Source organism: Hypomesus nipponensis, chromosome 8, assembly GCF_054491055.1.
Source record: "Hypomesus nipponensis isolate SF chromosome 8, ASM5449105v1, whole genome shotgun sequence".
Taxonomy (NCBI): domain Eukaryota; kingdom Metazoa; phylum Chordata; class Actinopteri; order Osmeriformes; family Osmeridae; genus Hypomesus; species Hypomesus nipponensis.
The window spans coordinates 10,629,917-10,700,144 of record NC_140368.1 but is presented as its reverse complement, the minus strand read 5'-3'; the positions used below and the strand labels follow the sequence as shown (position 1 = coordinate 10,700,144).

The 70,228-nt window shown below is 46.3% G+C and overlaps 5 protein-coding genes across 10 annotated transcripts; 3 read left to right on the top strand and 2 right to left on the bottom strand.

Moving 5' to 3' along the window:
• Positions 1-1,719: 1,719 nt before the first annotated feature.
• On the bottom strand, positions 1,720-9,819 carry prtfdc1a (phosphoribosyl transferase domain containing 1a). The gene is made up of 9 exons (XM_084702773.1): positions 9,532-9,819; positions 9,284-9,390; positions 8,439-8,622; positions 6,991-7,056; positions 4,694-4,711; positions 4,011-4,093; positions 3,567-3,613; positions 3,120-3,196; positions 1,720-1,995 (listed from the first exon to the last, which is right to left on the bottom strand). Exons 1-9 carry the CDS (start codon positions 9,595-9,597, stop codon positions 1,948-1,950), a joined length of 696 nt encoding a protein of 231 aa, XP_084558899.1. The 5' UTR covers positions 9,598-9,819; the 3' UTR covers positions 1,720-1,947.
• A 282-nt stretch (positions 9,820-10,101) lies between these two features.
• Positions 10,102-11,955, bottom strand: enkur (enkurin, TRPC channel interacting protein). The gene is made up of 5 exons (XM_084702772.1): positions 11,739-11,955; positions 11,331-11,476; positions 11,010-11,242; positions 10,734-10,880; positions 10,102-10,446 (listed from the first exon to the last, which is right to left on the bottom strand). Exons 1-5 carry the CDS (start codon positions 11,816-11,818, stop codon positions 10,273-10,275), a joined length of 780 nt encoding a protein of 259 aa, XP_084558898.1. The 5' UTR covers positions 11,819-11,955; the 3' UTR covers positions 10,102-10,272.
• Positions 11,956-11,972: 17 nt separating this feature from the next.
• Positions 11,973-15,683, top strand: thnsl1 (threonine synthase like 1). 5 transcript variants are annotated; one of them, XM_084702767.1, is made up of 4 exons: positions 11,973-12,053; positions 12,165-12,261; positions 12,514-13,957; positions 14,081-15,683. In XM_084702767.1, the coding sequence occupies exons 2-4, from the start codon at positions 12,224-12,226 to the stop codon at positions 14,882-14,884; spliced, it is 2,286 nt and encodes a 761-aa protein (XP_084558893.1). In that variant the 5' UTR covers positions 11,973-12,053; positions 12,165-12,223; the 3' UTR covers positions 14,885-15,683. The 5 variants fall into 5 exon arrangements, with proteins under 5 accessions (XP_084558893.1, XP_084558895.1, XP_084558897.1 ...); XM_084702769.1 differs by having other exon boundaries at positions 12,165-12,314; XM_084702771.1 differs by having other exon boundaries at positions 11,979-12,261; positions 12,514-12,562; positions 12,661-13,957.
• A 3,569-nt stretch (positions 15,684-19,252) lies between these two features.
• On the top strand, positions 19,253-23,315 carry LOC146275118 (patched domain-containing protein 3-like). Its single transcript, XM_084703692.1, has 5 exons — positions 19,253-19,972; positions 20,225-20,346; positions 20,760-20,905; positions 21,081-22,663; positions 23,310-23,315. Exons 1-5 carry the CDS (start codon positions 19,253-19,255, stop codon positions 23,313-23,315), a joined length of 2,577 nt encoding a protein of 858 aa, XP_084559818.1.
• Positions 23,316-26,901: 3,586 nt separating this feature from the next.
• gpr158a (G protein-coupled receptor 158a) lies at positions 26,902-68,224 on the top strand. Of its 2 annotated transcripts, XM_084703110.1 has the most exons (12): positions 26,902-27,782; positions 34,618-34,723; positions 44,768-44,870; positions 46,374-46,600; positions 48,062-48,130; positions 59,070-59,179; positions 60,723-60,961; positions 62,399-62,537; positions 65,111-65,216; positions 65,493-65,639; positions 65,785-65,868; positions 66,353-68,224. In XM_084703110.1, the coding sequence occupies exons 1-12, from the start codon at positions 26,902-26,904 to the stop codon at positions 68,222-68,224; spliced, it is 4,083 nt and encodes a 1,360-aa protein (XP_084559236.1). The 2 variants fall into 2 exon arrangements, with proteins under 2 accessions (XP_084559236.1, XP_084559237.1); XM_084703111.1 differs by lacking the exon at positions 65,785-65,868.
• Positions 68,225-70,228: the final 2,004 nt, after the last annotated feature.

The following is a 70,228-nucleotide window of genomic DNA, read 5'->3' as shown; positions in this document are numbered from 1 at the left end:
TTCTTTCTTATTAAGGTCACTCCTCCGTCTCTCCTGCCAATCCGTGCCTATAGGTGAGGCTGTTCTTAAAAGACGGTGTGTCGTCGGGGGTGAAGTTAGGATTATGTGCATGTCTCTGCTCCTCCGCAGCTTGATTTTCCTGATCCCCCCCATCTCAACCTAAACAGTGGCTGGTTTGCCCGGCCAGATGAGAGGGCCGTAAACTGCAGGTAATCCATTGCGTTCCCTCTGGGATCTACTGGGTTCCTATATCCTTCCAGCACTATTCGTCTGAAGTCATGGAGCTTTTACAACAACATAACTGCTTTCCGGGTGGGGCTTTTGTTTTCAGGCTCGGTTGTGTCAACAGTCACCCCACAGGCAGAGGAGACCTGGTAATGGAGCGTTACCTTGGTCCCGGAGGTGAAGAGGTCAAAGGGTAAGGAGAGGAACACTTCAGACACCTAAGTACTGTTAGAAAAGTAAACACGATTGTCCGCATTGTCTCTTCATCTCTGTCCGGGAGTGTGTGGACCCAGAGACGTACTCTACAACAGGTCACCAGGGAATTCAACCTATTTTAGAACCCTGTTTATGTTCAACCCCAGACCTCTCCTGAGAGACATTTCGTACTCAACAAAAGCATATGTGTGTGTGTGCGGTTGTGTAGTAGTTGTTTAGATTGTTATGTAATTAAGAGGAAAGTGTGCATGACCGCATGGCAACTCTCTCCAAGTGGGTACTGAGTGAAGTGAAGCATGTCAGAGAAACATAGTCTAGTGTCATGCACAATTGATGTTTAGTCACCCAGAGACAACACAGCCCTTGAGAATGAGTATATGTGTGTACGTGTGTAGGTATAAAAGTATTATATATGATTGTACAAAGATGTGTTTGTAAAAAACGTTTTTCCTCAGCTTACAATAACAACCAAACAACACATGGAGAGTCTGTGTTTATTACAAAGTATGAAAGACAATATGAACTAATCCTCAACGGGTAAAACCAGAGAACGGCAGCAGACAGAAGGGGCCGTGACGGGTGACAGATGGACGTAGCCATGGCAACCCAGTGCCAGGCTGGCGCCCACTCCTGTTTCCGTGACAACAGGGGGCGCTGTTGAAACGCCTGTCTCTCCACTCCACCCCGTTCGTCTCCCCCGCTGTGTTTGTCATGAGAGTGCTGACGGACGCACGGAGCACAACCCTGCTCGCATCAGAGACGCCCAAAGTTGAGGGCGTGAAGACTTCACTATCTGCAGGGAGGGGTCTGACACAAGATTAGAAGGCTCTTTTTGTGTTTGTGCTCTTGTAGTCTAGCCCTCAGGTCTGGAATTGTTTAGCACGAGTTGGTGAACAAATGATCTATTGCAGAATGACCAACAGTAACTTTGCCAAGCAAAACAAATCATTGATAAAACGGGGGCACTCCATTTCTCTCGCTGTTTACAGAGCTCAAGGTAGATGGGGAGTCCTGTGTCTGAAAATACAGCTCTTTTGTGGTGTTCCTTTCTGTCTCTCTCGCTGGGCAGGAACACTCTGTTCTATGGTCAAACTCCTCAGATACATCCCTCCCCCTTCCTGTGTATTTCATCACACACACACACACACACACACACACACACCCCAGGAGATCAAGGTCCCAGCAGTATTTAAAGTTAAGTTGACATAGGATTGAAACAATTCGAATCAACCATGTTCCATTTCCCTTTGAATTAAAAGCACATTAGGATTTCACGGATAATGTTAAAATGTATTTAATAAGCCATAAAAGTCCATATCACAATGCCAAAAACATGAAAAACTGTAGTGAACCGGTAACAGGGCATGATTTGTCGCACGGACATCTAATATACATTTATACTTATAAACATACAATCAACTAACAACTCAGGACACTTGTATGACTTGGAAGACTCAGGTGTTATGTCACGTTGGTTGAGTACAGGATGTCTGTGTTGTGTTCTTCTCAGACCTTGTACTTCACCTTTCCCTTCTCACTGATGACACAGAGGTGCTGGAAGGAGCACAGAGAAAGGATGGAAATAGAGAAGGAAAGAGTCTCAATCAGATGTTCAATGACTTAAGCAACACATTGTTCTAGTTTATGGAACATCATAGAAATATGTTTTAATCCTCCTTGTCAACAGGGTGTACATTTGTTCACCCGAGCTTCCTTATCTGATGTGGTGTTGAAATACTGTGGTGAGGAACCCCCCCCCCCCCCCCCCAACCCCTGATTGCAGATCTATGAAGGAGGGGGGAATGTTGGTATGTAAGGTCAGATGTTTCCCAGTCAAAAGTCACCTTGTGTTTCGCCGTTTCCTCGAAAGGAACCTGTTCTCCCTGGCAGCATGCCCTCACAACTACAAATCTTAAAAATGATTTTTCTGTCCTTATCTTTACACATTATAAATGAATAATGTAGGAGCAAATGTGTTATGGTTTGGCATGTGTGTATTTGGGAGGTAGATGGACTGGAAACAATGTTGTAAAGCAGCATGCTAGTGAGGACATTTCAGATGTAACATTGATATCTTTGAACTGTTGAAACAGATGTTTGTCATCTATATTTGAAATATACAATATTTGATAGATCGGAAAGGGGGGGGGGTTAATCCACAAAACATGCTGATTCTAACCCAAACATACCAAAAAAAGGTTTTATGGAAGTCAACATCCAAAAGCAAAAACAAACATATACATGCATACATCTGGTTTGGAGCACATTGGATCCCATAAATTGGATGCTGACTCGTAGAAAGTTCCACACAGAGATAAGAACAGTAAATTTCACATAAGAATGCACTAACTCAATTTAACATGCTAGGAGTGCTGGCATGAGGCACAGTGCTAGTCTGTAAAAATATACAGGTATTTCAAAACGTACACACACAATTACACGCTCACACACTTTTTTGAGTGGTACTTTACTGTCCATCAAAGGTTGCAATGTTGATTTGCCCCTGCACACCAAACTCCCTTTACAAGAGTGGGCGAGTTGCTTTTCCAGGGGGAGAGGTGTGGTTTTAATCTACTGATGCTTACTTTGAGTTCTTTCTCCAATCTCTTTCATCTCTTTCAGACTGCCCTGTAAAGGTCATTGCATAGGTCAGGGGAGAAATTGAGCTCTGGCCTTACGTTCAGGTCACGGAAATATTCGTTATAGTCCAAGGCGTAGCCCACAACAAAACGGTTGGGGATTTCGAATCCCACATCTGTTGAGGAAAATAACGAATAATAAGAATGTGCATTTGTCAACAATGTACTTTAGTCTGAATGCTTTAAAAAACACCCGTAAATTCTCAAGAGGTTAAATCGGGTCTTATACACACACACACACACACACACACACGTGTTTTAGGGTAAAAGAATACCTCACATACAATTTTTATCCAAGCTGGTCAAATACAACATTTGCAGCACCATCTGATTCAATGTTACAGTATGGAGCACTCGGACAATGAAAGTAGGTAACATGACACTGACTTAACAATCGTTGGATGAGTGGCAGACATTGATAATGGCTGCGTGACAAATATGGCTGAACGGGGGGGAAGAGAGGACAAGTCAGAGAGAGGTACGTACAGTCAGGGAGGCCTCCAACTCCATTCGATACCCTCTTCACCAGCAAACTGAAACACACCATTCAGTATCACAGTACAAACAACATGTACAGTGCAAATTTCATATCAGACAGATCATGGACAATCAGATTAGATTTGCATCAGCGTCAAACAATCATAACCATGCAGTGATCGTGACAACAAGAAAGCTCCTGCAAGATATTTGAAAAAGAATTCCACTGCACTTAGTGGAAGTAATGAATCGAAATGCACTGGAAGGAGGAAATAGCACATCCAGCCCACCAGCCCTAGCTCATAGCCTCCATATACTCGGCACGCACAGACACAAGACGTCTACAGTCTGACTAACAGAACGGACGCCTGTTCGGACAGGAAGAGGGACGTCGTTTTCAAGCGTCTGTCACAGCTTTGGCATTTCCCCCCGCACAGAGTCTGTGCCACTCACCCCGCAACCTTGACCATCTTGGGTTCAAAAGTGTCGACATGCTTCAGAAGAGCCTTCATGGTCTTCCCAGTGTCGACTATAGCCTGAGGGAAGAATGAGATGGATGTGGATGTTTAGCGTTTCATCAGGCGGGAGGAATATGCAAACTGTGGTATTACAAAGCATATCAAGAGCCATGGTTTACCATTCACATATTATGTTGCGTAGCTTAACAGAATGGTGTGTGTGTGGGTGTGTGTGTCGGGATCAGTAGGAATGCATGTGTGTGAGTGCATGTTACATGAAGCCATCTCTCTACTGTTGATGTGATCTGCAATGTTGTTTTCCACTGAGAGTCACAGTACGGCTGACAGCTCTCATGTGATATGGTGTTTACACACGGATGACTTCAGTCTGGAAACGTTCACATCTGAAACATGATCCCGCAGAGGAAATACCTCTTCTGCTCCCTTTTGTTTTCGAGACATAAAAACTGCTGAAGAGCTGTGGTCAGTATTGGGAGATTTTGTTCTTAGTTTGACCATAAACAAAAACAATGTGGGTGACAATTCAATATCAAACTTAGGAAACCACTTGCGGTTCCTTTTTCCATTAATGAGATCAATTGTTTTGCTTCCTCAATGTTACGGTCTCCAACATGATGCCAACTCATGTGGTAAACACGACTGGATATTGACACTTACCTCCACAATCAGCACATTCTTCAGGGACATGGAGGAGAAAAGAGAAACCATTTTAGTTCAACTGTCAACAACACAAGAAGAGGGCCTGGATGACTTTCTTGCTAGAATTGACACTTATTGGACTGTAACCATGGTTACACTTCTGCTTCAAACTTCAGCGTTAAGAGATGCAGTACACAAACCCATCATTGTGCAGCCTCATAATGTACGATTGTCTGTAGTGTACAGTGAGTCCAAAGTCGCTGCTAAGGGTCTTGGTGTTGCACACTTTCTTTGGTGAACTGATTCAAACGGCAGGCTGACACTGAAGCTGGCTGTATGGATGTCTTTGTGAGACTGCTTCAGAGTAGCTATGGTTCGAGGCTGGGGCTCAAAGAGAATGCGGGCAGGCGGCCAAATGTCCTGGACCTTGCGGGGCTACCACCTGATCTGTGTTACGTAACACAGTGGAGCAGTCCTGACGACAAGGAGCCACCGTGGGCACAACCAAGCAGCTCTGCTGCATACCTCCGCTGCACTTCTCACAGCCAGACACAAGCACAACATTAGCTCTTCATGGTCATCACCGCATGGACTACAAATACAATGAACCATGGACTCCAAATCCACAGATCTATGGACTACAAATACAATGAACTATTTCAGACACTGACACAAGATTTTACGTTATTCCTCTAGCCCCCCAACCCACACACACGCGAACCCCCCATATCAGTCATTGTATTGTTCCACCCTTGTCCTACATCTGACGAATCCTTACCTGGAAGGGCCTCCCTTCTGCTGGGAGGGGAGAGACGACTGGAATGTACCAACATGCCCACATGCAGAGAATTCCACCCAATCAAATCATCTGAACGGTCCCTCTGCACAGTGCTCCAAACTCCCCCACATCGCACACTCACTAAATTCCGACCTAACACTCCACAACTTTCCGCTATGACGTTTTGGAGTTGGAAAGCTGCTCTCTGAATTTTTTGGTTCAAGTCAAGGGCTTTAGGACTGCAACACTGCTGGTGAATGGTGATAAGACTGCTGTCAGTTGGCCCAGAGGAATGACACCATACAGCAGGGCTTTACACTAAGGGTAGGACACACCACCATTGCACTATCAATACTACCCTGTGGTGACAGTTGGACAAACCCTCTTGACCTAATGACCCCTCTGCGATGACCTTGGGTAATGTTTGTGACTGCGAGATTGTATTTGCCAGGAAAGTGGAGAGTGAGAAAGCGGGAGGGGTAAGAAAGGGTCAATAAGAGACTGGGAGAGAGACATTCTGAAGTATTTTGCTGTCTGAAAGAATAATTATGTCAGGAGACATGATTCCTCGTGACACTGGCAGTGTCCTCTATTGACTCCAGATTGTAGAAACACATACTATCCAGAAGGGGGCCACACTTCCAAAACTAGTCACAAGTTTAGGTGCGTGCACCCCATAAAACAGTGACCACTGTGTTTGTGCCAAATGACCCATCGAGACTCCAAAATGCATGTCCCTACAACCTCTTCAAAGTTCCTCAAAATGCCTGCGAATCTGCCTCGCAGGTCCTCATCCCTCCTCAGCGATGGTGAAGTACAGTGTTAAGTGTTATGCACTTTCACCATGAAGAAAAACAAACTGGTGCGTTCAAAGCTGTCCACACTCAAACGACAGCCGGGACAATGACACCGAAAATGTGAAAACAGAAAGGAATCATGATGAAGTTGCGTCACTTAATGATCTCGTTTTGCTCAGTGCAATTTCTCACAGTCGGACACTGTAGCACATTCAACTACCTGTCATTATTACTCCGGTCTACACTACTGATTTCAGTTAAAGTGCAGGACATATGTGTCTTCCTTCCCAACATCCACTTAGCGTTCAGAAAAGAAATTAAAGAACTGACAGAGCCATCTGGTGGCCAGGAGGTTTTTCCACCATCAAATCAAAACAAGTCCTTTTTACAAGCAATGTCACAAAATACTTCACAGAAGCCCACCTGTCCAGCACCAAAGACTCACCCAAACCCTCAGAGGAAGTTTGGTATGTTATGGTTGATCATGGTTTCCATGACACCAGATCTTGAAACGTCCGCTTCCGTCACATGGACACTCACCAATGACCAGCAAGAATGAATGCACACTGGAAATTATGTGATCATAATGAATGAAGAGAGTTACACAATCAATATCACTTACCGTGCTTGTACATTCTGTGACATTTCAAAGCTTTAGCCTGCAGCTAATGAGCTCATTAAACCTGGAGAACGGAGAGTCAATATACAAAGTGATGGACATGATTAGACTTGGTGCTTACCTTCCCTCGAAGCACAGACAGATCTTGACTTCCTATAATGTGCAGGTCCTCTGTCGATTGGTCATTCTGATAACGTAAACACAACAGATTGACATGTGCACGTGGTCTGACAAGGTCAAAGTTCAGGGTCTCCGACCGAGGACCCTGACAGAAAGGCTCTCCAGGATGACAGTTATCAAGATTCTGTTGGTCACAAATCCTCTGAGATAAAGAAGCCTGGGGTGACGTCACTTGATCCCAACAAGACCAATCAGACTGGCCCGCCACGAGCACAGAGTCCTGAGGTTGTGGTGGTCTGAGTTCAGCCTGGGACACAGAGGGCTTGAGATCACCCTATCCTTACATTTGGCCACTTGCAGACAAGCTACCCAGACAGAGAGATTGGCTATGCTGCAGAAAGCTGCATGAGGATCAGAACCACTGTCACTCTAAATAATGAGGCTCCAAGAGAGATTTTCCAGCCAAGCACTTTCCACACAAGACAAAAAGAAGCAAAATACAGTCTGATATCTAGGTTATCTTGAATCGACCTTCAGAAGAAAAAAAAGTGTTTTGTAGACTTGTCTAACGAGGTACATTTATATGAATATGTTGCTGTGTTGGTAGTCTTACAACCATACTGCCTGTATCACACTGCACTGCCTTGCTAATAACAACTGTAACAGAGTAAGGGCACCAGGACCAACTGCCCTTGAGATGCCCCTGTATGCGGCTCTGCAACATCATCTGTGCAAGAGTGACACTCAGAGGAAAGAGCGTTGCACTGCGCATAATATCAGCGCTGAGAACCGTCCAGTGTTGTTACTGGCGATGAGATGATGTAACACAGCTCTGGGAAAATGTCATGAATCCAAATCATTTGATCCAAGAGTGTCACATCTAAATCAAGCCCAGCTTCCAGCTCCATGCAGTGCTGGTCAATACTTTCACCTTGATGAAAATTGAAATAAATGCATTATTTCTGTGAAGAAAAAAACTATATTTGGGATTGTCAATAAAGATAATCATAATAATCATAATGCTTTTGTAATGAGTAACAAAACAGATACAAAAAAAAAAACAAGATGAATTAGTGGTCAGCAGAGATTTGATCCCAGACATCCGCTAGTGAGAGCTGGTCTCTTATCTCTCTGAGCCACTGTTGTTCTGAAGAAGGGTGGACTCACACACAGTAATAAACACTAAACCGGATGATGTCATCCACTTTTGCAAGAGCGTTGAATGTTTCATGACACCAAATCTTCTAATTGTGCTGTGAAATCCAACTTGGGTAGAAACTACATCCATGCAATGAAGACAATGAATCCAACATGGGGTTCACAACAAACACCAGTTCTAACCTACCAGAAGAGTAACACATTTTTTTATATTACAATGTGTGCTTCTACATTAGTGTATTTTAATAGCTTTTTTACTAGTTCTAGAACTGATGGTATTAGTTAACTTACCAGGTAGCTCTTCAGCCTGATAAACTCCACCCTGGTCTCCAGGTGCTTGTTGGAGTTGCGGCTGAGCACCTTGATGAACTCCACCAGATCTGAGCAGAACTTGTATCCTCCCTTCAGAACACATAGCACCACAATGTCGTGGTCCCCAATGTCATCCATGATGTGGCGGGCTAAGCGTTCGATCCTATGGGATGAAATTACAATTAACATTCCCAGGAAATTGTATATGCACGTGTGCGCGTGCACAGTATGTGGACTGTAATCTAATCTAGGTCACATGAAACAGAGCTTCCGTTGACTATAGAAAGGAATATAACATACACCTTCAAATGTGATTAAAACCTGAGTAGATTTAGATATGATATAATGATATGATGAGAGATGCTAACTCTGCTGTTACAATGGAGATACAACTGAACTGTGCAGTATATTTATGGCCTATACATAGCCTTTATACTCAATGACAAGTCCTCCAAGTCCTGTTCTTAAATAGTGGTCTGATGGAGAGTGGAAATGGGCTTAATTGACCATGATTTATTAGGCACTGTCATTCCTTCCCAAATGGGGTGAAAAAGTAATCTGTGATTAGTCGGTGACCACAGCGGGAGAAAACACAGCAGTCTCAAAAAAGGAGAGCCTACATCTAGCCTTCGTTACGTCTTCATCATCAAGCATGATTCTGAAGATTAAAACGTTCAGAAAACATGTTGGGACGTGTGATTTACAAAATTAGAGTGTTAACCATATTAGTGGGCAAAGGTTGTTAGGTCTTGCTTCAAAAAAACACAATTCAAATGGTTTTCCAATTAAATGATGCATTCCCTGATCCCTTAAGAGCAGGCTACCTGTCCATGATAACCCCGTGTGGAATGTAGACGCTCTCGATGTCCTCATGGTAATGCTCTGGATATGTGAAAAGGTCGAGGCTGTATCCAGGCCAGTCATCCTTTATCTTAGACATAAGTAATAGGCTGACATACAATAGGCTGCATGACGGTCAAGCGATCCATCATCAAACAGAATAGATCCATAGCAAAAACAGTCGTCCGTTACAGTGATGTTTTAACAAACAGGAAACTTTAGAACCGTTTACCACAATTCCTGCTTCCATGCGTCGAGGGTCGCTCTCTGTGGTGGCTGGTTGAATGCATTGTGCCATTTTTTCCTGCGTTTACAAGCTGTCGAAGTTTACGAGCTGGTCGGCTTACCACTGTAGAACAGTTAGACTTAATTTTGGACTGCCTTAGTGAAGATTGTCAATGTCTTGAATCAGTAGTCAAACCCCGTGTCATGAAAAGACGTATACAGCACACAGACCCACACACCAAAAGGGAGACTTGCACGCCTTGGTCATGCTTAAGTTATTTGCCTGGCCACAGAGACTGTTGTGTTTCACTGGCATTCCTTGTGACCGGACAACGAATTGCACAATTGGAAATTCAACGGGGGACATCTAATTAACAGCATGTGATTTTTTGTTGTTATAAGTATTAATTTACCGTGATGTCCATGTTTAACATTAAATATAGGCTAGCTTCAAGCTAATCATTGTGTTTTGAAATAAACCGTCAAATGATGTAAACATATCCACAGCTAGTAAGGTCACGATATAATTTGTATAAATTTGTATCTAAACGAAGACAACTATAAACAACACTTGCAATGGATAATTTCAAGTTTATTTTTCTGCTACTGTACCACAAACAAAGATGGGTTTGGAAAGAGATAAAATTACATTTTCACATCCAGGCCTCGCTGAGGATTTATTCTTCTATTTAAAGTCCACTGACACAGGTCGAGCTCGTCTAATAAGAGTGGCAGGAAAAGAAAGTTCTTAATTGTTGGCGATGTAGATAGTCTTGTATCTCTCAATCATGTCTATGTCTCTCTCCAGCTGTTTCATCTCCAGCTCGAGGCGCTCCTTGCGGTACTTCTTGGGGGTGGTGTCTGTGACAACCGAGAGTCCCTGGTACTGATGGTGCAGCTCCTCCCAGTTCTTCTTCAGACCCTGAGTCAACAGAGTCATCAAGGAAGATCTGTTAATTATCTACTGTAGTCATAAGTCACAAGAACAGCTCACCAGTCAAGCAAAGAAACTAGCTTATGTCAAGTCCACAAGTCAAAGTTTGCATATTACCCTCAATACTTATTAACACAAAAACATGCACAGTTAACTGTCTGGATGCTGATGCTGTATTTCAGTCTATTCTATTTTTTTCTTCATGACAATAGGTTACCCATGTATACTGTATGTATCGTCATGGTAGGATGTAAATGGGGGCCTATGGGATTTACCCGAAGGATAGTCTGCCTCTCATCATCAGAGAGCTGCTTCATAGCTCCCTGCTTCATTCGCTCCTTCACATAGTTGTCATACTCCTCCTGAGCCCTCTTCACCTCCTCCCTGCGCTGCAGAAGGTACTCAGGGGTCTCTCCATAGTCCTAGAAACAGGAGAGTTCATTTAGCTCCACTCCAAGATAGAGGCTCTTCAGAAAAAAAGGATCCCTAACAGCTCCAGGCTAATATTACTACCTACTGGACAGACAATGCAACAACAGTTCAAGATGTACCTTCTTCTTGATGTACTTTGGAACAAGGCCCGAATTCTCCAGAAGCTGCTTGTCTCCGCTTTTGGTGTCAGCGTAAATGGGCTGGGGTTTCCTAGGCACTGACATGATGGTCTCATTGGCATTTGTTTTTATAAAGTCCTTTTTGGTGTGAATGCCCATAAGTGGTTGCTCAGACTTAGTAGGTACCCGTGGTTTCCTTACAGTCGTGGTACCCTTATTGGTCAAACGTTGTGCTGAGGGGGGGAAAAAAAGGATTAAAAAAAGAAATAGTTCAAACTGAGAAGGTAGAAGAAGAGCTAGAAGAGCTAAGCTGTTGCCTACTCTCAGGGAGTTTGGGTTCCTTTGAGTGCTTAAGCAAGTATTTCTCTGGAGATGGCACGTCTACTTTAGCTGGTCCCATGGTCTTATTGGTAGTCTTATTCTGCATCCTCTCCTGCTTAACTTGTGACCTAAACATTGACATATATCTAGAAGAAATGGATGACAAAAATACAATGTGTTAAAGAAATATAGCAACTCAAATTCAAGACAACCATTCAATTATCTATGTAACAAGTGTCAAACTGAATCAACAGTCAGGCATAGCTTACACACATTGACTAACCGTGCAAACTATTTGAAACCATTTAAGTGGAGGAAAACTTGTGTTAGCTAGCCAAATGCATTGCTACAGTACAGTAGACGTTTCAATGGTACAGTACAATAGGCTACTACAGTAGGCTACAATACCTTGGTTGCTTTTCTATTTTCACCTCCTCCCTTGGGATGAGGTTGTATATGCTCTCTGGTGGATACATTGTGGTTGACATTTTGATTACAAAGAAAAAACACACAAAATTAGCTCGCTGGTTAGCTAGCTAACTATGTAGCTACAGCTAGCTAGGTCTACTTTCGAATGACAAAAAACGGGATGGCTGCTGGAATGTTTTGTTTGACAACACAGCCCAGGATACAGTTGCTTAGCAACTGATGGGATGGGAAATACTTTTGAAGTCGAATGTGTTCGATGTCATGGCATGCATATTGCTCAGTACTTTCTATTGGGTCTCACATTTATTGTATTAACTATGTTGCATGAAGCTATTTAAGATTATTTTATTTCACGACATAACGTTAAACATAAGTACTTTTTTTCTCCCCTTTGCGTTCTCCCAGGTTACGGTGTCAACTAAGTTTGTCCTATCAACGGAGCCGTAGCTAGTCTGTGTTCTTCCATGTTTACACACATGGTAGCCTACAATCTCCTTGAGTCGTAAGCAGCTCCCTTTGGTGTGATATTAGCACATAAATATTTTCAGGACCAAGGTAAACTATGTATTATTTTGTTTGTAAAAATGGGTTTACCTCACACGTTAGGAACATGTAGATGAATATGTTAACTACGTAATTTTATCTTAACAGAACCAGACTGCACAATGTGCACATGCTCAATGAGTAAATTACAACAAATATAATTTCGATATCCACAGATTAAAGTAACATGACTTCCCAACCTTCCTAACAGATCGGATGTAGAAAACGACATCAACATGATCCCAACATCACATTGCCAAGTAATAAAAATGTTTATGAAGGCTTGTATGTGGAGAGGCACAAGGCATACACCCCAGGCAGCTCTTCAGTTACATTGGGGCTGTCTCTTTACATCCAGATTATGGCAGTCTACCAAAGCGTCAGTGGTTGGAGATCTGAACATTATTCTCATGGGCCCACCTGGAGCAGGGAAGACATCTGTGGGCAGGGTATTGGCTAACAAATTAAGGAGACCTGTCATTGACGTGGATGACAATGTCCTAGAGGTCACATGGAAGATGCCAGTGGCTGACAAGCTGGCACAAGTAGGAGGCAAACGGTTCCTAGAGGAGGAAGGGGAGGCTTTGTGCAACTTTTCCACCACTGGAAGTGTCATCTCCCTGACTGGATCCAACCCTCTCCACCCTCGCTCCATGCAGCACCTCAAACCGACAGGGCTGGTGGTGTATCTGGACGTGGATGCTCAGGACATCCTACAGAGGCTCTCCAGGATGAAGGTGAAGAGGATCGTGGGCCAGGAGGCAGGCGTGTCCATGAGGCATATTCTGCAGTACAGGAAACAGTTTTACGAGAAATGGCTGGATATCAGAGTTTTATGTGGGACTGGAGACACCGTGGAGGACGTAGCAGAGAAGGTGCTCCAAGCTGTGGAGCGATACCACAACTCAGAGTCGGAGACTTACATTTCAACCAGGAGTCAGGATGGATCCACTGGTAACCTGAAGTACTTCAGTGATGTTGTTGTGGAGGGACTAGCCCCCGATGGAGGTCTCTACATCCCCCAGAAAGGGTTCCCAAAACTGGAGGTCAGAGAATGGCTGAGACTAGCTGATATGTCCTATCCTGAGCGAGCGTTAGCCATACTTGAGAGATGCATACACCCTCTAGATATCCCGGCTACTGAGCTCAGGAGAATGGTATTCAAGGCGTACGGAGCAAACTTCAGCAGCGAAGAAGTCGCGCCCGTAAAGCATCTCGTCCGTAACCAGTTTGTCCAGGAGCTTTTCCACGGACCCACAGCTTCTTTCAAAGACCTAGCCTTGCAGCTGATGCCCCGACTGTTTGCCTACTGCCTCCCTCAGATGTGCAACTACCTCATCCTCGTGGCTACGTCCGGGGACACCGGCAGCGCTGTGCTCAGTGGTTTCGGCGGCCTCAGCGACGGCGACAGGCAGAGGACCGGCGTCCTGGTGTTCTTCCCTGAGGGAGGGGTGAGTGAGATCCAGAAGCTGCAGATGACTGGCTACAGGGAAGGCAACGCTAGGGCGGTCAGCGTGCTGGCGGACTTTGACTTCTGCCAGAGGAGCATCAAGAAGATGTTCGGAGACGCCAACCTCACGGGACACTTGGCTGTGGAGTCCGGCACGATGCTCACCACGGCCAATTCAATCAACTGGGCACGCCTACTGCCACAGGTGAGCTGATGATGTTGTTTTAGAATTGAGCGTTCGAAGGAGTTTATGATGCGTTTGATACAACATAACTTGATAGCTGATCTTGTGAGCACGCCAAGTCACCTGACTCTTTGGTATCTGCAGGTGGTGTATCACTCCTCGGCCTACCTGGACCTCTACAGGGACGGAGCCATCAAGTTTGGAGAGCCCATAGATGTGTGCATCCCGACCGGCAACTTTGGCAACGCAATGTCTGCCCTGTACGCCAAGCAAATGGGGATCCCCATCAGGAAAATCATCTGTGCTTCCAACCACAACCGTATCGTGTCCGACTTCATCAACACGGGGGAATACGATCTCCGAGACAGGCCTCTTATCGTCTCCAGCTCCCCGGCCATAGACATCCTGAAGTCCTCCAACCTGGAGAGGTTTCTCTACCACGTCTCAGACGGAGACGGCCATCTTGTTCGAGAGCTGTTCACACGCCTGGAGAGGGACGGGCGTTTCAAGGTCCCTGAGGGTTTACTCAGGGGGATACAGGAGGACGTGCTGGCAGGCTGGTGCTCCGAGGACGACTGTCTGGGAGCCATCAGGGACGTCCACAGGGAAACGGGCTACGTCATGGACACACACACAGCCGTGGCCAAGGTGGTGGCGGACCGGCTGCAGGACCGCCTTTGTCCGGTCGTGATCTGTTCCACAGCCCACTATGGGAAGTTTGCACCCGCCGTTCTGGAAGCGTTGCAGTTCCGGAACATTCCCAAAGCTCCTTTGGAACAGCTGGAGGAGCTTGGCTCGGTGGCGTCAAGACCTCAGATGCACACGGACCTGCTCAGGAGCCTGAGAGAGAGCAGGAGTCAGACACACACTGTCTGTCAAGCGGATTTCACAGTGTTAGTAGATGAAGTGGAAACCATGATACAGGACTCTTTCTTGAAGGTTCTTTAAACTTCTCACCATAACCTATATTCATGATATACAGAAAACGCAAATATCACGCATGGGTTCGTTCACATTTTATTGCGGTATATACTGAAGCCAGGCATAATTCTCAAGTGAATTATAAACCTGCCTCAGCACTTAATCAACATAATTCAAGGTTGGAAGTTGTCTCAACCGGCCTAGTGCTCAGGAGAGCAAGAACAGTAGCCATTTATATCCACTAGATGGGAATGTTTACCTCCAGGCCCGTCTGCATGAGCAGCTTCTCCGGGGTGTTTCCTGAGGACTATGGGTGACTGTTCACAAGCAGCGTGAGGAAGTAACCCCACTGTGAGGAGCTATATTCAGACAGGCAGTGGATTCCTAACTAGTCCCAGAGGGGAGATCAAATTATGGTGTAATTACAATAGAAGAAGCAGTAAACCATAGAGGAAGAAAACCAGTAAATAAGCTTGATCTTGTTTGTCAGTGTTTTGACCTGAATATGTATTTTTACATCTAAAAGATTTCCTCTTTGATTATTTATTTAGTGAATAATATTCCTCACTGGGGATATTTTCAGTCTTTTGTCTGCAATCAATGGGGATTACTCCTTAAGAATATTTGCATCTTTATATCATTTATATTGAGCTTTTTCATGTTATTGTGCAAAACTAACAAATATAGTTTGTGAAGAAAATATGCTACAGTGGTCAATATTATGAACATTAACATTATCAACGAAAGTTTATAAATGGCTTACCATGAATGAACATTGCATACTAATGTATGTGTTTTGTTGAATAAATCTCTAGTGTTTTCAAAATGTAAGTGGGTGACTCCTTAACCCCCGAAGCTGTCTCTCAACTAGGAGGAAAGACGAGCTGAGAAGTTGATAAAGGGACCTGGCATTAAAACAGCTAATTAGTCTATCTCGGTGAGGTTTTACGGTCCAGTAATTGCCAGTCAAAGTCGGAAAGGCGCCGAGGCAGGCGCAGTGTGAACCGACCTATCAGAATGTCCACACTGTCTCATTAGCTAGGCTTCACAGGCCTGGCCACAGACCCTCGTCACTGCACTCTCCTTGGACTTCAGGGTATGCTACCTGTCAAGACGCCAGCTATTATGTCTTAACGAGAGAAGTACCTTGGAGACAAGTGACAATGTCTGGGCACTGGCTGCTGTCTCAACCCCCGTTATTTAGGGATCTTGGTGGTGAGGCTTGATCACTGGGTTCAGCTGATGGGGCCTGACGCCTGGTACTTCAGGGAACTTCAGTGAGGGTGCTTCAGGTGAGGGCAAATGCTTCGAGTGTTCAGTCATGTGTTCTCCGTCCTTCTCCAGCAGTTCCATCGACAGTAGCATCGGCTGGTGTTCTCTTGGTAGCAGAGGATGTTGCGTCATAACGGCTGCTACCGAGGATGAGAAGCGGGGGCTTGATGAAACGGTCAGCAACAAGATCAATCCATGTCTCTACGAGACACGGCTCGACTTTGACTTTCAGCTCACGTTTCCCACCGACACTGAGCATGATGGACAAATTCTTTCCCCTCCCCTAATCACACACCTGGAAGGGTTCAAGATAAGCACAGATATTTTCTGTGTGTTGCCAAACCTTATTATGTACTGAATGACAAGGAAATGAACTTGAGTTTGGAGCACTTACGTTAACTTGTTTGTAGCAGCCGGCAGTAAAATATATGACTATACACACTTAAAGAGGGGGAGATACACATGGCATTTATTAGGTTATCACAATAAAACCAATGATTATATGTGTTGTTTGACCCCCTTGAAGGCATCAATATTCGTGTGAGCAGATAGGGCCTGTGATGAGAGAGAGTCACTGTTGCAGGTTCAGTCCGCTTGTGTGAGCACACATCCTATAGGAAACCAGTCAATACCCTCCTCAACAAAAAGCAATAGTCTCCACGCTCTGGTGAATTTTTCCTCACAGTAACGAAACCCTCTTTTGCGGATATCAACTGTGTCATTTAAATCCAGGTGCTGCCTCAGCAGCTGGAGAGGAAGAAAGGGATGAGATACCTTTCACAGATCTCCCAAGATTGCTTATGACAGCAGTTGTTAGAATAGATGGAGGTTTGGGCTACTTGAGAGACAACACGAGTGCCTAGCGTTCTCTTGCTGTCTCCCTCAGCACTGGGAAGGTTGGTTGTTTGCCTTGTTAGCTCAGCACTAACACGCAGTGTGTCTTCCTTGCTCACTTTATCATTGCACAGATGGATGATGGGCCAAAAAGTTGTTTCGATTTTGGGTGATCCCTGTATATTCTGAGAAACTAAAATACCACCATAACGCCTTCGATACCAGTGTTTTGGAACATCTGGTGAATTTTTACTGTAGAGTTCGAGCGTTTATTGTTGGAACGACAGGTGGCAATGTTTGGGTGAGTGTGTGTGTGTTTGATAGAGAAAGAAAGAGGGGAGAGAGAGAGAGAGAGAGAGAGAGAGAGAGAGAGAGAGAGAGAGAGAGAGAGAGAGAGAGAGAGAGAGAGAGAGAAGGAGGGTGAATGGAGGTTCCTGGTCTAGGGTGATCTATTCTTCTTGACAGAATAAAAGGCTTCTATGCCCATGTTATTGGGCCTGGGGCAGACAGATATAGAGAAAAGAACTCTAGAGACATGAAGATAAATTATGAGATGTGTGTGTGTGTGTCTCTGTGTGTGTGTGTGCAAGCACCTCTAATTTGTTCACATGCATGGGTTTAATTTTAGCTCTCTATGTGCCCATTCATTTCTGCATATACGTGAGTTGTGTGTGTGTGCTTTGTTTGTGTGTGTCTGTGTTTGTCTGCGTGTGTGCACGTGTCTCAGTGTGGGCACAGTGCTGCGGTCTTATTAATCAGGGCCCTTGGCAGGTAAACGTGAGGAGTCTGAGAGTGATTGTGTGGAGGGAGGGCCTGTGTGGAGATTTATGTGTGTGTGAGAGAGACAGAGAGAGAGAGAAAGAGACAGCTGTTCCTTAGCACCCAGCTGCCTATGGCTGGGTGAACAGGGATAATTGCAGGTGCCAGCCTGTTTCCATCTTCTTAATGTGGACCTGTGGCATCAATGGAAACTGAGTATTCGCCATGAAGGAAGTGGTGAGACAATAAAAGATAGGAGAGGTTAAGACGGGGAGAGGTTGGGTCATGCTGGCTTATAAGGGTTAGCTCATGTCGTCCCCTCTTGAAACGTTGAGAGAATGAAAGTCGTCTTTCTTTTCTTTACTGCTCATTAACCTCTGTAATCACCGCAGACGTCTCCTGGTGGAGGATAGTCAAGTCTTAATTTGGCTTCTCATTCGATTTTCTTTGTTCTTTGTGTGCCATTCTAAAACACAGGGGTCTCTTCAGGTGAGAATTGCTGTTCCGAGTTCATTATCAGAGGAGACGTGGGTGAACGTGGGTTTGTCATTGTTCTCCTTTCGCTCGCAGACTTACACGTGGATAGTTCAGGGAGACGGCCTTGCCTGCCAACTCTGACCTTGTATACTGTACATTGTACTCACATAATCAACTGGAAAGGCAGAAGGAAGCAGTGAGAGACAATCCCAGGCAGAGAGAAAGAGAGAAGGAGAGAGACAAAGAATTCAAACACTCCCTTTCAGTCTAATGTAAAAAAGATTTGAGGTACCACTGATGCCTCTGGCTGTGGATGTCTAACTGTAACTCTCCCTTGGCTGACCGACGGCTGTCTGCACAGCGCTAAGCAGGAGAGTTCGACCCTCTCCTCCTACTACATGATGAGGGGAGGGGAAAAAAAAGAATCCATTTCTCACTCGGACTCTGGGAAATCAATGACCCTGAGATGGATTTGTGTGAAATGTGATATGAGCAGTGTCCCAGAGGACCCGGTGGCACTGTGACAGACAGCTGACTGACAGGGGTAACTGGCACCGCGAGGCTAGCTCATCCTGAGGTGTGAAGCAGAGCTTCTCAGACTTGCACTGGACCATGTAGAGGAACTGGAGATTGAAATGGCAGAGTGTGTTCATAGTGCAGGCCATGCACAGGGACCAGGACTGAAAGAATCACGTCATGAAAACAAGTTGATGATCCATCACAGCACTGACAACTGATGTACTTCAGATTCGCGTAAAGAGTGATTGGGTAATGAATGCTGTCTTTCTTGGAGAAAACTTGGAGCAAAGAAATGTTTGCATTCTGTCAATATTTGGATAATTGTACGGGGCGTGTCTATTTTCTCTGTGGTGGGATTGATAAGTAACTCTGCTTTTGTGTACCCCATACCAGTCACCTGTAGTAACCTATATAACCAAACAGCCTCCACCCACGGTGTTACCAACGGTCAAGTGAACCGTTACTATATAAAGAAGTGGATGGCTTTGTCCTTCTCTGAGATTTCACATGGTAGGAACAACAGCTCGTGGTGCAATGGCCTGCGGACACACAGACTGCATTGAGAAGCCTCTGTCTCGCGTCTTTCAGAAGCTGGGCCGGCTGGTCGGCTGCCATCCCGTCTGCTTTGTTGTCGTCCCTCTGATCGTGTCGGCGTCGCTGGGAGGTGGATTTTACCTTCTGAAAGACAGAGAGGACAACGACGTGGAACGACAGTTCACACCCAAGAATGGACCCTCCAAGATATCTAGAGGCTTTGTTAAAGACAACTTTCCCCACGATGATTGTTCCTTCTCGGGGCAGAGACTGCACAGTGAAGGGCTCTATTCGTCAGTCATCGTCGTGTCTAACAGCGGGTCGAGTATACTGACCAAAGAGGCCTTTGATGACATCATCAACCTGAACAACCGAGTAAATGACATCTCTGTACAAGTCAACCAAAAAGAGTTGAAATACGGCAATTTATGTTCAAAATCAGACAGAAATTGCGTGCCAAATGACATTCTAGAAATAATCAACTATAATGCTAGCAGAATTGAGCAGATTAACATTTCTTACCCGTTGCATGTTCTAAACTCCAAACCAATATTCCTGGGCTCTACACTCGGTGGGGTTGAAGACACAGTGAATGGTGTCGTGAAAAGTGCCAAGGCTGTAAAACTCATGTACTTCTTAGAAAATCAAGAAACAGCAGGTGTATGGTTAAAGGAATTCCAGAGGCTACTGTCGGGTGAACGTGGAACCAATAATATCAAGGTAGGTGAAGGATTGTTGAAGGTACTGACCTCACTCAGCAAATAAATCTGTTCTACATTTGTACTAAACAACAAAAACATTTTGTATGACAGACAGTATACTCATACATATACTGTATCTGGCATTTATTATGCTAGAACTACGATTATTTAGATATTGTATGTACTTTTGATATGACATGTTCAATCTATCTCTGTCGGTGTCATAATAATGAATGGACTTTTACATGCTATGTTCTATCTATCTCTCTAGGTGTCATACTTCACATCACAATCAAGGCAGGAAGAGATTGAGAAACACACCACAGATGGAATTCCATTGTTCTCCATCACATATGGCCTTGCTATTGGCTTCTCTGTGCTATCAAACCTAAGGTGAGGAGTGACCCCATTCTGAGGGTCAAAGATTGCGCTTATGGATGCGTCATTGTTTCACTGACAGATTATATACGCAGCAGGGCCCTACCTATCACACACATTCTTATCACACACACACACCTTTACACAGAAGCTTGCTAGATTTTTGACTCCTGTCTCTCAAATGTTAAAAATAACCAGTAACCTTCACAGACAATCCTATACACATTATAATGGAATCATTTAGTATATCCTTTCATCTGAAGCAGAGGGTGTACGGGGGGGGGGGGGGGTATTTGAACCTGCGACCTCCATAATTGTCAGTCAAACACTCTACCACTGAGCTGGGTCTGTCCCCAGCTGTAATAAAGCTGACAAACTATTCTATTTGGCTTCTGATGTATTTAATGTCTGAAGGGTTATTGTGTTAGGCTGGATAATGTGAGGAACAAGCTGTGGGTGGCAGCTGTTGGAGTCCTGTCTGCTGGCTTGGCAGTCCTGTCCTCGTTTGGATTGATGCTCTACATCGGGATGCCCTTTGTAATCACGGTGGCTAACTCCCCTTTCTTGATACTTGGTGAGAAGATTTACACATTTACACACACAAACAAACACACACACACACACACACACATTATATACTGTATATAAACACACACAAACACACACATATACTGTTTGCAAATCTATTACCGGTATTTACATACTGTAGGTTGTCTCTCGGTTTGACAGCTATTGTTCATATTTCTCAGGAATTGGCGTTGATGATATGTTCATCATGGTGTCTCACTGGCAGCAGACTCAGGTCCAGGACCCCGTGGCGACCAGAATGGCCCGCACATACAAAGAGGCAGCCATGTCCATCACCATCACCACTCTGACAGACGTCCTGGGATTCTGCGTTGGCCTCGTGTCCGACTTTCCGTCCGTGCAAATGTTCTGCCTGTACACCAGCACGGCGGTTTTATTTTGCTATGTCTACAACATCACATTCTTCGGAGCTTTTCTGGCGCTGAATGGACGGAGAGAGGCCAGCAACAGACACTGGCTGACTTGCATGGAGGTTCCTGCGAGGGAGGATAAAGAATCCTGTAGTGGGTACAGTATGTTCTGTGTGGGAGGTGATTATGATAAAGACACTGGGGCTGAGAAAGAACAACCAATGAATCACTTCTTTAAGAAGTACTATGGTCCGTTGATGACAAAGCCCTGGACCAAAGCAGTTGTGGTATTGATTTATATGGGGTATGTGGCAGTTAGTGTTTACGGCTGCTTCAACATACAGCAGGGCATTGATCTTCGTGACTTGGCAGCTGACGATTCCTATGTCATTACATATTATGATAACGATAGGGAATATTTCTCTAATTATGGCCCTAATGTCATGGTCATAGTCACTGAACAGTTCAATTACTGGGATAAAAGCAAGAGGTCTGACCTTTCCTCCTGCATGGATGAGTTCAGAAGTCTACGCTTCATTGAAAGGGATCTGTACACATCCTGGCTTGACTCTTATGAGGCCTACGGACGAGAAACCAAACTGAACCTTGATGATGAACATGTCTTTCTTGCAAATCTGTCTTCGTTTCTCAACGCGTTCCCCGACTTTAAGCAGGATGTCAACGTCACGGACGGTTTTGTCCGAGCGTCACGCTTCTTCGTCCAGACGCGTGACATAGCCAACGCCAGCATGGAAATGGAAATGTTCTACGGTCTAAAAGACGCGGTGAAGAGATGCACCCTGGTTCCTTTAATGGCCTATCATCTTGCTTTCATCTATTATGACCAGTATGAGGTCATAGTGAGCGGCACTCTGCAGAACATTGGGGTCACCACGGCGATTATGATGGTCGTCTCTCTCCTACTCATTCCGAACCCTCTGTGTTCTCTCTGGGTGACGTTCTCCATTGCCTCGGTCATAGTGGGAGTTGCCGGTTTCATGGCTCTCTGGGATGTGAAGCTTGACTCAGTATCCATGATCATCCTGGTGGTCTGCATAGGGTTCACTGTGGACTTCTCTGCTCACATCTGCTACAGCTTCGTCTCCAGCACAAAACAGAGTGTGGATGAGAGAGTTGTTGACGCCCTCTTCACCCTAGGATATGCCATAATACAAGGAGCCGTGTCCACCATTTTGGGAGTGGTGGTCTTGGCGGGGTCTAAGAATCATATTTTCCGAACGTTTTTTAAGATTATGTTTTTGGTCATGGTGTTTGGGGTGGTTCATGGTTTGACTTTTATCCCAGTGTTTCTGGGATTGGTCTCCTGCTCACATGACAACAAGAGTGCTGAGACACAGAAAGGCAATGGCTGGATATTGCAATATGGCAATAAGGTAAGTGAAATCAAACCGCATAGCAAGAATGTAAGCTATGACAACAAAGCCTTTGCAACAAATCAAGGGACAAGACAAACAAGGGAGGCAGATGGCTGAGCGGTGAGGGAGTCAGGCTAGTATTCAGAAAGTTGCCGGATCGATTCCCCGCAGTGCCAAATGACGTTGTGTCCTTGGGCAAGGCACTTCACCCTACTTGCCTCGGGGTAATGTCCCTGTACTTACTGTAAGTCACTCTGGATAAGAGCGTCTGCTAAATGTAAATCATCTTTGCTACCAGCAAAGCATTATTAGTACGCAGCACACACGTGTGTGTGTAACATAAAACAAACAAAGTAAAACATTTTCAAACAGCAACAGATCTGGATTGCCTATAACAGCAGCAAATAATTGTAATATATTTCTGTGGCGAGCAGTAGATTTTCAAAACCATTTGCTGTTTGTATTGTGTCTATGACAACTGTTCTCATGACAAGCTGCCATCATTCTGTGAAGGTGATTGATGATACGCAAATAACATCAGTACTGTATAATCTGATTTGCCACATACTATATATGTGATGTGCACAATATCTCTGTTACTAGTTTTCATTAAAGAAAGTTTTTGATTATGAAATCAGTGTCACCTGTTTGTTGCTTATAACAGTTGTGACGATGGGATCTGTTCTCAACAAGTACAATGTTGTTTCAGGTTGGTTTGGGGGAACAACTACCTACAGAACTTGTTTATTATTGCATGTTGGGACCAATATAAAATAGTCATGTAAAAGTCATGACATTCTCCACATTACCATGATCAAGTATAGTTTTATAATCATTGATCTTTGGATCAATAATACCATAAAAAAAACAGTTCACACCAAATAATGGATCCTCCAAGAAAGCAAAAGACTGTCAAAGACATCTCACCTGGTGATGACTTGTTCACAAACAACAGGCTCCACACCAGGGGAAACTTTGCATCAATCATTGCCTTATCCAAGAGGCTAATGTATTGGCCAAAGAAGGCTTTGAAGACATCCTGTAACTGAAAACTAAAACAAACACCACAGCTATTACCCAGAAAGAAAGACAACGTGGACATTCTGCAATCTACGTGTGAAAGGCCTATGATCGTGCTAAATTACATACTGGAAATGATTGACTACAATGCAAGCAGACCTGAGCAGACAAAGGTCACTTTGGTTGTTCATGCTTATGTCTGTATGGAGCTTTCTGGGTTCAGCAGTAGGTGAGGTCAGAGCAAACATTCAAGGCTTTGTCCAGAGAGCTGGAACCTAGCGAGCATGACTTAGACAGTCCTGAGACCATCAATAACACAGCAGAAGCTTACGAAAATGGAAAGCAAGAGGACCTTATTAGTTGAGAGAATCGACAAAAACATCACAAAACTAAATGGAAGTGATGCGGAACTCAGATCATAGCAGAAATCTTGAAAAAACTGAAATCCTAAAATCATAACACCCCCAATACCTAATCTACCACAAGAAAGATTTGGGTGAGGGTGAATCAACATAAGATTATTACCATGTCGAGTCATCATCAAAAGCACATCTTGAATTACGATTCTAACATTATGCTCACGGTCACTGAGGAATTCCCAAACCTAAAGTTTTTACAAAATTGTACATAAAGAATCCACTGCTACTACATATGTTCAATGGTACTGTTCCCTGTATTACCTTTCCTAAAGGTCTAGGCCTGCAGACTTCGTTGTGTCTGCTTTAGCTGTGAATTCAATCACTGGTCCATGAACGCTGAAGGGCCCAGGTCTTCCCTGGCTCTGGTCCCTGGGTGGCCTGCAGCAAACAGGCCAGCTCCCAGCTGTCACCCTCTGTCACGCCTGTCTTCTCTCACGCTCCTATCCAGGCCAGATGCCTCCAGCCCATACAGCGTGACGGGACTGGCCTCCACACCCAGGAAAACAGAGGGAAAGAGGAGAGAGAGAGAGAGAGAGAGGGAGAGAGAGGGAGAGAGAGGGAGGGAGACAGAGAGAGAGAGAGAGAGGGAGGGAGACAGAGAGAGAGAGAGACAGAGAGAGAGAGGGAGGGAGGGAGAAAGAGAGAGAGAGAGAGAGAGAGAGAGAGAGAGAGGGAGGGAGGGAGGGAGGGAGGGAGGGAGGGAGGGACAGAGAGAGAGAGAGAAAGAGAGAGAGAGAGAGAGACAGAGAGAGAGAGAGAGAGAGAGAGAGAGAGAGAGAGAGAGAGAGGGAGGGAGGGAGAGAGAGAGAGACAGAGAGAGAGAGAAAGAGAGAGAGAGAGAGAGAGAGAGAGAGAGAGAGAGAGAGAGAGAGAGAGAGAGAGAGGAGAATTGAAGAAAGAGTACAGTATGCAATGGTAGCCAGAGACAGATGCAAAGAGTGAAAGAAAGAGAATCCACTAGAGTACATAATTTTGCTCAGTTTTGTTCTGCAAGTTGTGTATCTGATATTGGTTGAAGACAAATGTACATCTGTATTCCAAACACATAAATAGGAAATGTTTTGAGTTTCAGTGTGTGTGTATGTGTGTGTGTGTGTTTGTGTGTGTGTGTGTGTGTGTGTGTGTGTGTGTGTGTGTGTGTGTGTGTGTGTGTGTGTGTGTGTGTGTGTGTGTGTATGAGTGTGAAGGGAAGGAAGAGAGGTATGACTAGGTGTCAGGGGACATGTTAAGGTGCCAAGCTTAAAGTCAAGGTATTGCTAATGTCTAGCTAAACTGAAGATCTTGGCTGTAAAGAACATGATGAAGCACAAAATGTTTTTAAATATGCATGCGCCAGTAAAGTTTATTGGTCCATTGGCTAAGTGATATATGTATTATACACGTGTAAGAGGACACCAAGACAAACACAGCTCAGAATTGCTATCCCCATTCTAACAACTTGATTGAGTGACACTGCTACATTGCATAACAGTGCATAGGTTTGAGAACAATTTACAATATGAGTTAAAACAACCACGCCCTGGAAAAGATTTCGGATGTCACGAAAAAGAGAAAATGTGTTTTCTACCACGTGATCCTTCCTACACACGCTGAAGGAAAGATGAAGACGTTTGTTTTTCAACACACCACTGTTTACAGATGAGAGCCAGTGGATTAATCTGTCGTGCAGCTGCGATGAGTCATTGCTGCACAACTCACAACTTTCAACGCTTTGTGCGTTCAGTTCAGCGGTGGTGCCTTGTAAATAGGCAACAACCTGCCCTGCAAATGTCTACTATTGAAGTGGATTATATATAGTAGGTGTATACGAAAAACTTGATTTCAATCACAGGCCTGAACATCTTTATTAACCGTTCGCATTATATGCGTACGTACGCCAACCATCAACATCCTCATCTAGCCTCAGCATCTTAGAAATCCAATCCACAACACATGATTGCATCACTGCCTACAATTCCGGTATGTGTACATTTTCTATGGTTAGGCTATAGCGTTCATGCTTGGTCCAACGTATTATTTCAAGAAACCTTTTTAACACTTACAATTACCGTGCGAGGGATTAGGAAGGCCTATACTTTTAGGGGGTGTAATCTCTGGATCAGCATTAGGCTTGTTTTTAATCATCGTTTGTCAGCCCTCGTGTAAAATATTATTCTTCAGAGCGACAGATTCTTTGGCTGTTTTTCTCAAGCGCAGATTTCAGCACTGGACAGCTCCTTCGCCGCTCCACCTAACCAGCGCGCTGACTGAAATGATTGACAGAGGAAACGGCCATACACGAATCAAGAGCACTTTAGGAACCCTATAAGATAATGAAGGAGACGGGCTTTAAGATCGAATGGTTCCTGATGTCCCTACGGTTTAGTTACTGCTTGTTGTGGACGGAAGAGGGCGGAGTGTGTTTGTCATCCAAGTGTGAAGTAGCCTACTGACTTGATGCCTCCAATACCTGATTTTGTTCCTTTTCTATTCAGGGTGATTTGTAGGCTACTGGCAACACAGTCTAGAGGGGACGTCAACCAACTCGTAAACCAGCCTTGGACGATCCTTGGATTGCTTTACCGCACGGATTCTATGGATGTATAAAGGCTGCAAGGATACATCAACAAGCTGAACGTTGTATATGAGAGAGAGAAAAAAACTGACGACTATATTTCAATGCAGTTGTTTTCAATTCAGCAGTCGAGCTCGGAACTTGCGTGAATATCCACAAGTGAAGTAATGTTTTTTTAACGGATACATCTATACGCTATACGGGTGGTCGTGCTCCAACACTAAATTTTCCGAGCATCAACCTCGTATTAAAGGCTTGGGAATATGGCATTCTTTCGATTATCCTTGTTGTTGCAAGTGGGATTTGTAATCGGTTCAAATTATAAATTCGCTGAATGGTCAGAGCACGAGAAAAATGTAAGAACACAACCACCAATTTACACCACTCACAACAAACAGCGACAAGCACATCTCCGTGCGTCTAATTCTCCGCGAGGCGCCAAAGAGCGCGCAGTCTTGCCGCAGAACCTTGAGGAGCACCTTCCCAGGGTTGTCACTGCTTTTTTACACACGGGGAATTCGACCACCTTGAAACATGCCAACTGCTCGCGGAGATACGAGCTCAGTGCTCCGCGTGCGAGATCGCCTATGGCCCCGCATTACTCAATGCACAGCGTGCTGGACACAGTAATGCACGCGACCAACTTCCTAAACATGATCCTCCAAGCCAACAGGTCCAGGGAGCTGAGTCTTCGCCGCGACATTGAGTGGTATCACGCGCTCGTCAGGAGTATTGTAGAGGGGGACTCTAAAATCCACCGGGCCGTGGTTACGTTTAACACAGAACCGTCTGCTGGCGGGCCCACGGTGTTTCTCCAGGCGACCAGAGCCGGAGGAGAGATAGTTCTCCAGGACCTCTCTGGCACGGCGCACCATCATTTGAAAAACCGAACAGTCGAATCAGAGTGGTATCACGGTGTTAAAGATAAGAAGAAACCTAACTTCCATAAACGGGTACTGAGCCAAGATTTTCAATCAGTTGACGCTTCTCTGAAAAGGGGAGAGAGTTTTATCCCTGATAAAACCCACATGAAATGGTCAGCACCATACCTTGAGTGTGAAAATGGAAATTTCATACCACGGTGGCTTTTGACCTTATCCGCTGGTTTCTATGGACTCGACGCGGATCTTTCACCCGAATTCAGGTAGGTCTCTTGTGTTGTCACTCTAAGCTTTTGCTAAACTGGGAAGACCATGGCTTGCTGCTGTTCCAGTTCACATGTGGGTTTATGTAACTAACAACAACTTTTAAAGATAAGCATTTGCTCCTGTGTAGCTATGTGAACCGTGCAAAGTTTATGAGCTCTAGTTTTCCCGTCTGACTACGCGTCATGGGAAAGCGCAGCAGGTGCAGAAGTGGCCAAAAATAACCATTGATGTTGTTTTGTTGTAACGACGGAAATCTGTTGTTAACTAATTTCACAAACTCGCTCCTTTGCGACTCCTGCAACCACGCATGCGTTCTCCCTTTCCAAAGAGAACATCTCAGTAGCATTCAACATGTTGAGATAGATATATAGGTTTTAAGGCGAGTAAAAATGTATGCCGATTGAAATGTACAGGGTACAATCACAGACACACACATCTTCAAGGTGGCCTGCACTTAGCGGGATTGATTATAAGACCTGGATTTTGGTTGTGTATACATCATGCATACACTCTAAGCCCACCACCGCATCTAGCTTGCGTGTTAGTGATTCTGCAATGGTTACGACACCAATGCTGTACTCTCCACTCACTTGAATAAACAAGTATTCAGGCTCCACACGACTCTAACCGACATCTTAAGTATAAATATTTAATTCATATAGCAAGTTGCGTGCACAATCTTCAATAAATCTTTAATTAATACACTCCTGAGTGGCTCTCAGAAAGTCATGGATTTCAAATGAGACGATATAGAACAAGTGAAGATCGGCTAACCTTGTATGAGGAAACGCTTAGTAATTGGAATGGTGAAAAACTAGCTTTAAAGAAAGCGCAATGAAAAGTGACACGTGAATACAATTTGATATTGATAATGATTTTAATCCAATATTTTGCTCCTTAATGCCTACAACAATGCAAGCGTTGTGTATAACAAGTGTACAAGCTATTTCAGAGGAATCCACAGCCACACACCGTGTGTAGGACCACAACTTTTCCTTCTCAACAGATGCATCAGAACATTGGTTCTATCTTGCCCTTTAATGACAGAACGCAGTATGCTGCTGTCCTACCTATCGGTGTTGTCACAATGTGTTACCTCAGAGGAATTGTCACTAGGCTGGTAGCATTCTGTCCCAAACCTCTCCCTCCCTCTCTCTCTCTCTCTCTCTCTCTCTCTCTCTCTCTCTCTCTCTCTCTCTCTCTCTCTCTCTCCCCTCTCTCTCTCTCTCCCTCCCTTTCCCTCTCTTCGCCCTCTCTCCGCCCTCTCTCTCTCTCTCTCTCTCTCTCTCTCTCTCTCATTCTCTCTCTCCCTCCCTCCCTCCCTCCCACTCTCTCCCCCCCCTCTCTGTCTCTAAGGTGTCATTCCTCTTACATTCAGTAGTTTTTTTACTGCTACCCTTCAGACTGCTATCAAAGAAACAGATGCTTCGTCCTCATCCCTCTTCTTGTGCCTCACCAACTACACACACACACGCACACACACACACGAACACACACATACCCACACACACATGGCCACACACACACAGATAAGGAGGATGGAGGGAAATGTTGTCTCCTCCTCCTGTGACTGCCCTTCCCAGCCTCCCCTCCAGATTAATACAATCAATACGACAATGAATTAATAATGAAAGATGTACAAAAACAACCTCGAGCCGTCTTGATTCCTGCCTTTTAATGCTTCAATGGAGTATTTTTTTAGACTGAAAATGTAGCTTCCTCTGACTGAATACGAGATGCCATGGTGCAGTAGGTCTGTGGAACTCAAGCACAGTCTGCCCAGTGTCTGCGTCAGTCTACTATCCAGCCTTTGGCATCACTTTCAGTCCATGGTCTTTCAACAAACTTTCCCAATGATTAAACGTAAATACCCACATTACAGTAGAGGTGTTACGACATAAATAGATGGACCCATAACCCCTTTCTCAAACTGTTCTTGCCTATTATTTTACATGACATTTTTCCATGAACATGGACTTATGGTGTGAACATGAACGTGTTGTGTGTTGTGTGTTGTGTGGTGGTTTGAACATGTGTGTGTGTGTGTGTGTGTAAACGAGAGTGTGTGTCTGTGGTTGCTGCTCATATGGCGGTGTAAGAGATCACACTTCTCTACATCCTTCTCTCTCTTCTGGCTCGACTGCCACCAGGGAGAACAGACCTGCTTGCTTATAACACTGAAAACACTGGACCCGTCTTCCAGTGCTGGCCCTCAGCACTGTGTGTGTTTTTCAGTAAGGTAGTGTGTGTGTGTGCACGCGTGTAAGTTGGGCATGTGTGTGTGTGTAAGGTGTGGGAGTGTGTGCTGTGGTGTCAGGGACAGAAAGGATGTGCCAATTAAGGTTGCACCTCAGTTCTTAAAGGATCATGGCTCAGTGTGCGGTAAGCGCAAGCACACACGCCAACACACCACACACACCAACACACAGATACACACACACCATACACGTACGCACACCACACACATACACATACACAGACACACACACCACACACACACACACACACACACACACACCACACACACCAACAGACAGATACACACACATATACACTTACGCACAGCACACACATACACACACGCACACACACACACACACGCACACACACCACACGCATACACACACACACCACACATACACACACAAACCTGTCTATTTGTGTAAGAGAGGAACTTCTTGCCTCAAGGAACTGCTGGTGTATGAAGAGGAGGGTGAGTGGGAGGAAGGAAGACCATAGCTCACCCTCGCAAAGTGGACCTTAATTGCTTTGTCTGGAGCTCAGCTGAGAGGTTGTAATTCTTTTGATTAGAGCTATCTTTCACAAAATGAATAATCCATCGTTTTTAATCTTGTGTTTTTGGACAAGCTGAAAACTAGGATTCATTGTTTCTATTCACCGAGTGGAAAATGGACAATCACACCTTCCAAAAACACAAACATATTTTATATATGTGACATAAAATTATATAACAGATGAAGGATATCGAATTATTAGACTGAGCTATCACTCTTGAACTAAAACATTGTACGTAACATCCTCTTCACAAACCTGTTACTGCAATGGTCAAATTAACAGCACAAGAAAAGGACAGTTCTCCTTATATACAGTTACTGTACCTGGGTATGACTGCTAATCAACAGAGGATAAAAGTGTCTGCTAAGTGATGAATACAGAACAAAACTAATGTGTTTTTGGCTCTGGTTTCCGTTGTGAGAAGTGGCTGTCTGGACAGCTTGACTGGATCTCCCAGCAGTCCGTCCCTGCGAGTGGAAACCCAGTGAGGACCCTGCGGTGTGTGCTGAACGGGAGGCCAGACAGCGACCACTACCGAGGAAGCCCCAGAACGCCTGGGGCTGAAGGCAGTAGTATCCTTCTAAACTTGCGAAATCAGAGAGGATGAAGAGGAGGAGGAAGAAGAAAAGCTACTGCTGAAATGGACAGGGAATCTCCGGTGCGGCATCTTCCAGTGTAGGGCACGTTTTTTGGTAAATGTACTGTAGCTAATTTGCTGCGCTTTGGCCTAGTTTGAATGACGGCGTGTGTTTGAATGACGGCGTGTGTGTGTCGACAGTGTGAAACTATCCCTGGCAAGGTGGAGGAGGTGAAATCTCTTCCAGCGAGGTAACTCTCCACCTTCAATCAGTCAAATGTCTCGAGAAACTTTCCAGGCTCTTAAGAAGCTCACCGTAAGAACGTTGTTCATTCAAGCAAAAAACCTGTACATTTACTAAGATGTGACCAGTTACAATAATAATCCACCTGGTTTAATTCAAGTTGATGTGTTTGTAAATTAGATCTTCCAGAAGGATTTTAATTCATTAGTTTTCTGTCAGAGTGGCTATATCATTGATTATCACATCGGATAGACGGATAGTTCAAATCCTTGAAAATGTAAAAAATACGACCATTTGAGATGCGATGGAGCTTAGCGGTGTTGTCCTCTGGTTAATGGAAGAAGTTATTCTCCTACATGCCCATAATAGCTACAACGAAGTACAAACCACATCCAGGAGAATGGCTCTAGTGCCTTATGACAGTACATTTGCCACAGGCGTTTCGTCTACTCTGATGACCTGCAACAGAACTCAATAAAACGACCCTAGTACCCAGCTGCAGGCCCCAGCCACATTAGCGTCTGCTTGTCCTGTCAGCTTAATGCATTTCCATCACGTCCATATTCCTGGAGAAAGCAGCAGAAATCTGACATTCTGATCTTTCACAATGAGATTCTTTGACATGAGATTGCATAAGATGTACTCCTGAAAGCATCACGTTTTTCTTTTCCGTTAACTTTCTTTTTTTTCTTTTTTTAAAACCGTTTTTTATTGTTGCTAGGACTTATTTTTCAATACTTAGGCCACATATTCCAAACTCATCACGTAGGGAGTACAGCAGCAGTCTATGTGGGATGTGGGAAATGTTTAACAAGATGCTAATTTGCTTCATAAAAAGCAGCGAGGCTCAAGTAAAACCCGGGATGTGCATACAGCCCACAGGAAGGAGTGCTCGTTGGACTGTCTTCATCCCCTCTTTTCTCTGGGTGGCCTTTCGACCGACCATGGATGGAAGATGAAAAGAAAGAGCCCTCTGACTCTCTGCTGCTGCCTGTGATCCAGCAGGCTGAGGTCTTCAAGGGGGGGGCAGTCCTCCATGAGGCCCACGGAGGTGCTCCACCCGGCTGCCCAGACCGACACGCTCTCCCAGTGTTGGTCTGGGTTCAGTACCTTCCTGTGTGAGGGTCTCGGGTCCCATGCACGTTGAAGTGCCAGACATCCTCAGCTGAACTCGACATATTTGTTTACAGCTTGTTGATAGACAGATAGAGTGAGAGGCAGAGACATTGGGCATACATGGGTGTGTTTGTGTCCACACCAAAACACGTCGGCTTGCGAAGCTGATTAAATGTTGTTTTTTTGAGTCGTTCAAATGGAACTGTGTGTATGTGTGTGTGTGTGAGAGAGAGTGTGTGCCTGTGTGTATGTGTGGGTGTGTGTGTGGGTGTGGGTGTGTGTGCTTGTGTTCATAGATGAACATATACTTAGATGGCTGAGAACAGACTGGGAGACTGAGCTAGCATGTTGAATGCCCGGCCTCACTGTCAGCAGCCTGGCTAACTGAAGGAGCTGCAGCTGCAGTGAACTCAGGACAGCAAGCCATCAAATGGTCACTGGTCACTGTGTACCATGCATTTGTGGTGGAGTATACCCCTGTATGGCTGGCTCTTACCCTTCTCAGTGATGTAACTCAATGAGGTTGAAGCGGGCATTTGTCAGAGAGGAGATCAACTGTGGGGTTGAAACAATGAAATTAGTTTTGCCGCGGGCAAGGCCAGACCAGGAGTTATTAATAACAGCAGTATAGGCTGTGTGTGTGCACGCCCCCTGTCCCCTGGGACCAATGTATAACCACATGTGTGCACCTCCAGAAGTAGTCTCCCTTGCAATCATTTCTGGGTGTGTGTGTTTGTGTGTCTCCGCATGTGTTTGAGTGAGATTGTTTTTGTTGACAAACCATCTTTATTTCCTTTATAAACACAGTCTTCCCTGAAGCAGTAAAAATAAAAATGGTACAGTAGATAGATAGACTTACAGACACACAGATCGATAGACAGATAGATCATTAGATAATAATAAGATAATAATTAGACATATATATATATATACATATATATATATATATATATATATATATATATATATATATATATATATATGTATATAGATAGAGTACTGTAGGTGTATAGTAAGTCTGCACATGCTGCATCGGTTTCCATAAAATCTGGATTATTATTTGTCACATTTGGAGGACACTGAAATGATTTGGTGAAGGTGGAGAGGAATCCCGGTTTTTGTCTTATCTCTGTTGGTATGCTTTTCAAGTCAAGCTGTTTGCAAAATCACATCAAGGTTTGCCAACAGCAGGTCTGTGACACACCAGGTGCAGACACCTGCCCCAGATTAAAACTAACCCAGGTGGTGGAGCACTCTGGTTCTTAACCCTTACGGGTCTCACTGCAGCCTCTGCAACACCCAGTCTATTATACCTAGCTGAAGAGCCACTTAACTTGTGAAACAATCAACCGGAGGAAAAGACCATGTCCCTCTGTCGCCTGTGTCTCCCAACGAGCCCATCACGCATCATGCTGCACCAGTGGCTAAGAAGCATGAATAATATAAGTTTGAAACACCTGCGGTTAGATGAGTAATGGAAAGATCAGCGCGCATGCAGACTCTCAGAGTGTCTGCTGTTGGTTGTGGGGTCTGCGGTTGGGGGATCAGAGGAAACCAGTGTAGTACAGCTTATTGAGATGCTCGTTGTTGATTGTGTGTGTGTGGGAGTGAGTGGATGTCAGCCAATCAATGAGCAGGCAGGGGTTTGAGTGAAATGTCACTCAGGGTGACCCCCTGGTTGTCTCTCTTCATTAATTGGGCGACCGGGGCAAGGATTTCAATTCAATGATTTCACTCTCTCTCTCTCTCTCTCTCTCTCTCTCTCTCTCTCTCTCTCTCTCTCTCTCTCTCTCTCTCTCTCTCTCTCTCTCTCTCTCTCTCTCTCTTCTCTCTCTCTCTCTCTCTCTCTCTCTCTCTCTCTCTCTCTATATATATATATATATATGTATCATCTTCAAGGCTATTTCCACAGCAAAGAAGTCCTCATATTTCAACTGAAAGTTTTATTTGAGGTGGTAATTCCTATATATTGGATCCTACATTGGATCACAGTCCTCCCCTATACTGTACACTCTCATAATAACCTATGGTATAACGCTAAACACTTAATAACATTTAATGAACATTTAACGTTTTTACGATTGTTTCTCTGTTCCAGGGGTGTCGTCAGAGTAGACGTGAACCTGCAGGATGTTGATATCGACCAGTGCTCTCCTGACGGCTGGTTTGGTGGGACTCATCGATGTAACCTGACCACCATGGAGGTGAGTCCACACCACGGCTTCAGCTCCACCTTCGTGGTGGAGCATTTGCCTGCAAATCAAGAGGTCCCAGGTTCAAATCCCCCCTCTCCCCTCCCCCGTATGGTGCTTTGAATAAAAGCCTCTGCTGAATATTTACATTTCTATACCAAGACTGCTAGGAAGTGACAGTGTCCCTGTTATTACGCTGACCCCTGTGTGCCCTGCCATGTCATAAAGACTGTCAGAGACTGTGAGTGGGGAGGCACTTTATTTGTGGCATCACACAGTCCATGTCATGTGACACATCTTTGTCCTTAGATAGTCATCTCCCTAAGTGTGTGCCAGTGTCAGGGTAATACACAGTGCTGCCTACAAGACTTTTCTGTTTTCCAATAGGGGCTGGAAGAGAGGATGTCATTCTTTAGCTTTTTGCCCTCCAACCAGTTTTCCTGCGGATGGTTTAAAAGATCTAACCTGCCGTTTTAGTGTCATCATTAGGAATGATAGATTTTCCCAGATCAAACTCCTCTATAATACATGTGACGTAATGGATGCAGTGGGCTGTTTGAATAATTAATTACTCTCTTTGTCTCAGCTCCCCAACCTCTCGGCGTAGAGAGCTGAGAGGGAAGAGACAGAAAGGAAGAGATAGAGAGAAAAGAGATAGAGAGAAAAGAGAGAGATGTACAGATAGAGAGAGACACACACACAGGCAACCATTACTTTTCAGATATATTTAAACTACTTTGTGAAATATCTGTCTCCTCGTCATTGAGCGTGCACACGTGTGTGTCTGTATGTGTATGTCAGTCATCCGGCCTCGCGCCCTGCGTGCAGGCTTATACTGGGCTGCGGTGGAGATGGGCGTCTGACCTTTCACACACCGTGTTTCTGGCCCTCGGTATGTCACAAACGAAACAGTTCTTGTGAAGGCAGGACCTCAGAAAGAAAGATGGGCACCTGTGACCGTAATCACATCTCTTCTCACACCTCGTACAGCTGTGTGGTTCTGACTGGCCGGTGCCAGACGAGTGTAGGTCAGCAGTGTATCTGTTCTAGTGAGCAGCTTGCTGTTTTTGTGGAGGGGTGCTCTGTGAGGTAAAGCGAGGGTGATGAAGAGTGGATGCTTCTCCAGAGATGAGGGCTATAAATAGAACAGGGAACTGCAACGCAATCAAGGTTTCTCAGCGGTGTTGTGATGTGATAAAAACAGCATTCTGGCACCAGCTCTTTGGACGCTAACACAGATTCATTTTGTTTTATTACCCTTGCTGTTTCTGGTGCACAAACAGCATACTTAAAAAAACGTTGGGGAGTTTTACGGTGGTTTTTGTGTGTCTTTTTGGTGCAACAGCGGAATTAGACTTCAAACACGTCAACATTAGAAAGCAATTGAAGGAAAGTTAATGTAATTCATGTCGTTCCATCAACACGTCTATCAATGTATCTTAATACTATTGTGCAATACTACTCAAATTACAGTCAAAACATTCGCCCTACATCCTACATTGGATCTCATCCCATAAGTTCCATTTCTCTTCCTCAAATGAAACTTCTCTCCGGCCGCCGAAAATGGCCATCACCAGTTTATTGTTTTCTTCTATCGGTATGATTGAGGCCCAGAAATGATTCTTGTTTCCTTGCTTTGCACCCTGGTTGGTAGAGCTGTTAGTCCAGCCAAGCATGCAGGGAGGCCAGGGCGAGTCAGGGGAGGACGCCGCGTCTGTCTGTTTCAGCAGGCGGCCAGGAGGAGACAAAACAAATGAGGAAGGCTATCGGACAGAAACACACAGACAACAAACAACAAAAGCAGCATCTTTTCCTAGATATATCGCTATTTTTGAAGATCGTTTCCTTATCGTCCTTCAAAAACATCTTTGGTCATTGACTCAACCAAGTCTTCCTTTCTTGATCATTTGTACTTTGGTTGATGTGTTTATATGTCGGTATGTACGTGTGTTTGTGTGTGTTTGCTTGAGTGTTCCTGTGGGAGCCAGACTCCTGGCACGCTTACGTAAAGCATGGCTGTGTGTTTCTTCAATCTTTTTTTGTGTGTTTGTAACATCTTCCGGCTTTCAGACTTCTCAGAAAATGTATTATGATGTTGAGTCAGTATGAGAATGATATTGGTCAATGATTTAGTACTGTGGATGTAAACAAACATATATTAACGGAGACTAACAGCAGGGCTAAAGTCTTTGGGTAAGGCCCTTCATCAGGCTACTTCAGCCCCTGCCACCTCCTCACTGTCAATGACAATATATTACCATCAATTTGATCACTGTGTCCTGGCTGTGAACCAAATAGCCATTAGCTTAGTTAGCAGCAAACATGGATGAGGTCTTCTTCATCAGACTGTACCACATCATGAAGGTTGCTTAACATGCCTTCTATAATATCAACATTCACTGTAATTATATCATACAACCCCATTTATAGTTATTAATTCATAAAGCACTTGCAGAAATCAAATGCATTAGGTGCAGTGTGCCAGTGTTCAGTACAGGGACAGGGACAAACAGCTGTGTTTTTATGGCACCACAATGACCAGAACCAGTCATAAAACCAATTCATGTGGCCAGAATCCTTTTTTGTATATTTATAGAAAAAAAACACATCTCCCACAGGGATGGTACTTGCATTAGCGTGCGCCTCGGTGTACTTGGTGCCCCGGGGGCAGCATGCAAACGGCTGGATGATGAAGATGAATGTCTCAATCAATTAGCTTATTGGCCAGCAGAAGTGGTGCGGCCCAGGGGTACATATCCAACGAACCCGTCACCTAAATGATTGGGCTCTGGAAGAACCAAGGGACCTCTGCCATTGCAAGGCCCGCGGTATAGCAGTCACTGGCTATAATGGGACACAGCAATTCTTTCCAAATGTTTCAACTGTGGTTAATGAAAAAATGTGGCCCAGTTGAAAACTTGTCCCAGATAAAAATCTTCTCCAAAAGTACTTTATAAGGCAATTAGATTTTTTTTTATGATGTTCTGCTTCAATCGATGACGTTGAAGTTAGCTGTGACACCCCCTGTTTTATCAATTAGAAGTAGTTGTTTTCACCTTGGCGCACAAGGTCGTCTCTGCCATCATCTCAATCACGCTGCGAGGTCCCTGTCCCGTCTCCTGTGTTCCTCGTGTTGCTGAATTAATAAGACAATCAGTGTTTCAGTGACCTGCTGCCCTCTGCTGTATGACGCACACACACAAACACGCAGACATACTGTATGCACACACACAAACACACACAAACCTGGATAACAGTGCTTTCAGTCCTCATGGTAGGGTTTCTCTTGAGTGCTCGGAAAACGCACCAACCCTTCCACACAAACGGGCGAGAATGTTATATGCTGTTATTGACTTCATTCTGTTTTTCTGGAGGGCCCCCGTTATGAGAGCTTTGTTTGCAGATGCACTGGATGCGATCTACTGTGTTCTCCTAATGCTAGCAGCGCAGAATGCAAGAAAATGCGAGCCTCTTTCTGTCTCTCCAACTGAGATGATAATGAGATGGGAGTTTAAAGTCCGCGAGGAAATTAACTTTAGCTGAGGAGAAAACCATGGGCTAAAACACCCAAGAAGGTTGTTAAGAACGAGAGATGGACAGCTTCCTCTCAAAAGAAGTGGCAGACAGACGAAGACACTGAAAAAAATATTGAATACAGAAATTTTACAATTCATTCACACCATTGTTGACTTTGTCCTTAAGGAGGACCCACAAATTACCTTTCAAAGCGAGTGAGAAAACTGCTTTTCTACACAATTATCCAGCAATTACCCTGACAGCTCACACAAAAGCGAGCCGAAAACACTTTGAGATAGTCAAGCCAAGGCTGTTGCCGGCTGAATATGAAGTGGAAATAAAGTTGAAATCCTTTGGGTGGGTGTGACACTGACAAAGAATGCAATAAATGTGACTCAGGTTTTTAAGGTTGGTCATATTTGTTGGATTTAACAGCCAGGGAGAAAATATTGCACAAACTATTTATTATTCATTATAAACCTTAATCAACATCAGGCTATATATATACAGGTAGACCTAATACTACATCCTAATACTACAATACTACAAAGCAAATCAATGCAAAGCTACTCGTCTCACGGGAAACCTAAGCCAAATATTGCCCAGACGTTTATTGCGAATAATAAATCAAATAGAACTCAATAAAAATCCTGCCTGAGCAATTAAAACAAATGTCAGTTAACAACAGATAATGCTGTGTTGCTTGATGTAGTTGATCTAGCATGCTCTCCCCAGCTCTCTGGAGTAGGTGATGTGTTAGTTGAGTGCACTGAGTTACACATGTACCCGTAAAATGTTGTGACAGCTTTCCCGCCCTAGTTCTCTCTCTCCCTCAACACAAACGATTTGATTACTCTTCCCTTCTCTCTCCCCATGTCACATCCACGCCCTCCTTTTGGTGCTCAACATCACCAGAGTACTAATCGCTGGCACCCGTTAACACTGACGAGCTTCCCATATATACCCCTCTGGTGGGTAGGGGTGCCTTGCTTCTGTTCTGTTTCACAGACTTGAAAATACCCCTGGTTGTAACCTGCCTCAATGACTTCATTTCACTCTTCATCTCACCCTTAGTCTCTCCCTATCTCTCTCTCTCTCTCTCTCTCTCTCTCTCTCTCTCTCTCTCTCTCTCTCTCTCTCTCTGTCTTTTTCTCTCTCTCTCTCTCTCTCTCTCTCTCTCTCTCTCTCTCTCTCTCTCTCTCTCTCTCTCTCTCTCTCCCTACCCCTCCCTCTCTCTGTCCATCTCTCTCTCTCTCTCTCTCTCTCTCTCTCTCTCTCTCTCTCTCTCTCTCTCTCTCTCTCTCTCTCTCTGTCTCTGTCTCTGTCTCTGTCTCTGTCTCTCTCTCTCTCTCTTTCTCTCTCTCTGTCTCTGTCTCTCTCTCCCTACCCCTCCCTCTCTCTGTCCATCTCTCCCTTTCTCTCTGCGCAGGATGATCCAAGGTATCTCGTTATAAATAGCAGCCTCTTTTGGCCCCACGGGGTCTCCCTGATGTTATAAACATGGCGTCATCGCATGGGAGATTGAAAAGCAGTCTTACCTGGAGTCCAATACCAAACCACCTGGCCCTGCTGTGTTTCCTTTGAAACTGACAGCTTGCACCAGGGAACACATTGATAAAGTATAGTAGACATTACAGCTTGCATTTACAATGTGCTGTACGACATATCATTTAAGTATTACCTTTTTTCTACAACCTTTATAAATAAATCATGGGAATGTGCTGGACTTTAGAATTTGAACAAATGTGCTGAAGAAATAGATTGGAGAAGAATAACGGCAACAGTTATTGACATTCGTATTGGATGAATTATCCAGCGTTGTAATTTGACCCCAGCGATCGTCTTTGGTCGTCATCCAAAATGGACCTGCCTCAAAACTACATCTCCCACAATCCAAAACACCTACACTGCGGCAGAGACGAAAAGGCTCCATGCAGAGTTTGGGGCATTGATACGCAGGACACCTCAAGATGTACCTCTGGCCTGGGGCCTTGTCTGCACAGGCACTCCGGTCCTCCTAACCAGACTGGTGTTTGACGTGGAAGTCTGAAACTCAGAATGAAAATGGAAGCTCTTTGAAGACGAGCGGACGCACCCCCACAGGCCTGTGTGTAAGTGATGCAGTAACCCAAGCAGAGATGAAATAATATTCAGCCAGAGGAGTGTCGGCTGATGGGGTGTGTAGGGCAGCATTCACACATCATCCATCCTGTGGGATTTCAATGGCTTTGTTGGTGGAGATTAGCCTGGGATTACAGCCCCATACCGTGGATCTATGGGATTGTAGTTAAGGCCACATCTGGTCCAGAGAGAGGTGTGTGTGTGTGTGTGGTATGGTGGCTGGAAAGATGTAGGTGAGCACAGATAATGAGCCCTGAGGTGAGGGGAGGAGTCTAGTCTCTCTCTGCCTGTCTGGTTGTGAGGGGTGGGAGCTTCATGATATCAGGCACCTAGTTACTTAAGGCCTCTCTGCCCTCCTGCTGTGACCGTCTGTCACACGAGTGTGTGTGTGTGTTTGTGAGTGTGTGAGTGATCCTCTGCTTATCTTCATGCCCCTGTGACTAACATCGAGACACACACAGACTGTGTGTGTGTGTGTGTGTGTGTGTGCAAGGCCGTGTGTGCAGAAGCGGTTCCACGATGCCCAGCAACGTGTTTGTTCATCTCAATCTCTGTCCATAGGGCATATTTATGGCGTGTCTATGATTTAGCATCATTGCATATGCCTGATTTGTGTTTGTGATGGCACTGTGTGTGTGTGTGCATGTGTACGCTTGCCAGGGAAATTCGAGAGTCTGGGCTTGTGCCTGTGTCTGTCTGCCAGTCTCTGCCTGGTGGGCTGTTTAGCTCCCCACAGGCCTGTGTGTTTATCTCAGTGGCGTTTAGAAGATGGTCATTGGACAGCAAGCAGGGCATGGCCCTCCGGAGGGGGGCTGCTGTACTGAGCCTGCTCCCTCACTTAACCCTGCTCTCCAGGCCCCCGAGGTGGCTGCCTCTCCCTTGCAGCTCTGCACCAGGCTGGTCCCCAGGCTTGGTGTGTGTGTGTGTGTGTGTGTGTTTATGGTAATGTACTGTATCTATTAAGAGGACAGTACTGTGTGTGTGGAAGCTTGCTGGATGTAGATGTGAAGTGTTGAAGTGGGCAGCAATCTCTCCTGCTGTTTTCTATTGAACAAACTCAACAGGCCCATTTCCCTTATGCATACACGCATGGAAACACACACATACTCACACGTGGACACACCCATGGGCACATGCACGCCCACAGTAATGGGCACACACATGCACACGCTCACGCAAGCACACACACATTCATGTGCACACACACACAAGCATACACACTGACCCTCAATACTTACAATAACAGTGGCTGATTCAGTAATCACCGCCATAAGAAGCGATGGTTTGGGCTCTCAGGACTCTCTCAGCGCACAGAGTACAGAGGCTTATAGCAGAGTTGATTAGGGGGTGTTTGTGACCGGAAGGGCGTGGGTTTAATAGGGAAGGAGGTCTAATTAGGCTCCGGTTGCCGGTTCCTGTGCAGGTGGAAGCAGTGATGGCATCAAGTGTACTGGCAGGATGTTGATTTATACCCCAGCTCCATATCTGAGGGAGGAGAATAAGAACTGCAGGCTTTCATGTCAAGGAAAGGTGTGTGTGTATTGACGTTCGTGTGTTTCTATGTGTGCGTATCGACGTGTGTGTGTGTGTGAGAGAGTGCGAGAGCGAGCAGTTTACAGTCATTACTGATCTATTTTTAGCCATACTGTAGACACATCTCATACTTTGCATTTGGGAAAAGTCGAGGTCGCTTCTCATCTTCGATTTAAAATTCACTATCTTTCTTTCAAGCGCCCTTGATTTTCCAGGAGAGCTGCTTCAAAAACGTAAAGCAAAGTTAAGATAATATCTCAGTGTGCTCCTTCTAAGATGGCCAACACATAATGAGATTATAATGATGTGTAAGTAAGAGCCAGCGAGGGTTATTTCTGACTCCTATGGACTGTCAGAAGCCCTCCATCAAAGCCCCCCCCCCCCCCCCCCCTCAGCGTTACACTGTGACGCACTCCGATAAAAAGCCTCACACTCCTGGTCACACATGTCACCATGGCAATTAGCGCGTCAGAGCTGTGTGAGTGACAGCTGCCACAGCTGGGATGTAAATAGTGAGTGGTGGCGTTTGGAGGGAGACCTGGGGAGGTCAGGAGCCAACGCTGCTCTTCTCACCCAGTGATATGGATCCTACTCATCCATACACCCACAGGTGTCATGTATATGAGAGATCAGAGCAACAGTATGGGGAGCCGTGGGGTATTTAATGTCACCTGGCTGGAGTTCATTAGCTGTGCCTGTCTTTATCCCACGTGGACAGCCCTGAAGATACCCTGTAGAGAGGTTAGTCTTACAGCCCATTGGTAGAGAAAATATCTGTTGCTGGTCCTGGTCCGCTTCACCTCAAATCCCATGTGACTAATGGCAGGTAGCTAGGAGCCAGGCAGCTCCATCTGGCCTCCTTCTCCTTCCAACACACTCTCTGCCCCGGCGCGCCATCAATCACCCCAGCAGAGAGCTCTGCCTGGGCTCCAGAATCCTATTTCTGGCCCTCACGCACTGTACTACCACACACGCTACACTCTACTCCTCCTCTTTCCTCCTTCCCCCTCTCTGTTCTGTTCTTCTCTCTCTCTTGTGTCTTCTCCGGCTAATGTGTAGTGACTGCATTGAAAGTGGCAGAGCGCGGCCCTGCGCGTACACGAGAGTCCTCTGCCAGCTGTCGGCTCAGCCCCACACTGAGGAGGAATTGACTCCGGCGCCGAGTCACTTCACAGAGTCGAAACACCCATTCCAAGTTCAGTGGTTTCACGGCAGCGTGCGTTCGAAGCTGCGCCGTCAAACGCCATCCTGCTTTACACGGTAATATGTCGTCGTACCGCAACGTTCCCCTCGGCCTTGGTGACGCAGCATTCCGAGTTCCATGTTTTTACGGCAGCGCATACGTTCGAAGCGGTGAAGCCCCAACGTTAGCCTACTTTTCGCAGCAACACGTTAAGCACACTGAGCTCCCCTCAGCTTGGGTGACACAGCAACCAGAAAGGTTCTATAAGTGTTCCGATTTGTCCTATATTCTGCAGATCAAACAGATGCTCATGAGGCAAACTGGCCTCGGCTCTGTGTTGGCTCTGCTTCAGAGGACTCTTGGCTGTGTTTGAAGCCAGTGAGAAGAACAGGAGCATCTCGGAGCTTTGTAAGGAGGGTTGAGAGAACTTGAGCAGGTTGGCACGCTCCTTTGTGTTGTCTGGGACCAAAGCGGTCCCAAAGGGCATCACCACTTAGGTGCATCTGTTGGATCTCTACTTCAGGGAAATAGTCTATTTTTAACAGCGTCTTTTAATGGCATTGTTGAAGAGCAATGACAAGCGGCAGCAATCTCGTTGGTTGATCTGATGCTGTTTATTGTTCTTTTCTTATTTTCACACCCACTCTGTGAAAAGACCCTGGTTTTGAAACATGATCATTCCTGAAGTTGTGACTTAAATCATGTTCCTACACGCTACACGCATGTCTTGGGCAGGGTTGTGTATTGCTTTCAGTGCTTCAGTCACTTCTGTTAAAAAAAATGTTTTTTGGGGGGGAGAAATGTGTCCGGTAAAGGCAAACCCAGTAATGACTCTTTATGGACCGCCTCTCAGAAGCGTCAAGTGGACCCTGCTTGGCTCAGCTCCCCAGACCTTGAGACACATCCAGGAATAGCTTCCCTCTTCAGACATGCTCAGTCCAGCCCTCTGAAGAGCAGCACTGGGTCCGGCGCTCCCTGGTCTCAGATGCTTCACAGCGTTCAAGGGCCCTTAGACGCAACCGTTCGTCTGCAGCCTCTGTGGTGCTTCTGAGACCCTCATCTTAAAGGTTATTCTCATCTGGTTGTACTTCCCGGAACAACCCCAGGAGTTATAAATAATAAGTAGAACACTGAGCACAAAGTTTTGTCTAAGTGACCCAATGTTACCCAGACAGACAGAAGATGTAATCAACTTCCCAGAGGAAATAGTTAATTAATAGTTCCCTAATTCACCCAGTGAAAAAAGCCTGTAATTTGGCACAATGTCGCAGACAGTCTGCCTGGGATGCGCCTGGACAGCCGTCATTGGTTTCTGTTCTGACAACACAGAGAGAGAGGGAGCTAATTCAATACTTGGAGAACATAGACTCAGACAGAGAGACAGAGAGAAAAAGAGAAAGAGAGAAAGAGAAAAAAAAGAAAGAGTGATAGAACCTTAAAAAGAATACATATTATTATGTTACTTTATCCACACATTTTTTTTATTAATGTCAGAATTATACATTTGTTCATTGACTACAACCCGGCTTTTTGAACTTTGTCCTGTGTCACAAAGCGGTTTTTTTCATTAGGTTGTGGAGGGTGCTGAGTTCTAAAGACAACAATTTGTACATTTCAAACATATATTATCATAAAAAATTGTAAATACATATAACTGTAATAGTAATCAGAATGGTTCTTCCTCTTGTTCTTTCTCTCCACAGTGCTTGCCAGTGCGTGGTCGTGGATTTGTGCTGGACAACTACAACTGTCACTGCAAAGCAGGTTTCTACCACCCAAACAGAGTGGCTGTCAACGGCTTCAAAAGTAAGACTTCTGAAAGATGATGTCAACTTTGTTTACACACTGTAGTAACATGGCTCCCCTGATGCTGCCAACACATGCCTCCTCTCCCTCTCTCCCCTTCCTCTGCTCCTCTCTCACCCCCTCCTCTGCTCCTCTCTCTCCCCCTCCTCTGCTCCTCTCTCTCCCCCTCCACTGCTCCTCTCCCTCTTTCCCCCTCCTCTGCTCCCCCCCCCTCTCCCCCTGCACCTCAGCACTCTCTGTTCCTTCTCTCCGGCAGTCTGCCTCCACCCTTCATCCCTGAATCCCTTCCTCCCTCCACATACACACTTGTTCCGTCACACGTAGAAAAAGCACAGCATGAGCTTCGTCAGAGGGACTGAACGCTCCCCTCTTTTTTGGAGGGAGTGTGTGTGTGGGTGTGTGAAGGGGGGTGTGTGGGGGGGGGTGGATGTGTGTTTGAGTGTGTCTGCATTCGTGTGTGTGTGTGTGTGTGTGTGTGTGAAAGAGAGAGAACGTGAGAGGGATCTGATCCCAGTGAGAGGAGAGCCTCCCTCGGCAGTCTGGAGCGCCTCTCGGGTCAGGCCCAACCCTCCTCATCCCTGGAGGCTCACCCCTCCACGCTCTCCTCAGCGGAACACACCTGCCAGTTGGACTTCTCTTCGTCCCTTCGTGGTGCTTTCCTTCCCATGGATTTAGCCTGCGAACGTGTGGGAGAAGTTGGATCGTACTGGCAGAATATGAGTCAGCTGCTTAGACAGGCAGCCAGGGAGAGGAGCTGTGAGTCATTACTGAGGAGATAAGTGGGCCGCTTCCACGGGATCAGCATGTGCAGAGTCACTGTCTTCCAAAGCAGCAGTGCAAGTGGAACGCTGTGAGGAATAAGAGTTTTGAATGGCTGCTTCTCAAGGTTTTGCTCCCATGTGATTGTATACTGGTGTAACCGGGTTCGAAAACAGGCTGGCTGTCATGTGTAAGGCTTGAGAGCTTGTCTATTTTCATCCAACGAGCCCTCCCTCCATCCCACCCCATCCATCCATCCACCCACCCTTCCCTCCCCTCACCTGCCCTTCCTCAAGGCCGTCCTTCCAGCCCAGCAGTCTCAAGCAGTCCCCAGAGTGAGAGATAGAGCAACACGAGCATGTTTCTGTGTGCCGTAGCCATGTGTATTCTCCATGTGTATTCTCAGGGGAGGCCGCGAGCCATCATCTCTCTGAGTTGTGCCAGAGAGTGAACAAGGAGGAGCAATGTTGGCTCTCCATGTCCTCGCACACAAATCCAAGCTCTGCTGTGTAGACCGAAAGAAAAGTGCTCAAATCAGAATATTACTTCTAAACTTTGGGTGTAATTATTAACAAGGCATCATCCGTGCTAATCCCAAAAACGTCATCTAATATACATCTCAAACGTATCTTTGGTACGTTTCAGACGGACTTTCTGGAAGGTGAACGTTTTTTTTTGTTGCAGGACTCGGCGTGAATGTCACCCTTTCACAGTGTCCCCCTGCTGTGTCCATCTGTCCCACAGACCCGGGGACGAAGGGCAGAGCCTCCGATAGCGGCCCCAACGCGGACGAGGGCTCGTCCAGCGACTGCCTGCCCTGCCGGGAGGGCTGCGCCTACTGCAAGGACGACACGCCGTGCGTGGCGCCCGGGGACAGCGGGCTGCGCGTGGCCGTGCTCTCCTTCCAGGCCCTGTGCATGCTGCTGAGCTTCGTCAGCATGGTGGTCGTGTACCGGTACCGCAGGAACAAGGTAACGGGGGGGCGGGGTGGGAGGAGGGGGGGGGGGGTACCTTGTCACCGCTCCGTTTTTGTGATGTCGTTATGGGTCGACGTGAGGAACTGCAGTGCGCAAATGGTTGTTCGTTATACGTGGAATCCCTTTTTGAACAGGGCTAATCTGTCCCTCCCACGTTTTTGTGGAGTACGGGCTATTTTAACAGCCGCATCCTCCGTTGTTATTAAGTGAAGCTGTCCCACCCACATTTGAAAACAAACCCACTCCCCTGGAGTCAATGACTGGTGAGGAATGGAAGGCCCTGTGTGTGGGATTACCGTTCAGATGAGGCTCATAACACACGGCCCATCTGGATGTCATTGGATGTGTGTCTGGCCATATGGGCATCAAAGTGCTGCTCTGCACAACACATCATCTGATCCCACATGTGGCCGGCGCTTTCAGCAGCGCTTTGGATTCATTTTCAAACAGCACATCTGACAGTGTTGATCACCCAGGATTCAGGACCTTGGACAGGGACCAGCTGGGAAGCCTGAATATGGATGCGTAGCCCAGTGCCAGAAAAGAGAGTCAGTGATTATATATAAAGTACACAATGCATAAGTCATGCATGGTCTGGCACCGTTTGATAGCCACTTAAATAGTCCCACACTGTACTACTGAGCTAGTTCACACTTTCTGCACCACGGTGGACCTTTGACTGTGCTTCTCAAATCCTCTTAGTGTGTCACCTAAGCAGCTGCTTGTTTCTGTCCAATAATTGGCTTCATTAAAGGCTTTGTCTTGAGTGTGAGAAATCGGAGGATTAGCCTGTTGAGATTCCCCAGCATCAGAGTCAGGATTTGATCCACTCCTGCTAACGCTCTTACCTGACGAGGAACGCAGGCGTTCTGCTGCTCACGCGTCTCCGAGAGACTCTGCATCTGTGTTCAGATCAGGCTACAGATCAGACGTTTTCGACAATGAAAGCACACAGACGTAGCGCCTATTAGGTGTTTGCAAGGCTCCCCATCTCGTCGTTTGTCAGGAACAGACTGGGGCTGTCGTGAGGCCAGAGCTCATTTAGAAAGGGGTTTCCATGATGAATGGCTGTCATCCTGTATAGATATGCGCTGGGTGCTTTGCACAATATGCACGCGCTCAAATGGAAGTCCCAGCTGTTGTGAGCTCTTGGAGAACACCCTCAAGCAACTGGAGGAGGATACGAGAGCGATAGAAGCGGCATAGTAAAAGCATGAAAGGGTGAATCCTTCTACGACAGAGGCCCGGGGCAACAGCTTTTAGTGGCTGCTTTTCTTGAGTAAAAAAACAAGTTCACTACATCAGGAACATTTCATTCATATCTATCTGCCGTGCTCTAAGAGGACGTATATGGTCTTCTATGAATGTGCATCGTGTTTTTCATAGTGGTATGCTTTTTTGATGTCCCTTTCAAATGATCAGAAGCCAGTAAAACTGTTGTTGTGTTTCCCTCAGAGCATTCGAGCGTCCGGACTGGTCTTGCTGGAAGCCATTTTGTGTGGAACCCTGCTTCTCTACTTCCCAGTAAGTCTCACATACTCTTTGAGTTGCGTGTGCGTGTGTGTGTGTGTTCAGTAGTAGTAGTGTGTGTGTACAGTATAGGTGTCTGTGTGTATATAGTATGTGTGCGCATGTGTGTAGGAGCATGTGTGTGTAGTAGTGTGTCTGCGTTCGTACAGTTTCCGTGTGCGTGTGAGGAAGTGTGCACATGGCGTCACAAACCAAGCTGTGTTCTTCAGGTTACGGTGCGACAGACTGGAAAATGTACTCTACACTTACCTGAGTCAATCTTTAAGCTGCTGTCGCTGTGCGGGAGACCGTTGTGCCACGTTTCATTTCCAGGATTTTTCATGGACTTACCAGAGTCACTACAACGGCAATCATCTTTCCCTGTCGTTTATCTTATTCCTTTATTGTCGGTGTGTGTGTGTGTTTCGTATTGCACAGCACTGTCATATCTTACAATAATTAATAAGATGGATCGACCCACGCTCTGATAACATCCTAACAACTCTTAAAACGATCAACGATGGATGAATTTTACTGCTGTATATTTATTCAACAGTTTATTCAATCGTTTTTTCCCCAGCAAGGTTAGGCCTACTGTACAACACACGTAGCACGGCACACTAGAGAATGTTGGTCACGTCAGGACACCTGAACCTCTCTCTTATAAATCATTAAACGTTATTTCTGATGTGATGAGATAAGCAGTGTTTTCACAGCCACGGTGTGTGTGATAAGATGGTGTTTGGCAGAGACAAACATCCCAGGGCTCGCCTGTGCCCTGCTGTAACGGTGAGATGGATGGGCCAACAGACCCAGCAACCTGCGATAGCTGCCATCTGGTGAGCGGGCCACTCACGGTTAATTGGGCACCGCCCCTCTGCCGACCTCCGATCTGCAGCACCCACAGTATCTATCTTCCATCCTTTACACGGTGCCGTTCACACGCAGAGCAGTCATGTTGTTTCTCATCAGCCCTAATGTCCACACTTCAGCTAATCTGCTGCAGGTTCTACTGGGAAACTGCACAGAAACCTTTGTTTTCAGATCTTGTTGGCAAGATTTGAGCTGGATGTGGATTCCGTGGAAACAAGCTACACGGGGGTTTAGGCTTTCAAATCAGTGCGTTCATCTCCCATATATCTTTTCACAGATATGATATACATTTCATCAATGACAACCCACCAACTTAGCATGCATGTTGTTGTATTAATAAAAACCTAATAACATTTGGTACTGGACAAATGAACAGATCAGGCCTTAACATTTCAAGCCCCTGATTATGATCACAAATGAGCGGGCTACGCTAACACATCGCATCAACCGCATTGATTTACACAGATGTGATGGTGCACTGGCCTCACTTCTGCCCGGAGCATTGTGTAATTGCAATTTAGTGGCGATCATGGGAACCTACAAGCCTGGCCTAGCCAAGGAGACTAAATGTAATTAAAGTGAACTGATTTAGAGCTAGCTAATCAATGCAATTAGCGGCGACAAGGTCCTGGAAAGTAATAATGTTTAAAAGCGAGCCGCAGCATTGGACGGTTGGAGGCTCTTTCTTGGATGGGGGGCAGCGGTGACATTTGGTGGGGCGTCGTCCCCTGGATGTTTATTGTTAGTGGTTGTTGTTGTGGTATGTTTGCGTAACCCGGTCCACGCTCCTCGGCAACTCGTTGGTCTAGCATCATCTGCTTCCATACTGTTTTCAATAACAGCTAGCATTCCAGTCCAACCAGTGAATCGAAATGCGCTCTGTGAAAGAAAAAAAAACATTTGTAAATTGAAATTCCGATGTAACACGCAGATTGGAAATCCCTTTATTCTGGATTGATTTACTGAAATTCAAGTCCCCTTCAAGGCCGGCATATCTCATTTTGATACGAATCTCTGTGTCCCTTCATGTGAAAATTGGAGCTTTTCTGCACATGAGCGTCTACGAGGCACGCTAGATTGATCTCCGCCCTGATGCATTTGCATGCCTCCCCTATGAATGTGATATGAGGCTCGCCTGCTAGGATGAGACACATCACTCCCCCCAATCTAAATATAGACACGAGAAGACATTCTCCGGTTCCTGCTGCTTCTGCCTCCGCCAGGACCGCTGCGTCTATTTTCAATAATTCCTGTGTTATTAAGGACCAAGAGACACATCTCATCCTCCTCCCTTGTCAGTCTGCTTTGTGGAGTAATGCAATTTTTTCCTCTGTCCCGTCCCCTCCCCATCCCTCCCCTCCTTCCCTCCCCCGGTACACCATCTCCCCTTTCTCCCCTTCTCCTGAGTGTGTCACATGCAATAACTTCAGCCCCTGCCTCCGACGAGGAGGGAGGGGAGCAGGGAGAGAGAAACCAAATTACGTGGAGAGCCAAAGCTGGCTATTTCCGTCTGGCTGAGGAGAGCGGAGAGAGAGAGAGAGAGAGAGAGAGAGAGAGAGAGAGAGAGAGAGAGAGAGAGAGAGAGAGAGAGAGAGAGAGAGAGAGAGAGAGAGAGAGAGAGAGAGAGAGAGAGAGCGCAGAGCAGAGCAGACTCCCACATTTGTGATTCACAATGTGATCCCGGGATTAGCTCGCCAATCCTGTGTTTGTGTCCCGGCACACCGTCTTATTTGGGAAGCTTGAAATCCTGAGATGGGGCTAAACAGACCCGAGTTAGGATTGCTCTTTCTCCTCACTTCACCGAGGGCCACGGGAGTTTGGGCCCCGCCCATGAACAAGAGATCACACGGCAGGGCAGGTATCAGGAAGTGGATTTTTCCAGATGCAACTTAACTTGATGTCCTCGGCCTGTCTTCTGTGTCCACATGCATTTGTCTCCGGTGGCTGTGGGGCGTATCGTTCCTTCTCTTTCTGTCCCTTTTCTTCACCTCCTCCTCCCTTCTTCCCTGCTGTGTGTCATTCTGAACCCCACCCTTCCATCCCTGTGTGTGTGCCTCTCTCAATAACATTCATACACATGCGTGTACACACACACCACCACATGTCACATGATGTATCCTCTTCTCTATTTCAAAGGATGCCCCCCATCCCTACCCCACCTGATCCCCTCCCCACCCCAGCCCAGATCCCCCATCCTTAACCCCCTCCCCACACACTGCCTGCACTACCCCATTCGATCCTGGCCCCACCCCAGCACCCCCATCTCTACCCCTCCTGAGCTTCGCACCATCCCATCCTCACCACCCCACCCCAGGCAGGGGCTGCAGGTAGGGTGTCCCAGCCCATCAGGGGGCTGATGGGAAACGGTAAGACCAGGGAATAATGCATCCTGACCTGTCAGGATATGAAACCCAGTCTGCCTGCCATTCCTCTCCAGCCTCTCTGCTTTCCATCCAAGCTGTTCTGTCGCTTTCAATCTGCCTTAAGTGGATCTGGAGGTTTGCTGTGCATGTTTGGAGCCCTCCCTCCCTCCCTCCCTCCCTCCCTCCCTCCCTCCCTCCCTCCCTCCCTCCCTCCCTCCCTCCCTCCCTCCCTCCCTCCCTCCCTCCCTCCCTCCCTCCCTCCCTCCCTCCCTCCCTCCCTCCCTCCCTCCCTCCCTCCCTCCCTCCCTCCCTCCCTCCCTCCCTCCCTCCCTCCCTCCCTCCCTCCCTCCCTCCCTTCCAGAGTGTGCTTACCCTGCCTCTCTAAAGTGCCGTGGCGCAAGCCTTTCCAACTCACAGATGCTGCCTCTCGCTCCCTTTCTCTCCCTCTTTCTCTTTGTCGCTTTTTTCTTTCTTTCTCTCTGTCTTTTTCTCTCTTTCCCTTTTAGTTTTTTCCCCTGCTTCCCTCTCCCTTTCTCTTTGTGTGTCAATAGAGAGGGACAAAATAACAAGGAAATACACTGTGTGTGAGTGGGTAAGCAAGTTCTTTTAACTTCTCGTTTTTCTGTCCTCTCCTCAAATGACACCCAAACTCTCAGAGCTGAGGCGGGGACCCAGAGAGGGGAACTCTGATGTAATGTGTCCCCATAACTCACTCGCCCGCGCACAGACACAAGTATACCCGCCACCTACTAAGGAACTCAATTACACACACGCCAACACATTCACACACACTAACCCCTGCACACACATCCCAGATCATGTCTGTCACAGGACCGAAAGTCTGGCTCTAGATGACGTGGGAAGGGAATTGTGGGAGGCCAGAGCGAGCGTCTCTGGTCCTGATGGCGCAAAGTTCAACCTGGATGTAATTTACACTACGGCAACCCCTGGGGGCCGGGAGGGGAGAGACCATTACCTCCCTACTGCTGGCAGCCTCTCCCGGGAGGGAGGAAGTGTCAGCTTTCATATCAAAATGGATTCATCGCTGCTGCTCTGACTCCCCGCCCCCCTACCACACACACACACACCACCATGCCCCAACACACCCATACACACACACCACCATACCCCAACACACCCACACACACACCACCATGCCCCAACACACCCATACACACACATCGTACCCTCACACACAGACCACCACCCTCCCTGCTCCACATTGTGGAGCAGAGAGACAGTAGGAAGGGGTGAGGATCAGGAGGAGGAGGTGAGCAGGAGGAGGTGATGAGCAGAAGGAGGTGAGCAGGAGGAGGTGATGAGCAGGAGGAGGAGGTGAGCAGGAGGGGACAGACATGAAGCTGGACCGGATATGGCAGAGGCCGTGTCAAAACATTCAAAGTGGTGTGAAAGGTGTGTTGTGACATAATAGGCCCCCAGGCTACAGGAATCCATTCCCCAGCCCAAGCAGGCAGACATGTGAAATGAACCAGAGTGATTTGTTCTTTTTGCCCTTCTGGGTAGTGGGACTTTAGGATGAGATCGCAGTTCGGCATTACATAGTCAACCATCTTAGACAAACTATTTCAGGTCCCACTTGGAAGGTGTTAATAGAATCCCCTTGAACACCTCATAGGCTGTACAATCACAGTTGCGGAGTAACTGTGTTTTCACTACCAGTTAGATATTTAGTCTGTTGGACATCTTTCGTAAAGGCAAGGGAAATGTAAGTCTGAATTTGATACGGCACTGGCTGGCAGGGTCAGGAAAATGGTCTGTACACTCTAGTTACGATGCTAAATAGTAAATGTTAGATTTGACAACAAGCTGTCTCCAGAATGTTCTCCTCCTAGCTGAAATAATAACTCCAAAAGACAGAACTCACCCCGAGAAGCTTGACCCTTTAATTATTTAAAGCCTCTTCGTCTGAGAGATGGAAATCTTAGTCTCCGACTGGAAGGTCAAGCCCTGGAATTACTGTGTGCCTCAAAGCCACAGTCTTTGCAGTAGCGTTACGGTACGCAAAACGAGAGAGAGGACGTTCGAGTGACCCGTGCTGCAAGATTGATCCCAGGAGTTGCTTGCTCTGACCTTGAAAAGAGGAGCCATTGTACTGGGACCAATCCCCCGGGACTTCAACCTCCCTATCGATCTTTCCATCTCATTTAAATCTTGATTGTGTACACATCACAGGTCTATTTCATGCACCGGTACTCTGTGTTAGTGCAAGCTTGCCATGTTGTTGTACTCACCGAATCCACTCACTCCCTCTCGGTCTCTAATTAGTTCGATACCTCCTCAGCCTGCCAATGCAGGAGCTAATTATCGCGAGCGCTGTAGCACAAAATGACTTTTTGTGCATTACCCAGGTGGGTGTCGAATGTTGGCGTCGGGTGGGTGGAGGAGACGAGGTACCAGCCACGCGTGAGAAGGAAGATTGTGGACTGTGAATAGAAGGATTCGACTTCGGCAGTGAAAGATTGTTAATGACTGCATCGTTGATATTGTCAGTGCTTAGGCTACACGTTCAGTTTTGTGTTGTCGCTGTACAGGGTCATAGTATCTTTCGTGCATATTCACGGTCTGAAACCAGAGTTGAAAGGAGCCGCAGGAAAGAATAGAACCCTCACAGACATAATCAACTAGTCTCACCCACTGAAAGGATCCGGGTCTGTTGGGAACCCAATCCAGCAGAGACGAACGACTCTGAAAAAAAAACCCTCATCGCTTTAATGAAGACGATAATTCGTCGACTCACAGGGGCTAACCGCTTGTGCCCTCAGCTCCCAGGACTCTGGTCACACCACAGCTGTGAGACTTCCCGCCTTCTCACGTGTGGAGAGGGGGACAGGCTGTGCCCTGTCTGGCCATGCCTAACGGGGGCTATCCTCGGGGGGGGGGGGGGGGTTGAAGCCTCTGAAGACCCACGTGGCTGGGAAGGTTCAGAAAAGTGCAACTTCACTGCTAGCTCACGCGCATGAGCTGCAGAAAGAGGGTGCTTTTAGATTCAAGAAGTGCACGTGAGCATGTTTCACAGAGAAGACACACACACACAGACATACACGCACGGATCCATTTGCCAGCTTTGTGTTGTCTTCCAGAAATGTGTCAGCAGAGAATGAGAACCAGTGGAGCGACGCTAGCTACAGCGTGGTGTCAAGCTGTTGGGCTGTCTGTTGCTGTCTGGACTCTGCTGCAGAACAACAGCACCGTTACCCAGCCTCAGCAGTGAAACCACATTATGTAAACACATGCACAAGCAAGCAACAATAAACAAAGACCTCTCACACTTAAAAAGTTACCATTGGCTGTGGATAAGCAGATTAAATGAAACATTCTTACATCTACAATGTGATGTTACTGGTTACCTTTCTGATGGTAGATTCACACACTTAGAGACTAAGGCTCAGGATGGTTTGATGTAGGCCGGCAATTTTCATATTGAACAACGTTTTAAATGGCATGTTAAAACATTTCCCCAGGAAAGTATGTGTTGGTCCTGTCCCTCTTCCTATCTTGGTGGAGTTTTCCCTCAGGGATTGTGGTGTTGTGATTCCCCAGGTTCTGGAAAAACAAGTTGTGCTGTGTTTAATTTCCACATGAGAGGGCTGTGTTAGGGAGGGAGGAGCGTGGGGAGGGCTGGGAGGTGAGGTGTTTGGGAGGGAGGAGCGTGGGGAGGGCTGGGGGAGGGCTGGGAGGTGAGGTGTTTGGGAGGGAGGAGCGTGGGGAGGGCTGGGGGAGGGCTGGGAGGTGAGGTGTTTGGGAGGGAGGAGCGTGGGGAGGGCTGGGGGAGGGCTGGGAGGTGAGGTGTTTGGGAGGGAGGAGCGTGGGGAGGGCTGGGGGAGGGCTGGGAGGTGAGGTGTTTGGGAGGGAGGAGCGTGGGGAGGGCTGGGGGAGGGCTGGGAGGTGAGGTGTTTGGGAGGGGGGAGAGTTAGGTCACCAGATGAGACAAGTCACACACACACCTGGGATTTCTCCTCTTTGTCTGGGTCACAAACACAAACAACGAAGACAAACGCCCTTGCGTAATAGCAAAAACTAAAAAACAACGTTCTAGAGGAAGCTCATTGGCTCCATTTTCTGCTCCTTCCAAACCCATTTCCCACTGTCTGGGTAGGAAACCAGAGTGCTGGATGGACCAGGGCAGCTGAGGATGTTAATAATGGTCTTAAAGATACTGATGTCCTTAAGGTATAAGGTTCCCAGCAATCATCACACACACACACACACACACACATTCACAGGCAGGCACACACACGTACACATACAACAACCTATCCCTTTACATTCCCCGGCGGCTGAGTCCAAAGTTCCCTGCACTTAGCATTGATTATTAATGAAAGGTTTAAAAGGAGAGAGAGAAGGAAGGAGGGAGAAGAAAGGGAGGGAGGAATGGGTCTTCCACTTTATACATGCTGCTATTAAGGGCAGCTTAAACATCAGCACCCTCTTGTTCTCAAAATCCTTTCTAAGGAAAGTGTTGCTCCAGAAGGGGGACCTTGTCCTGAGAATGGTTTTCAGCAGAACTTGGAGGTGGGGGGGGGGGGGTTGAGGTTGTGTGTGTGTGTGTGTGTGTGTTGGAGGTGGAGGTGAAGGATATCATGTTGGATCAAATTTACAGCAGAGAGTTGAGAGCCCAGTGGGATATATTTATCTTATCTTTCAGAAAAGATATCATTTCTGCTTCGGAAAGGGTTTTGACCAGAAGATTCTCAGAACATGGTTTACAAGGACTGCCACTACTACGCACAATAATGCCCAGAAAGAAACTCACATGTGCTTCTTGTAATTCTTGGAGCTACACCATAGTGGTGTATGTCATGCACACTTGTCTGGATTGTTGTACACCTACAACCAACAACAATAAGCAGAGCCATAATGCGAAAACATGACATCTGGGACTCCAGACATGGGTAGAGCCATACCGTGAGCATGTGACATTTTCTGGGAAGGTGTTGTGGTCCTGGTTGTCCCATGGTGACCCGAGCTGCCTGCTTGTGCCCTGTTCATTCCCATTAGACTGAAGGCATGCGTCAGCCAGTTGCTCAGTGCCTTTTCAGCCCTCTGCCTCTCTCTCCTCCTCTCTTCTCCTCTGTCTCTGCCTCTCTCTCCTCCTCTCTTCTCCTCTGTCTCTGCCTCTCTCTCCTCCTCTCTTCTCCTCTGTCTCTGCCTCTCTCTCTCTCCTCCTCTCTTCTCCTCTGCCTCTCTGTCCTCCTCTCTTCTCCTCTGTCTCTGCCTCTCTCTCGTCCTCTCTTCTCCTCTGCCTCTCTCTCCTCCTCTCTTCTCCTCTGTCTCCGTCTATCTATTCTCCTCTCTGTTTCTCTGTCTCTGTATCTCCTCCTCTTCCTTCGCCCCCCTGTCTCTCTCTCTCCCCGCCTCTTCATCTCTGTCTCCATCTATCAATCGTCCTCTCCGTTTCTCTCTCTCTATCTCTCCTCTCTCTTCATCTCTCTCTATCGCTCCTCTCTCTTTTATCACTCTGTGTTTTTGGCTCCACCCTTCTCTTCCTCCCTGTCACACACAAGTGCACCAAGGATCTGAGGTTGGAACTATTCCCATGAAAAACTTCTAGTTTAACAACTTCCATTTTGCATGTGTGCGTGCAATTATGTGTGTGTGGTTGGCACGTGTACTGCGTATTAATCATGTAAGCAGCATGTAACTCAGAGGGAGTGTTTAGTGCAGGGTTTTACACCTGAGCGGATCTCCAGAAAGTAGCTTAGCTCTCCCGTGTTGCTAAGTCGCGTCTGGCTACCCTGTGACTCCAAGCGAATGACAACGTGGGTCTCTGTCCCCCAAGAGGCCCTGGCTGTCCCCTAACTGACTCACGCCTAGCTGGCAAAAACATTGACATGCCTGCGTCTTCTCTGCAGCCTGGGGGAACATATTGAAGTCTCTGCTAATCCGATTAACATTAACAATCCCACTGGGGAAATCGCAGCACATCTGCAACGCACAGATAATTAAGGTTTATTTCATTATTATTTAAAATTTTTTTGATCTTTTTTTTCACCCTTTTTATGTTCTGGAAGACGTTTGTTGTCATGTTTGCTTGGGCATCAGTTCAGTGGGTTTCCGTGGCTCTATACCAACATGAAGAGAACTCATCCATGTTTGCACTTAGCTCGACTTAGCTATTGAGTGAAAGCGTGGAATATCCCTTTTTTGCTTCATCATTGATTTACTTTTACTGTCAAAGCCCCGCGATTACCATAATGTAAGCTCATGGTCATGTGAAAAACACCGAAACGTTTACTGTAAGTTCACAATTTACAAGCAGGAAGAGTGCTCTGGTGTTGTACTGTACTACTGTACTAGCCTACTGGTGGATAAGTATACTACAACCAGGATGTTTAGTGGATCTTCCACCCTGACCTTATTAAGCGTGGACTCCCAGCTATCCACTCATGCTCTGGGTGCAGGTTTTAGACCACTGTCTTTGAACACACTAACCAGTTGGAAGTCAGACTAACTGCAAAGTCACGTGCTGCAAAGTGGCTACATTCAGCTACATCGGTTCTAACTAAAAGGGACTTGGAGCCAGAGGCTACAAAATATTGAATTGGAATCCAGAAAAGATAGTGATAAATGAAATGGTTTATAAAACCTTTTAGTTTATTTTTTTGCCAGTCAATCCAGATCTGTTTGAGCTAAACCTCTGCTCCCTTCACAAGGATCGTAGAACTTAATTACGTCCAAATAGACAGTTACTTCAAACACTGCTGAGCAATTAATCTACACGGAAGCAGTTGGGCTAATCAATCCAATGGACTCACATTCAGGGAAGTGGGCAGGCAGGCACAGCCTTATTGGATTACACAGAGAGAGCGTTTCCCCCCACACACACGCACACACACACACACACACACATACACACACCCACACAAACATACGCATACATACGCATACACACACATTCACACGCATACACATACAGTCTCACACACACATATGGACACACACATGCGCACGCACACACACAGACACACACACAGACACATGCACACAGACACACAGACATACACACACACACACATGGTCACGCACACTGAGCACGATGCTGTGGAGGTCTGTGGGAGGACTAGGCACAGCTGTGAGCCTCGTTTTCAATTACAGCTCCCGTCTGGGGCACACTGCCTCATTTCAGAGAGAGCACACATCCTCTGAATATAGAAGGATATACATCTACACGCACACACACACAATGAGAGATCAATGTCAAGACAGATTTTGTCGTGGATTTTCCTGATATTATTGATACAGTTTCATATTGTGTGTGATCTACAGACTAAAAGTGAACTGCCAAGTTGGGTGCAAAACAGACATAGTTTAGGAGTTTAACAAGGACAAAGTTCAAGCACCGACTGCAGAAACGAATAAGTAGAGATGAGTCAGCATTCCAATATTTGTACCGCACCGTGTTTGGAGCGTCAGAGCAGCAGGCTAATGTGAGCGCTGTGTCAAAGCTGCCAGAGACAGAAGCACATTACCATCCCAACAGAAAAGCCACCCAGCATGGGGCACCACCGCTCCTCTGTTTACCCTTTCTGAAACGACCCTGTAAGCTCCAGAGAAGAGCTTCGGGGGATATTCATATCTTCAGAGCTCAAGGGCGGGAAGGCGTGATGCCCCGTCAGAGTTTGCCGTGTAAACGACTGACATGACGGGGAGAGGAGGCCCTCTAACCTGAGCCCCGGCTACTCTGTCTCTGCCCCCAGGTGGTGATTCTCTACTTCCAGCCCAGTATATTCCGCTGCATCTTGCTGAGATGGGTCCGCCTGCTCGGCTTCGCCACCGTCTATGGAACTCTGACCCTCAAGCTGTACAGGTAAACTCCTCTGTTCACACCCCCACACACACACCATCCACGCGGCTACAGAATGTCAGCGGATGCGTCTGTATGTGTTGAGCAACCCAATGGTTCACAGTAGGGGAGAGGGGGAGGGAGGGAAGGAGGGAAGGAGGGAGGGAGGAACGGTGGGGAGGGAGGGAGGGAGGGGGGTGGTGTCTGGATTGGTGTACAGAAATAGGTTGGCTGTGTTCTAGGCACGGGGGCGTTAGATAGGGCCTCGGGTGATCCAGGTACCTCAGTGGGCCTGTGCCCATTTACAGTCTACCTTTGCAGTTTTAATCTTTGGGGTCGCTATGTTCCTCGGCGCTCTGGTTTCCCTCGGCGGTGAGGATCCAGAGGAAATAGAGGTCACTCGACCGTGTGCTGCTTGTTCTCTATTGGAGTGGACTTTTTGTTGCCTACCTTAATGTAATGCACTTTACGAGTGCTTACTAATCATCACACAGCCTCCTGCATTATTGCAACCTTGTTTTAAATGACTCAGGCTATCCTGATTTAAAGTGATGCTCCTCTATAAATGTTAGAACTGGATTTTATAGATAAACAACACAGTCAGGGTTCCATGTAATTCCCTGGTCCCGCGTTAATGGGTAGCTTGAATTGAGAAATCTTGGCTGGATCATCAGCGGTCCATTCAGAATCGAGATTTATGACCTTGTTAGGAAAGATGGAGGGTTGCCCAGTTAGTAAAGGAGGGGATCTGACAAAAACCAGCAATAGCAGAACCAACAAAACGAACTGCTCAGTCTCAATTTAAACTTTCTTATCGAATGGGGAGCCATGCCAAGAGGGGGGGGGAAAGAAACTGAGGGAGAAAGAAAGAAATAGACAGACAGAGCAAGTGCGAGAGCTTCTGTTCAGAGCAGAGGAGAGCTGTGGGAGGAAGCGGGGAAGGAGGAGGAGGGTTAGCGCCTGTTTTAAGGCTGCTAATGAGACACGGGCTGCTGTATTTAAGAGGCAGAGGAGCATGATGGGAGTCTGCCATTTTAAGCTGTCGTGGCAGGTGAGCATGTCCAACGGGCCCTAATGAAGGGCTTTGCTGTGGTGAAGGGATGTGAGTTTTTAGCACCTGGCTAATCGACGTGGGAGCGCTCCGTACCTGAGGAGGTGAAACTTAACACATTGCACAGATCAATTTTTTATAAGCCCTCATTAAGGGCATGCAGAGCACCCTTCATCACTGTGTCGGACAGTTAGAGTTTGATAACAAGGACTGGCCTCTACGCTGGAAGGTTCTCCTCATGTTATGCGGTAACCTTTCTAGTTGGCGCCGAAAATGGCTGCCTAGGTAGGCTCTCCTGCCAAAGTAAATTCCTTGTCTGTGCAAACTTTCATGGCGAATAAACACCAATTCTGATTCTCATTCTGATTAAGGAGCCCTCTGATTCCTTCAGCGCCCCCCCAACATTAATTTGGGATTAATTGTCTGTGTGGAAAGACTTTTAAATACAGCACAGATGCTACAAATGAAGGATATTTGACTCAGACTATCATCACATGATGATGTGTCCATTGCCAGGGTGCTGAAGGTGTTCCTGTCGCGGACGGCCCAGAGAATCCCCTACATGACCAGCTGGCGGGTGCTGCGTCTCCTGGGCATCATCCTGCTCATCGTCTGCTGGTTCCTGGTGGCCTGGACTTCGGCCGTCTGCCAGAACCTGGACAGGAACCTGGCTCTGATCGACGTGGGCTACACCCCCGACGGGCTGCAGTTCAGCATGTGTCTGCTGGACCGCTGGGACTACATGATGGCTGTCGGTGGGTGGAGGTTTACTGTGCCGCTCTGTGGGAGGTGGGGGGGTGGGGGGAGGAGGGGAGGGTGGAGATGGGTGGAGGTTACTGTGCCGCTCTGTGGGAGGTGGGGGGGAGGGCGGAGGTGGGTGGAGGTTACTGTGCCGACCTGTGTGTGGGGGACTGAAGGTTGGTGCTTAATGGAAGAAAGAGTGAGACCAAAGAGGAGAGTGAGAAAGAGGAAGAGACAAAGTGGGGAGACATAAAAGATAGAGAGAGGGAGAGAGACAGAGAGAAAGTGAGACACAGAGAGGGAGATAGACAGAGAGAAAGAGAGAGAGAGAGACAGAGAGAGAGAGAGAGAGACAGACAGAGAGAGAGAGAGAGAGAGAGAGAGAGAGAGAGACACAGAGAGAGAGAGAGAGAGAGAGAGAGAGAGAGAGAGAGAGAGAGAGAGAGAGAGAGAGAGAGTAACCATGCAGACATGATGATGGCATAAGGAAGACAGATACAAAAAATCCAACAAACTCATAGAGAAGTAGAAGCTGTGAAGTGCAGTGAGAAAAGCAGATCTGTTTTTAGCATGCTTCTGATGACTCCAAAGGTTCCAAGGTCTTTTCAAATTAAGCAATAGCCCTGTTTTAGCATTTGGGAAACAGGTGTGCCTTTACAGTTACAAAGAGGGATCTTATGAAGTTCAACATCTTGTAGTTCCTGAAAAGGGCTGGAACACGAAGACCTGAAGCCACGAATAACTTGGAATAATGTGTTCATTTAGCGGACACATTTCATCCAACGAATTGAAACTTCTTGATCTACAGTCAAATAGTCTATCACTGAGCTGTAACGCAACCAAACCCACTCTTACGAGTGCAGCTATGTTGATCTTCCTACGTTTTTCATAAGGAAGAAGAGTAAACCTGTCACAGCATGCAGTGTTACGCTCTAACAGAGCAAGTGATGGATCTAAGTCCTCAAGGCCCTAATATAAACAGTCTGCAGATCATCCTGCTGTGCAGTGTACACTGTCCGCATCACGTCAAGCCTGGGTGTGCTCCTATCCATGGAGACCAGGGCCGTGAATGTCAACATAATGGTGACAGATTTTCATGGTAGAAGCAGACATTTATCGCTGTCAATGACCCAAAAGCCATCACGCGGACTTGTCAAGAGGACTGAGGGGGAATTCATTAAACCCAGACAGACAGCTACAACTCCATATGCAATTGTCAGACGGCACCTAGAGAATACTTCTGTTACCACCAGGTTTTACTGCATTTATGGAACGCGTCATTTCCAACGTGATCAAGTTCTACGCTGTATTTCTCTGGGTATTCACAGATGGAGAAGATTGATGGCCAGCTTCTATGTATTGACCTCTATTACTGGTCTGTGCTACTGCTCTGGACGGGCAGGTATCAGCCACCTTTGCGTTGACGCGACTCTACTTCCTGTTTCCTGTAGCTGAGTTCCTGTTCCTGCTGTGGGCGGTGTACCTGTGCTTCGCCGTGAGGACGGTGCCTTCGGCGTTCCATGAGCCCCGCTACATGGCGATAGCCGTCCACAACGAGCTGGTCCTGTCCACCATATTTCACATCGTCAGGTAACACCGTAACCTACAAATTTGTCAAAACGGTGTGTGTGTGTGAGGAAGGGTTGAAGACAAGGGGGGGGGGGGGGGGGGGGCTCTGTCACTCTATAAAGCCTTAGATGAAGCTGCACAACGCACATTTTGTACAAAACCTTGGGGTGGGTAATACTGTATGTGGCTTGTTATATCTTCACAGGTATTCACTTAGCAGATGTTCTAGACGTCCTTTAATGCTTCTATCCAAGGGGAGTTTTTATTGTATTCAAAAATGCCCCTTCCTCCCCCCCAGTGTACGTTTCATGTGTATTTAAATGAGATGTTGCATCATTTCAGCTGACACAACAAATCCCCTTCCCAGTTGGAATCCCCTTAATTGAGAACTGAGCTACATCAGATTAAGTTGTAATTAAACACGTCAAGATGATTTATGTTTTGACACAGCATATGTTTGCAATCACTGGTGACAGTCTTTCAATCACACATTAACAGCCAATACAGATACAGATAAATTGCACTCCGGTGTTGTAGCCAAGATAGCTTCTGTGTGGTGTCAGACATGGCGATTTAGAAGTTTAAATGGTACATGTATGGTATATTCTGTATAGATAAATATGACATGCAGATGTGTATAAACTATCCCTAGTATGGTCCGTATTAATGTAGGTCTGTGTTGATATTGGGAGAGAGAAGAGAGGGAGAGAGTGGGAGAGAGGCCCTTGTAAATATGAACACTTGTCTTGTCTGTGAAGGAGGTGTTGAGAGGAGGCTGCCACCAGGGACGCTTTCTGGGCCTTGTTAGAGCCAGCCTCCTCCGTCCCTAGTCCCTGTTTCACCCGCCTTCAGCTCCCTCCCCACCTCGCTACAGTCAAGACCTCCTGGGATGTCTTACCGAGCAATCAGGGCTCCCGGTCTGGCAGAGCAGGTGGCTCAATGGACATTGAAAAATGAAAAGATGACAGTAATTAGGACCTTGTGTGATATGAGCATTCCAACCAGGGCTCAGTAGGAGTACATCAAGGCAGTTAAGTCCTCACACACGCTGGAACTTGGTTTGAACTCAAACAAAAGATGAAGGAGGAAGACATCAAAGCTTCGGGTCCGACGATTTGCTAGACCTTAGCATTTTTATATGGCTTTAATCTATAGCCACTGTGCATTCATTAACCATTCGCCAACTTCGACAAAATAATGAGCTGGCAGGATGACATTTATAGGATGAAGACTTTTCAGTGGTTGAATTAGTGTGTGACAAGATGTGCCAACTGTAAAGTAACTGCTGTAGTATAATTAAAGCCCTACTTGTGCTCTCAGCTCTGAAAAGTAACTGATGTAGCATAATTAAAGCCTTGCTTTAGTTATATTTTATACTCTCAATATATGCAGTTTTTATGGATATACAGTTAGTGTTTTGCCTGGTTAGACGATTACTTTAAATCTCTTTCCAATCATTTAATTATGCTTGGTATGTCATATCAATTGATTTTTTTCTTCTTGAAGGATATCCTTTGCTCATAATGACTGCTGTTAGACATACTGTAAACTGCACCAGGTAGCAACATTACATAAACACAGCAATATACTGTAGAGCACAGACAAAACATCTGTAACCTTTGCTCTAAATCCAGTTCAAGGTGAGCACAATATCGTTGCTGGCAAATGGGCTGTTAAGAAAGAGAGGACACTTTGTGTATGTGAGACACTCCTAGCAGTAGAGAAACCAGATGTTCACGCTCAGACAGACAGTGCATGAATCTAGTTGGGCTTAAAATAAACGTGTTACATCCTCTCTTTATCTCCCAGTGATCAGCCATCTCTGAGAAGGTTCCAGTGCTGTACGAAGTGGGATCGTTGTTTTGTTCCCTCGCTGACAGTGGGGGTCTTCTTCAGTTGTGCATTTGTATCATGCTCATTGAGCGGTTCAGAATAACTGTCATTCTTCGATGCGCCATTCACTGTGGGACTCTCTAGAAATGGCGTTTCCCGATGAAGTGTATTATGCTGCAATTGTATGCGTTAGATATCTAATCCAAAGACACATTCACAGTGACACGGTGCGGCGCTAACAGCTCTTTTGTCCTCACTGTGAAATCTTTGAATACGCTAATAGTCTGTGATATTTCTGAATGAGCAATATGATTAATGATCCTGCATAGCATTATCTAAAATCAGACAGAATGGAAAAAATAATTTGCTGCTCAACAGAGCGTGGGCTTTATATAGAAAATGGAATTTTGGGTACATATTGGTTTTGCTTCTTATATTACCTTGTATTACTTGTTTAGATTTACATTTCTTTCCTTCTTTCTCTCCGTCAATTTTCCTCTCACATTATATAATCCTTTATATCACTGTCACACCTTCTCTCCATCCTTCTCTCCCTTACTTCCCCCTCCCTCCCTCCCTCCCTCCCTCCCTCCCTCCCTCCCTCCCTCCCTCCCTCCCTCCCTCCCTCCCTCCCTCCCTCCCTCCCTCCCTCCCTCCCTCCCTCCCTCCCTCCCTCCCTCCCTCCCTCCCTCCCTCCCTCCCTCCCTCCCTCCCTCCCTCCCTCCCTCCCTCCCTCCCTCCCTCCCTCTCTCTTCTCTCAGGTTCACTCTGGCTTCTGAGCTCCACCCAGACTGGATGCTGCTACTGGTCTTTGCTCACACACACCTCACTGTGACCGTCACTCTCGGACTTCTGCTGGTCCCCAAGGTATGGCGTCTGACCTTCCAGTCCACTTTGATGACACTTTTAATTAACTAACAGCATTACAGTAATACCTGGAGATACTAAGGGGAGGTACAGGATGACTTCACATGCATTGGACTTTATAGGGATAATATATGTTTATACATAGACACACACTTGTATTGCAATTGTATGCTGAAAGCTATTTGTACAGCGTACAATGAAAGGGATGACAGTGTCTGCTAAATGAATTCAATGTCAAATGTAAACAAACAATCTCTTTTCTTTTGTGACTTCCAGTTCCTGTTTGCCGGCACCCAGATGAGGGACGACATAGCAGTGGAGGCATACGAGGATGAGCTGGACATGGGTCGCTCGGGGTCTTACCTCAACAGCAGCATCACCTCCGCCTGGAGCGAACACAGCCTGGACCCAGAGGACATCCGGGTGAGCCCCGCCCGCACCTCCCCTCCGTCCCGCCAAATCTCACATTCTCTTTTTAATAACCTGCTGATGCAATCTTGTAAATAATTTGTCCCCTGCTGACCCCCATGACGAAAAATACTGAGCCCCGGCAGTTTTTTTATTGCAGACGCCAGACGAAATGGGCCCGCTCAGTTCTATTAATGGCTGTGGCGTAAGGTCTTGCGACAGTCTTTGGGAAAAACGTACCAATGTGAGCAGAAGGTTCTGTTTGTTTGTTAGAGCTGAAGGAGTCTCTCGTCAGCCAAAGACTCAAGCAAACAGTCCATGTCAGTGGATAAGTGTGAGACATAGAAACCCTCGCTGTGCATCCTGCCTGCTACTGTCAGTGCTAGCGGTCACTATCGCAGAAACGCACATGCAGAAGAAAGCATTGAAGAATTAAAAACCGATGCAAAGAGGCTGTTTCAGACCTAACAATAAAACGCTTTCCATTTTTTTACGCTGTCCAAGACCGTCCTTGTCTTTCATTTGAGCACTTGTCCGTAGCTGCGTGTCATCGATTTGTACTGCATGTCTCTCTGTGTGTGATAGAATGTCTGCTATTTGTAACACCGTCTATTTCTTTGCAGTTTCAGAAACAATGTTCAAATCATCATTCAAATACAGCACTCTGCTGTTGATCACTTCTCAACTGATCTTTGTTTCTATCCCCCTTTTCTCGAAAAACCATCTAGGAGGAGCTGAAAAAGCTGTACTCACAGCTGGAGATATACAAAAGGAAGAAGATGCTGGCCAACAACCCTCACCTTCAGAAAAAACGGAGCTCCAAGAAAGGTCTGGGTCGATCACTGATGAGGCGCATCACGGAGATCCCAGAGTCCGTCCACAGGCAGTATAGCCGCGATGACAAAGAGATGGGGGACCACGGAAGCAACCGGAACAGCATCTGCGTCCTTAGAAAAAACCCCTTTGACCCTTCCCACCCTGGGAAGCCAGCCAAAGAGGAGTCCCTGAAGAGCAAGGTGTTCTCCCTGAAGAAGTCCCACAGCAGCTATGATCACGTCCGTGACCAGAGCGAAGACTCGAGCAGCTCCACCACAGACAAGATGGAGGTCGCCACGGCTGAGGGCTCCCTCCTGGACACCTTAATGGGCAAGAAGCTGGTTAAGAAGAAGTCCGATGAGAAGCTAGACGCCACGAGTGAATCCACCGAATCGGTTCCTCTGGTCTGCAAGTCGGCCAGCGCTCATAACTTGACCGCAGACAAGAAGCCAATTCATCCTCGGACCTCCATGTTGCAGAAGTCTCTCAGTGTCATCGCCAGCGCTAAAGAAAAGACCCTGGGACTGACAACAAAGACTCTGGAGGACAGCAGTAAGAAGGTTCCGCCGAAAAGCAAAGACAACAAGTCTGGCACGGACTCAGAGGACGAAGGCTACCCCAAGATGATTGTCAGCCAGTCGGTGGAGTACAAACAGACCGCTGCCAAAGCCGGGATCATGAAGCACCAGGGTAGCGGCAGCCAGCCGTCCATATGCACCGAAGCCACCAAGGGCAAGGAACTGTACAATCTGTCTGAGGTGTGTCCTTGGGAAGTGGAGGACCTCCCAACACCATCTGAAAAGGTCCAGAAGCACGTGTCCATAGCGCCTGAAGGAACCACCACTGTCCATGGAAGTGGCACCAAAGGCACAAAATCCCAGCAGTCGAAGCAAAAGGGCTCGGATCAGTCCCCCTCTACTGCCCGGCATTCTAAAGACCTCCAGAAGACAGCAGACCGAGCAGATATATGTCCTTGGGAAGATGGAGGGGAGAGCCAGGGGTCCAAACATCCACCCACCAGCCAGGCCATCCAACCATCTCAGGCTCCCCAGTCCAACCAGGCCACGTCTGCAGCAGAAGGCTCCAAAAACCAACACGTGGATGTCTGTCCATGGGACTTTGAGGAAGCGGCCTCCAAAAAAGTTGAGGTGGCTCATTCACCAGATAAGACCAAGCAGAAGAAAGGCACTGCTCCGGTCGATAGTAAAGGGAAGAATGTGCCACCAGAGCCTTCCAAGTCAACGGGCAGCTCCCTCCAACCATCGACCACAAAGGCTGACATCTGTCCCTGGGACTACGATGCTCCAACTGCAGCCCCGAGTTTGGAGAAAATCCCGAGTCCCACTCAGGTCTCAAAAAAGAAGGACCCCCCCTCGCTAAAGAAGAGCACACCTTCCACAAGAACAGCAGAGAAGGAGAAAGAGAAGATGAAAGATATTGACAATGAGAAAAGTCGAGCAAAAGCCAAGGACAAGAGCAAATCCTCTGAGAAACAAACAACCAAGATGGCGGAGGTCTGCCCTTGGGATGTGGAAAGCAGTCAGGAAGTGCCAACAGCGGAAAAACAGAAAAGTGCCAATGTTGAAGCAGCCAAAGGAAAACAGGCTGAAGTCTGTCCGTGGGATTATGAGGACAGTTCAGATAGAATAGATGCAGAAAAGAGCGGCACTTCATCCAAACAGAAACAGAGCACTCCAAATCCAAAAGGGGGCGGGGTCGGCGGGGCAAAAAGGGCAGACGTTTGTCCCTGGGATGTGGATGACAGTTCGGTAGAAAAAGCATGACCCTCGACTCAAACGGACAACTGAAATGATAGTTCTTGTTGTATACATTTTTCCACTTTAAAGTCCTAAAAATATATTGACATTTTACTATGAATACGGTGACTTGGATGAAAAGATCAAGTTGCACAAGTTGCCTTCCTTTCCAATCGTTTTTTTTTGTTGCTTTTATTGTCTATTTTGGAATAAAAGTGAAACAGAAACAAAGCAACAAAATCATGAGAAGCATTCCAGAGTATACAGAGTATTCTTGCTGATAAATCATAGTCTTACAATTATGCAACCTTTAATTCACTTTTACACAACTCATATCCTAACATTTACGATGTTTCTACGTTATCTGGGGGTGGCATCAACATCGTCTCACATGTTTTAAAGGCCAGAGAGTTTGCAGTGAAGGGAAATACTGTGAGTCTGGAAAGAAACGGAATATGAAGCAGACAAGCAGATCCTCCATACAACTGCATGAGAATTTCATGTGTATAATGTCTTCTGGTATGAACCGCCTAGCCAGATGAACTTAAAACAAATACATTGAGAAAGCAAATGCCAAAGAATAACATAACTTTAATTGAATGATAGTACACACCTCAATATCTAATAGCTGTTGTGTCTCCAAGTCAAGACACTTAGTGAGGGAATCGGCCTATAGCACTTTAGCCAAAACCCCATGTGTAAAATAAATAAAAAATAGAGAGTATATCGACACTATGTTCTCTCGCTATGATTCATATATCCTCTTTGTTCGGCCTTATAGTCCTTGAAGGTTGTCAGATATACATGCCCTCTAAACTCAGACATCTAAATTGCTGAATTTTTAGATTTCATGTTTAGATCTCAGCTACTTCGAATTCTTCCATATCTTCAGAGATGTATTACTGTATGTGCCTAACTAACTAGAAATGTCTTGTACTTGTCTTAGATTGTCCTGATTGGAGCAGGGGGAGCCCCTTAGCGTTCTGATTGGAGCGGGGGGAGCCCCTTAGCGTTCTGTGATGGTGGTTTATATAAACAGCATGCTCAGCCAGGTAATGGGTGCTTGGACCCCATTTGGTTTTTCAACCAAAGCGAATCACTTCTTTGTGTTGATAGTTCATTGGCATGTTTCATTGTGTTCTCAACGGCACTCGCTATCTGGCTCGACTGATTTTATATTGATCAAAACACATTCAATTTTTGAGAGATTTATGCTCATAGGATTATGTCCCAACCTTCTTTCTGATTGGAAAGTATGCTAATGATACTTTGGTAACTTTCTAATTATTTGACCAGTCAGTGTAAGTACACTATTGGTTTGTTTTGGGGTCTTCAATTGACACGTCCCACACAAGGTTTGAAAACATTTTCTGCAGTATTATCAATATTCAATGACAGATCCACATTTTTTATGTTGTTATTTATTTCCTATTCAACATCAAGAAGAAAAGTAATGAAAATGATATTGATGTAAAACACACTTATCTGTGCCATTAGTCACCGGGCATGGGTCCTTACTTTGAAAATGGAATCACATGAGACACTTTATTTGAAAAAATAAGAATGCTAAAGGCTAATAAACTGTATTTCAATTAACGCTACAAGATAGTCAAAATCCTTCTGGAAGGCCTTCATTGGAAATGCTTCAATCCAGTACTTATAGATAAACAAACCCTGAATCAATTTGTTGAACAAAGAGGAAGATCTTTAAGGTATCTACAAGAGCCTGACTCCATGAGATGTAGCTGTGGTGTCTCAGTCTTCTCCCCCATTACTGAAAATCATTTCCACCATTGACCTCTGGGGTATGTGTGAAATATGTCCAACAAGGTAGTTTCCGCCTCAGAGGAGGAGATTTGCAGTCAGCCCTGCTTTATGAGCTTCTAGAACACCGTCTGAAAAGGGGTGTCAGACTCTTTGATTGATTGTAATGCTTTGATGAACCTGTATGATATTTACGATTCAGCGTGATATGGAACTAAGGGTGAATCTGTAAAGTATTCCAGGGTTCTATCCTGCTCCAGGCTTAGG

Bases quoted from the DNA above. Each gene is read 5' to 3' on its own strand.
- prtfdc1a (XM_084702773.1), bottom strand. From the start codon at position 9,597: ATGGCACAATGCATTCAACCAGCCACCACAGAGAGCGACCCTCGACGC. The intron at 3,614-4,010 runs GTGAGTGGCACA...GGTGTGTTTCAG, and splicing joins AAGATGGTCAAGGTTGCGGG to TTTGCTGGTGAAGAGGGTAT. The intron at 3,197-3,566 runs GTACGTACCTCT...TTTCCTCAACAG, and splicing joins AGTTGGAGGCCTCCCTGACT to ATGTGGGATTCGAAATCCCC.
- gpr158a (XM_084703110.1), top strand. From the start codon at position 26,902: ATGGCATTCTTTCGATTATCCTTGTTGTTGCAAGTGGGATTTGTAATC. The intron at 44,871-46,373 runs GTAAGACTTCTG...TCTGTCCCACAG, and splicing joins GGCTGTCAACGGCTTCAAAA to ACCCGGGGACGAAGGGCAGA. The intron at 65,869-66,352 runs GTGAGCAGAAGG...AAAACCATCTAG, and splicing joins TTTGGGAAAAACGTACCAAT to GAGGAGCTGAAAAAGCTGTA.
- enkur (XM_084702772.1), bottom strand. From the start codon at position 11,818: ATGTCAACCACAATGTATCCACCAGAGAGCATATACAACCTCATCCCA. The intron at 10,881-11,009 runs GTACATCTTGAA...TCCTGTTTCTAG, and splicing joins CAAAGTACATCAAGAAGAAG to GACTATGGAGAGACCCCTGA. The intron at 10,447-10,733 runs GTAAATCCCATA...CTGTTGACTCAG, and splicing joins AGAGGCAGACTATCCTTCGG to GGTCTGAAGAAGAACTGGGA.
- LOC146275118 (XM_084703692.1), top strand. From the start codon at position 19,253: ATGGCCTGCGGACACACAGACTGCATTGAGAAGCCTCTGTCTCGCGTC. The intron at 19,973-20,224 runs GTAGGTGAAGGA...CTATCTCTCTAG, and splicing joins GTGGAACCAATAATATCAAG to GTGTCATACTTCACATCACA. The intron at 20,347-20,759 runs GTGAGGAGTGAC...TTATTGTGTTAG, and splicing joins TCTGTGCTATCAAACCTAAG to GCTGGATAATGTGAGGAACA.
- thnsl1 (XM_084702767.1), top strand. From the start codon at position 12,224: ATGTTTACACACATGGTAGCCTACAATCTCCTTGAGTC. The intron at 12,262-12,513 runs GTAAGCAGCTCC...CCTTCCTAACAG, and splicing joins GCCTACAATCTCCTTGAGTC to ATCGGATGTAGAAAACGACA. The intron at 13,958-14,080 runs GTGAGCTGATGA...TGGTATCTGCAG, and splicing joins GGGCACGCCTACTGCCACAG to GTGGTGTATCACTCCTCGGC.